Below are 72089 nucleotides of genomic sequence, written 5' to 3'. Positions count from 1 at the left end.
ATTATATTTATGTTGTTTTATCCTATGTTTTATTCAATAGTATTTATGTTGTTTTAAAATATGCTTTATTAAATTGTATTTATGTTGTTTTATCCTGTGCTTTATTAAATTGTATTTATGTTGTTTTATCCTATACTTTATTAAATTGTATTTATGTTGTTTTATCCTATGCTTTATTAAATTGTATTTATGTTGTTTTATCCTATGCTTTATTAAATTGTATTTATGTTGTTTTAACCTATGCTTTATTAAATTGTTTTTATGTTGTTTTAACCTATGCTTTACTAAATTGTATTTATGTTGTTTTATCCTATGCTTTATTAAATTGTATTTATGTTGTTTTATCCTATGCTTTATTAAATTGTATTTATGTTGTTTTAACCTATGCTTTATTACATCGTGTTTATGTTGTTTTATCCTATGCTTTATTAAATTGTATTTATGTTGCTTTAACCTATGCTTTATTAAATTGTATTTATGTTGTTTTATCCTATGCTTTATTAAATGGTATTTATGTTGTTTTATCCTATGCTTTATTAAATTGTATTTATGTTGTTTTAACCCATGCTTTATTAAATTGCATTTATGTTGTTTTATCTTATGTTTTATTAAATTGTATTTATGTTGTTTTATCTTATGCTTTATTAAATTGTATTTATGTTGTTTTAACCCATGCTTTATTAAATTGTATTTATGTTGTTTTATCCTATGCTTTATTAAATTGTATTTATGTTGTTTTATCCAATGCTTTATTAAATTTTATTGATGTTGTTTTATCCTATGCTTTATTAAATTGTATTTATGTTGTTTTAACCTATGATTTATTAAATTGTATTTATGTTGTTTTATCCTATGCTTTATTAAATTGTATTTATGTTGTTTTAACCTATGCTTTATTAAATTGTTTTTATATTGTTTTAACCTATGCTTTACTAAATTGTGTTTATGTTGTTTTATCCTATGTTTTATTAAATTGTATTTATGTTGTTTTAAAATATGCTTTATTAAATTGTATTTATGTTGTTTTAACCTATGATTTATTAAATTGTATTTATGTTGTTTTATCCTATGCTTTATTAAATTGTATTTATGTTGTTTTAACCTATGCTTTATTAAATTGTTTTTATGTTGTTTTAACCTATGCTTTACTAAATTGTGTTTATGTTGTTTTATCCTATGTTTTATTAAATTGTATTTATGTTGTTTTAAAATATGCTTTATTAAATTGTATTTATGTTGTTTTATCCTATGCTTTATTAAATTGTATTTATGTTGTTTTATCCTATACTTTATTAAATTGTATTTATGTTGTTTTATCCTATGCTTTATTAAATTGTATTTATGTTGTTTTATCCTATGCTTTATTAAATTGTATTTATGTTGTTTTAACCTATGCTTTATTAAACTGTATTTATGTTGTTTTATCCTATGCTTTATTAAATTGTATTTATGTTGTTTTATCCTATGCTTTATTAAATTGTATTTACGTTGTTTTAACCTATGCTTTATTAAATTGTATTTATGTTGTTTTATCCTATGCTTTATTAAATTGTATTTATGTTGCTTTAACCTATGCTTTATTAAATTGTATTTATGTTGTTTTATCCTATGCTTTATTAATTTGTATTTATGTTGTTTGATCCTATGCTTTATTAAATTGTATTTATGTGGTTTTATCCTATGCTTTATTAAATTGTATTTATGTTGTTTTAACCTATGCTTTATTAAATTGTATTTATGTTGTTTTAACCTATGCTTTATTAAATTGTATTTATGTTGTTTTATCCTATGTTTTATTCAATAGTATTTATGTTGTTTTAAAATATGCTTTATTAAATTGTATTTATGTTGTTTTATCCTATGCTTTATTAAATTGCATTTATGTTGTTTTATCTTATGCTTTATTAAATTGTATTTATGTTGTTTTATCCTATGCTTTATTAAATTGCATTTACGTTGTTTTATCCTATGCTTTATTAAATTGTATTTATGTTGTTTTATCCTATGCTTTATTAAATTGTATTTCTGTTGTTTTAACCTATGCTTTATTAAATTGTATTTACGTTGTTTTAACCTATGCTTTATTAAATTGTATTTATGTTGTTTTAACCTATGCTTTATTAAATTGTATTTATGTTGTTTTAACCTATGCTTTATTAAATTGTATTTATGTTGTTTTAACCCATGCTTCATTAAATTGTATTCATGTTGTTTTATCTTATGCTTCATTAAATTGTATTTATGTTGTTTTATCTTATGCTTTATTAAATTGTATTTATGTTGTTTTGTCCTATGCTTTATTAAATTGTATTTATGTTGCTTTAACCTATGCTTTATTAAATTGTATTTATGTTGTTTTATCCTATGCTTTATTAAATGGTATTTATGTTGTTTTATCCTATGCTTTATTAAATTGTATTTATGTTGTTTTAACCCATGCTTTATTAAATTGCATTTATGTTGTTTTATCTTATGTTTTATTAAATTGTATTTATGTTGTTTTATCTTATGCTTTATTAAATTGTATTTATGTTGTTTTAGCCCATGCTTTATTAAATTGTATTTATGTTGTTTTATCCTATGCTTTATTAAATTGTATTTATGTTGTTTTATCCTATGCTTTATTAAATTTTATTGATGTTGTTTTATCCTATGCTTTATTAAATTGTATTTATGTTGTTTTAACCTATGATTTATTAAATTGTATTTATGTTGTTTTATCCTATGCTTTATTAAATTGTATTTATGTTGTTTTAACCTATGCTTTATTAAATTGTTTTTATATTGTTTTAACCTATGCTTTACTAAATTGTGTTTATGTTGTTTTATCCTATGTTTTATTAAATTGTATTTATGTTGTTTTAAAATATGCTTTATTAAATTGTATTTATGTTGTTTTAACCTATGATTTATTAAATTGTATTTATGTTGTTTTATCCTATGCTTTATTAAATTGTATTTATGTTGTTTTAACCTATGCTTTATTAAATTGTTTTTATGTTGTTTTAACCTATGCTTTACTAAATTGTGTTTATGTTGTTTTATCCTATGTTTTATTAAATTGTATTTATGTTGTTTTAAAATATGCTTTATTAAATTGTATTTATGTTGTTTTATCCTATGCTTTATTAAATTGTATTTATGTTGTTTTATCCTATACTTTATTAAATTGTATTTATGTTGTTTTATCCTATGCTTTATTAAATTGTATTTATGTTGTTTTATCCTATGCTTTATTAAATTGTATTTATGTTGTTTTAACCTATGCTTTATTAAACTGTATTTATGTTGTTTTATCCTATGCTTTATTAAATTGTATTTATGTTGTTTTATCCTATGCTTTATTAAATTGTATTTACGTTGTTTTAACCTATGCTTTATTAAATTGTATTTATGTTGTTTTATCCTATGCTTTATTAAATTGTATTTATGTTGCTTTAACCTATGCTTTATTAAATTGTATTTATGTTGTTTTATCCTATGCTTTATTAATTTGTATTTATGTTGTTTGATCCTATGCTTTATTAAATTGTATTTATGTGGTTTTATCCTATGCTTTATTAAATTGTATTTATGTTGTTTTAACCTATGCTTTATTAAATTGTATTTATGTTGTTTTAACCTATGCTTTATTAAATTGTATTTATGTTGTTTTATCCTATGTTTTATTCAATAGTATTTATGTTGTTTTAAAATATGCTTTATTAAATTGTATTTATGTTGTTTTATCCTATGCTTTATTAAATTGCATTTATGTTGTTTTATCTTATGCTTTATTAAATTGTATTTATGTTGTTTTATCCTATGCTTTATTAAATTGCATTTACGTTGTTTTATCCTATGCTTTATTAAATTGTATTTATGTTGTTTTATCCTATGCTTTATTAAATTGTATTTCTGTTGTTTTAACCTATGCTTTATTAAATTGTATTTACGTTGTTTTAACCTATGCTTTATTAAATTGTATTTATGTTGTTTTAACCTATGCTTTATTAAATTGTATTTATGTTGTTTTAACCTATGCTTTATTAAATTGTATTTATGTTGTTTTAACCCATGCTTCATTAAATTGTATTCATGTTGTTTTATCTTATGCTTCATTAAATTGTATTTATGTTGTTTTATCTTATGCTTTATTAAATTGTATTTATGTTGTTTTGTCCTATGCTTTATTAAATTGTATTTATGTTGCTTTAACCTATGCTTTATTAAATTGTATTTATGTTGTTTTATCCTATGCTTTATTAAATGGTATTTATGTTGTTTTATCCTATGCTTTATTAAATTGTATTTATGTTGTTTTAACCCATGCTTTATTAAATTGCATTTATGTTGTTTTATCTTATGTTTTATTAAATTGTATTTATGTTGTTTTATCTTATGCTTTATTAAATTGTATTTATGTTGTTTTAGCCCATGCTTTATTAAATTGTATTTATGTTGTTTTATCCTATGCTTTATTAAATTGTATTTATGTTGTTTTATCCTATGCTTTATTAAATTTTATTGATGTTGTTTTATCCTATGCTTTATTAAATTGTATTTATGTTGTTTTAACCTATGATTTATTAAATTGTATTTATGTTGTTTTATCCTATGCTTTATTAAATTGTATTTATGTTGTTTTAACCTATGCTTTATTAAATTGTATTTATGTTGTTTTAACCTATGCTTTATTAAATTGATTTTATGTTGTTTTAACCTATGCTTTACTAAATTGTATTTATGTTGTTTTATCCTATGCTTTATTAAATTGTATTTATGTTGTTTTAAAATATGCTTTATTAAATTGTATTTATGTTGTTTTATCCTATGCTTTATTAAATTGTATTTATGTTGTTTTATCCTATACTTTATTAAATTGTATTTATGTTGTTTTATCCTATGCTTTATTAAATTGTATTTATGTTGTTTTATCCTATGCTTTATTAAATTGTATTTATGTTGTTTTAACCTATGCTTTATTAAACTGTATTTATGTTGTTTTATCCTATGCTTTATTAAATTGTATTTATGTTGTTTTATCCTATGCTTTATTAAATTGTATTTACGTTGTTTTAACCTATGCTTTATTAAATTGTATTTATGTTGTTTTATCCTATACTTTATTAAATTGTATTTATGTTGCTTTAACCTATGCTTTATTAAATTGTATTTATGTTGTTTTATCCTATGCTTTATTAAATTGTATTTATGTTGTTTGATCCTATGCTTTATTAAATTGTATTTATGTGGTTTTATCCTATGCTTTATTAAATTGTATTTATGTTGTTTTAACCTATGATTTATTAAATTGTATTTATGTTGTTTTATCCTATGCTTTATTAAATTGTATTTATGTTGTTTTATCCTATGCTTTATTAAATTGTATTTATGTTGTTTTATCCTATGCTTTATTAAATTGTATTTATGTTGTTTTATCCTATGCTTTATTAAATTGTATTTACGTTGTTTTAACCTATGCTTTATTAAATTGTATTTATGTTGTTTTATCCTATGCTTTATTAAATTTTATTGATGTTGTTTTATCCTATGCTTTATTAAATTTTATTTATGTTGTTTTAACCTATGATTTTTTAAATTGTATTTATGTTGTTTTATCCTATGCTTTATTACATTGTATTTATGTTGTTTTATCCTATGCTTTATTAAATTGTATTTATGTTGTTTTATCCTATGCTTTATTAAATTGTATTTATGTTGTTTTATCCTATGCTTTATTAAATTGTATTTATGTTGTTTTAACCCATGCTTCATTAAATTGTATGTATGTTGTTTTATCTTATGCTTTATTAAATTGTATTTATGTTGTTTTGTCCTATGCTTTATTAAATTGTATTTATGTTGTTTTAACCCATGCTTTATTAAATTGCATTTATGTTGTTTTATCTTATGCTTTATTAAATTGTATTTATGTTGTTTTATCTTTTGCTTTATTAAATTGTATTTATGTTGTTTTAACCCATGCTTTATTAAATTGTATTTATGTTGTTTTATCCTATGCTTTAATAAATTGTATTTATGCTGTTTTATCCTATGCTTTATTAAATTGTATTTATGTTGTTTTAACCTATGCTTTATTAAATTGTATTTATGTTGTTTTAACCTATGCTTTATTAAATTGTTTTTATGTTGTTTTAACCTATGCTTTACTAAATTATATTTATGTTGTTTTATCCTATGTTTTATTCAATAGTATTTATGTTGTTTTAAAATATGCTTTATTAAATTGTATTTATGTTGTTTTATCCTATGCTTTATTAAATTGTATTTATGTTGTTTTATCCTATACTTTATTAAATTGTATTTATGTTGTTTTATCCTATGCTTTATTAAATTGTATTTATGTTGTTTTATCCTATGCTTTATTAAATTGTATTTATGTTGTTTTAACCTATGCTTTATTAAATTGTTTTTATGTTGTTTTAACCTATGCTTTACTAAATTGTATTTATGTTGTTTTATCCTATGCTTTATTAAATTGTATTTATGTTGTTTTATCCTATGCTTTATTAAATTGTATTTATGTTGTTTTAACCTATGCTTTATTACATCGTGTTTATGTTGTTTTATCCTATGCTTTATTAAATTGTATTTATGTTGCTTTAACCTATGCTTTATTAAATTGTATTTATGTTGTTTTATCCTATGCTTTATTAAATGGTATTTATGTTGTTTTATCCTATGCTTTATTAAATTGTATTTATGTTGTTTTAACCCATGCTTTATTAAATTGTATTTATGTTGCTTTAACCTATGCTTTATTAAATTGTATTTATGTTGTTTTATCCTATGCTTTATTAAATGGTATTTATGTTGTTTTATCCTATGCTTTATTAAATTGTATTTATGTTGTTTTAACCCATGCTTTATTAAATTGCATTTATGTTGTTTTATCTTATGTTTTATTAAATTGTATTTATGTTGTTTTATCTTATGCTTTATTAAATTGTATTTATGTTGTTTTAACCCATGCTTTATTAAATTGTATTTATGTTGTTTTATCCTATGCTTTATTAAATTGTATTTATGTTGTTTTATCCAATGCTTTATTAAATTTTATTGATGTTGTTTTATCCTATGCTTTATTAAATTGTATTTATGTTGTTTTAACCTATGATTTATTAAATTGTATTTATGTTGTTTTATCCTATGCTTTATTAAATTGTATTTATGTTGTTTTGTCCTATGCTTTATTAAATTGTATTTACGTTGTTTTAACCTATGCTTTATTAAATTGTATTTATGTTGTTTTATCCTATGCTTTATTAAATTGTATTTATGTTGCTTTAACCTATGATTTATTAAATTGTATTTATGTTGTTTTATCCTATGCTTTATTAATTTGTATTTATGTTGTTTGATCCTATGCTTTATTAAATTGTATTTATGTGGTTTTATCCTATGCTTTATTAAATTGTATTTATGTTGTTTTAACCTATGCTTTATTAAATTGTATTTATGTTGTTTTAAAATATGCTTTATTAAATTGTATTTATGTTGTTTTATCCTATGCTTTATTAAATTGCATTTATGTTGTTTTATCTTATGCTTTATTAAATTGTATTTATGTTGTTTTATCCTATGCTTTATTAAATTGCATTTACGTTGTTTTATCCTATGCTTTATTAAATTGTATTTATGTTGTTTTATCCTATGCTTTATTAAATTGTATTTCTGTTGTTTTAACCTATGCTTTATTAAATTGTATTTACGTTGTTTTAACCTATGCTTTATTAAATTGTATTTATGTTGTTTTAACCTATGCTTTATTAAATTGTATTTATGTTGTTTTAACCTATGCTTTATTAAATTGTATTTATGTTGTTTTAACCCATGCTTCATTAAATTGTATTCATGTTGTTTTATCTTATGCTTCATTAAATTGTATTTATGTTGTTTTATCTTATGCTTTATTAAATTGTATTTATGTTGTTTTGTCCTATGCTTTATTAAATTGTATTTATGTTGCTTTAACCTATGCTTTATTAAATTGTATTTATGTTGTTTTATCCTATGCTTTATTAAATGGTATTTATGTTGTTTTATCCTATGCTTTATTAAATTGTATTTATGTTGTTTTAACCCATGCTTTATTAAATTGCATTTATGTTGTTTTATCTTATGTTTTATTAAATTGTATTTATGTTGTTTTATCTTATGCTTTATTAAATTGTATTTATGTTGTTTTAGCCCATGCTTTATTAAATTGTATTTATGTTGTTTTATCCTATGCTTTATTAAATTGTATTTATGTTGTTTTATCCTATGCTTTATTAAATTTTATTGATGTTGTTTTATCCTATGCTTTATTAAATTGTATTTATGTTGTTTTAACCTATGATTTATTAAATTGTATTTATGTTGTTTTATCCTATGCTTTATTAAATTGTATTTATGTTGTTTTAACCTATGCTTTATTAAATTGTATTTATGTTGTTTTAACCTATGCTTTATTAAATTGTTTTTATGTTGTTTTAACCTATGCTTTACTAAATTGTATTTATGTTGTTTTATCCTATGCTTTATTAAATTGTATTTATGTTGTTTTAAAATATGCTTTATTAAATTGTATTTATGTTGTTTTATCCTATGCTTTATTAAATTGTATTTATGTTGTTTTATCCTATACTTTATTAAATTGTATTTATGTTGTTTTATCCTATGCTTTATTAAATTGTATTTATGTTGTTTTATCCTATGCTTTATTAAATTGTATTTATGTTGTTTTAACCTATGCTTTATTAAACTGTATTTATGTTGTTTTATCCTATGCTTTATTAAATTGTATTTATGTTGTTTTATCCTATGCTTTATTAAATTGTATTTACGTTGTTTTAACCTATGCTTTATTAAATTGTATTTATGTTGTTTTATCCTATACTTTATTAAATTGTATTTATGTTGCTTTAACCTATGCTTTATTAAATTGTATTTATGTTGTTTTATCCTATGCTTTATTAAATTGTATTTATGTTGTTTGATCCTATGCTTTATTAAATTGTATTTATGTGGTTTTATCCTATGCTTTATTAAATTGTATTTATGTTGTTTTAACCTATGATTTATTAAATTGTATTTATGTTGTTTTATCCTATGCTTTATTAAATTGTATTTATGTTGTTTTAACCTATGCTTTATTAAATTGTATTTATGTTGTTTTAACCTATGCTTTATTAAATTGTTTTTATGTTGTTTTAACCTATGCTTCACTAAATTGTATTTATGTTGTTTTATCCTATGCTTTATTAAATTGTATTTATGTTGTTTTAAAATATGCTTTATTAAATTGTATTTATGTTGTTTTATCCTATGCTTTATTAAATTGTATTTATGTTGTTTTATCCTATACTTTATTAAATTGTATTTATGTTGTTTTATCCTATGCTTTATTAAATTGTATTTATGTTGTTTTATCCTATGCTTTATTAAATTGTATTTATGTTGTTTTAACCTATGCTTTATTAAACTGTATTTATGTTGTTTTATCCTATGCTTTATTAAATTGTATTTATGTTGTTTTATCCTATGCTTTATTAAATAGTATTTACGTTGTTTTAACCTATGCTTTATTAAATTGTATTTATGTTGTTTTATCCTATACTTTATTAAATTGTATTTATGTTGCTTTAACCTATGCTTTATTAAATTGTATTTATGTTGTTTTATCCTATGCTTTATTAAATTGTATTTATGTTGTTTGATCCTATGCTTTATTAAATTGTATTTATGTGGTTTTATCCTATGCTTTATTAAATTGTATTTATGTTGTTTTAACCTATGCTTTATTAAATTGTATTTATGTTGTTTTAACCTATGCTTTATTAAATTGTTTTTATGTTGTTTTAACCTATGCTTTACTAAATTGTATTTATGTTGTTTTATCCTATGCTTTATTAAATTGTATTTATGTTGTTTTAAAATATGCTTTATTAAATTGTATTTATGTTGTTTTATCCTATGCTTTATTAAATTGTAATTGTGTTGTTTTATCCTATACTTTATTAAATTGTATTTATGTTGTTTTATCCTATGCTTTATTAAATTGTATTTATGTTGTTTTATCCTATGCTTTATTAAATTGTATTTATGTTGTTTTGTCCTATGCTTTATTAAATTGTATTTATGATGTTTTAACCCATGCTTCATTAAATTGTATTTATGTTTTTTTAGCCTATGCTTTATTAAATTGTATTTATGTTGTTTTATCCTATGCTTTATTAAATTGTATTTATGTTGTTTTGTCCTATGCTTTATTAAATTGTATTTATGTTGTTTTAACCTATGCTTTATTAAATTGTATTTATGTTGTTTTATCCTATGCTTTATTAAATTGTATTTATGTTGTTTTATCCTATGCTTTATTAAATTGTATTTATGTTTTTTTAACCTATGCTTTATTAAATTGTATTTATGTTGTTTTATCCTATGCTTTATTAAATTGTATTTATGTTGTTTTAACCTATGCTTTATTAAATTGTATTTATGTTGTTTTAACCTATGCTTTATTAAATTGTTTTTATGTTGTTTTAACCTATGCTTTACTAAATTATATTTATGTTGTTTTATCCTATGTTTTATTCAATAGTATTTATGTTGTTTTAAAATATGCTTTATTAAATTGTATTTATGTTGTTTTATCCTATGCTTTATTAAATTGTATTTATGTTGTTTTATCCTATACTTTATTAAATTGTATTTATGTTGTTTTATCCTATGCTTTATTAAATTGTATTTATGTTGTTTTTTCCTATGCTTTATTAAATTGTATTTATGTTGTTTTAACCTATGCTTTATTAAATTGTTTTTATGTTGTTTTAACCTATGCTTTACTAAATTGTATTTATGTTGTTTTATCCTATGCTTTATTAAATTGTATTTATGTTGCTTTAACCTATGCTTTATTAAATTGTATTTATGTTGTTTTATCCTATGCTTTATTAAATGGTATTTATGTTGTTTTATCCTATGCTTTACTAAATTGTATTTATGTTGTTTTAACCGAGGCTTTATTAAATTGCATTTATGTTGTTTTATCTTATGTTTTATTAAATTGTATTTATGTTGTTTTATCTTATGCTTTATTAAATTGTATTTATGTTGTTTTAACCCATGCTTTATTAAATTGTATTTATGTTGTTTTATCCTATGCTTTATTAAATTGTATTTATGTTGTTTTATTCAATGCTTTATTAAATTTTATTGATGTTGTTTTATCCTATGCTTTATTAAATTGTATTTATGTTGTTTTAACCTATGATTTATTAAATTGTATTTATGTTGTTTTATCCTATGCTTTATTAAATTGTATTTATGTTGTTTTAACCTATGCTTTATTAAATTGTTTTTATGTTGTTTTAACCTATGCTTTACTAAATTGTATTTATGTTGTTTTATCCTATGCTTTATTAAATTGTATTTATGTTGTTTTAAAATATGCTTTATTAAATTGTATTTATGTTGTTTTATCCTATGCTTTATTAAATTGTATTTATGTTGTTTTATCCTATACTTTATTATTTTGTATTTATGTTGTTTTATCCTATGCTTTATTAAATTGTATTTATGTTGTTTTATCCTATGCTTTATTAAATTGTATTTATGTTGTTTTAACCTATGCTTTATTAAACTGTATTTATGTTGTTTTATCCTATGCTTTATTAAATTGTATTTATGTTGTTTTATCCTATGCTTTATTAAATTGTATTTACGTTGTTTTAACCTATGCTTTATTAAATTGTATTTATGTTGTTTTATCCTATGCTTTATTAAATTGTATTTATGTTGCTTTAACCTATGCTTTATTAAATTGTATTTATGTTGTTTTATCCTATGCTTTATTAAATTGTATTTATGTTGTTTGATCCTATGCTTTATTAAATTGTATTTATGTGGTTTTATCCTATGCTTTATTAAATTGTATTTATGTTGTTTTAACCTATGCTTTATTAAATTGTATTTATGTTGTTTTAACCTATGCTTTATTAAATTGTTTTTATGTTGTTTTAACCTATGCTTTACTAAATTGTATTTATGTTGTTTTATCCTATGCTTTATTAAATTGTATTTATGTTGTTTTAAAATATGCTTTATTAAATTGTATTTATGTTGTTTTATCCTATGCTTTATTAAATTGTATTTATGTTGTTTTATCCTATACTTTATTAAATTGTATTTATGTTGTTTTATCCTATGCTTTATTAAATTGTATTTATGTTGTTTTATCCTATGCTTTATTAAATTGTATTTATGTTGTTTTAACCTATGCTTTATTAAACTGTATTTATGTTGTTTTATCCTATGCTTTATTAAATTGTATTTATGTTGTTTTATCCTATGCTTTATTAAATTGTATTTACGTTGTTTTAACCTATGCTTTATTAAATTGTATTTATGTTGTTTTATCCTATGCTTTATTAAATTGTATTTATGTTGCTTTAACCTATGCTTTATTAAATTGTATTTATGTTGTTTTATCCTATGCTTTATTAAATTGTATTTATGTTGTTTGATCCTATGCTTTATTAAATTGTATTTATGTGGTTTTATAATATGCTTTATTAAATTGTATTTATGTTGTTTTAACCTATGCTTTATTAAATTGTATTTATGTTGTTTTAACCTATGCTTTATTAAATTGTTTTTATGTTGTTTTAACCTATGCTTTACTAAATTGTATTTATGTTGTTTTATCCTATGCTTTATTAAATTGTATTTATGTTGCTTTAAAATATGCTTTATTAAATTGTATTTATGTTGTTTTATCCTATGCTTTATTAAATTGTATTTATGTTGTTTTATCCTATACTTTATTAAATTGTATTTATGTTGTTTTATCCTATGCTTTATTAAATTGTATTTATGTTGTTTTATCCTATGCTTTATTAAATTGTATTTATGTTGTTTTGTCCTATGCTTTATTAAATTGTATTTATGTTGTTTTAACCTATGCTTTATTAAATTGTATTTATGTTGTTTTATCCTATGCTTTATTAAATTGTATTTATGTTGTTTTATCCTATGCTTTATTAAATTGTATTTATGTTTTTTTAACCTATGCTTTATTAAATTGTATTTATGTTGTTTTATCCTTTACTTTATTAAATTGTATTTATGTTGTTTTAACCTATGCTTTATTAAATTGTATTTATGTTGTTTTAACCTATGCTTTATTAAATTGTTTTTATGTTGTTTTAACCTATGCTTTACTAAATTATATTTATGTTGTTTTATCCTATGTTTTATTCAATAGTATTTATGTTGTTTTATCCTATGCTTTATTAAATTGTATTTATGTTGTTTTATCCTATACTTTATTAAATTGTATTTATGTTGTTTTATCCTATACTTTATTAAATTGTATTTATGTTGTTTTATCCTATGCTTTATTAAATTGTATTTATGTTGTTTTATCCTATGTTTTATTAAATTGTATTTATGTTGTTTTAACCTATGCTTTATTAAATTGTTTTTATGTTGTTTTAACCTATGCTTTACTAAATTGTATTTATGTTGTTTTATCCTATGCTTTATTAAATTGTATTTATGTTGTTTTAAAATATGCTTTATTAAATTGTATTTATGTTGTTTTATCCTATGCTTTATTAAATTGTATTTATGTTGTTTTATCCTATACTTTATTAAATTGTATTTATGTTGTTTTATCCTATGCTTTATTAAATTGTATTTATGTTGTTTTATCCTATGCTTTATTAAATTGTATTTATGTTGTTGTGTCCTATGCTTTATTAAATTGTATTTATGTTGTTTTAACCTATGCTTTATTAAATTGTATTTATGTTGTTTTATCCTATGCTTTATTAAATTGTATTTATGTTGTTTTATCCCATGTTTTATTCAATAGTATTTATGTTGTTTTAAAATATGCTTTATTAAATTGTATTTATGTTGTTTTATCCTATGCTTTATTAAATTGTATTTATGTTGTTTTATCCTATACTTTATTAAATTGTATTTATGTTGTTTTATTCTATGCTTTATTAAATTGCATTTATGTTGTTTTATCTTATGCTTTATTAAATTGTATTTATGTTGTTTTATCCTATGCTTTATTAAATTGTATTTATGTTGTTTTATCCTATGCTTTATTAAATTGTATTTCTGTTGTTTTAACCTATGCTTTATTAAATTGTATTTACGTTGTTTTAACCTATGCTTTATTAAATTGTATTTATGTTGTTTTAACCTATGCTTTATTAAATTGTATTTATGTTGTTTTAACCCATGCTTCATTAAATTGTATTTATGTTGTTTTATCTTATGCTTTATTAAATTGTATTTATGTTGTTTTAACCCATGCTTCATTAAATTGTATTTATGTTGTTTTATCTTATGCTTTATTAAATTGTATTTATGTTGTTTTAACCCATGCTTTATTAAATTGCATTTATGTTGTTTTATCTTATGCTTTATTAAATTGTATTTATGTTGTTTTATCTTTTGCTTTATTAAATTGTATTTATGTTGTTTTAACACATGCTTTATTAAATTGTATTTATGTTGTTTTATCCTATGCTTTAATAAATTGTATTTATGCTGTTTTATACTATGCTTTATTAAATTGTATTTATGTTGTTTTATCCTATGCTTTATTAAATTTTATTGATGTTGTTTTATCCTATGCTTTATTAAATTTTATTTATGTTGTTTTAACCTATGATTTTTTAAATTGTATTTATGTTGTTTTATCCTATGCTTTATTAAATTGTATTTATGTTGTTTTATCCTATGCTTTATTAAATTGTATTTATGTTGTTTTATCCTATGCTTTATTAAATTGTATTTATGTTCTTTTATCCTATGCTTTATTAAATTGTATTTACGTTGTTTTAACCTATGCTTTATTAAATTGTATTTATGTTGTTTTATCCTATGCTTTATTAAATTTTATTGATGTTGTTTTATCCTATGCTTTATTAAATTTTATTTATGTTGTTTTAACCTATGATTTTTTAAATTGTATTTATGTTGTTTTATCCTATGCTTTATTAAATTGTATTTATGTTGTTTTATCCTATGCTTTATTAAATTGTATTTATGTTGTTTTATCCTATGCTTTATTAAATTGTATTTATGTTGTTTTATCCTATGCTTTATTAAATTGTATTTATGTTGTTTTAACCCATGCTTCATTAAATTGTATTTATGTTGTTTTATCTTATGCTTTATTAAATTGTATTTATGTTGTTTTGTCCTATGCTTTATTAAATTGTATTTATGTTGTTTTAACCCATGCTTTATTAAATTGCATTTATGTTGTTTTATCTTATGCTTTATTAAATTGTATTTATGTTGTTTTATCTTTTGCTTTATTAAATTGTATTTATGTTGTTTTAACCCATGCTTTATTAAATTGTATTTATGTTGTTTTATCCTATGCTTTAATAAATTGTATTTATGCTGTTTTATCCTATGCTTTATTAAATTGTATTTATGTTGTTTTAACCTATGCTTTATTAAATTGTATTTATGTTGTTTTAACCTATGCTTTATTAAATTGTTTTTATGTTGTTTTAACCTATGCTTTACTAAATTATATTTATGTTGTTTTATCCTATGTTTTATTCAATAGTATTTATGTTGTTTTAAAATATGCTTTATTAAATTGTATTTATGTTGTTTTATCCTATGCTTTATTAAATTGTATTTATGTTGTTTTATCCTATACTTTATTAAATTGTATTTATGTTGTTTTATCCTATGCTTTATTAAATTGTATTTATGTTGTTTTATCCTATGCTTTATTAAATTGTATTTATGTTGTTTTAACCTATGCTTTATTAAATTGTTTTTATGTTGTTTTAACCTATGCTTTACTAAATTGTATTTATGTTGTTTTATCCTATGCTTTATTAAATTGTATTTATGTTGTTTTATCCTATGCTTTATTAAATTGTATTTATGTTGTTTTAACCTATGCTTTATTACATCGTGTTTATGTTGTTTTATCCTATGCTTTATTAAATTGTATTTATGTTGCTTTAACCTATGCTTTATTAAATTGTATTTATGTTGTTTTATCCTATGCTTTATTAAATGGTATTTATGTTGTTTTATCCTATGCTTTATTAAATTGTATTTATGTTGTTTTAACCCATGCTTTATTAAATTGCATTTATGTTGTTTTATCTTATATTTTATTAAATTGTATTTATGTTGTTTTATCTTATGCTTTATTAAATTGTATTTATGTTGTTTTAACCCATGCTTTATTAAATTGTATTTATGTTGTTTTATCCTATGCTTTATTAAATTGTATTTATGTTGTTTTATCCAATGCTTTATTAAATTTTATTGATGTTGTTTTATCCTATGCTTTATTAAATTGTATTTATGTTGTTTTAACCTATGATTTATTAAATTGTATTTATGTTGTTTTATCCTATGCTTTATTAAATTGTATTTATGTTGTTTTAACCTATGCTTTATTAAATTGTTTTTATGTTGTTTTAACCTATGCTTTACTAAATTGTATTTATGTTGTTTTATCCTATGTTTTATTAAATTGTATTTATGTTGTTTTAAAATATGCTTTATTAAATTGTATTTATGTTGTTTTATCCTATGCTTTATTAAATTGTATTTATGTTGTTTTATCCTATACTTTATTAAATTGTATTTATGTTGTTTTATCCTATGCTTTATTAAATTGTATTTATGTTGTTTTATCCTATGCTTTATTAAATTGTATTTATGTTGTTTTATCCTATGCTTTATTAAATTGTATTTCTGTTGTTTTAACCTATGCTTTATTAAATTGTATTTACGTTGTTTTAACCTATGCTTTATTAAATTGTATTTATGTTGTTTTAACCTATGCTTTATTAAATTGTATTTATGTTGTTTTAACCCATGCTTCATTAAATTGTATTTATGTTGTTTTATCTTATGCTTTATTAAATTGTATTTATGTTGTTTTAACCCATGCTTCATTAAATTGTATTTATGTTGTTTTATCTTATGCTTTATTAAATTGTATTTATGTTGTTTTAACCCATGCTTTATTAAATTGCATTTATGTTGTTTTATCTTATGCTTTATTAAATTGTATTTATGTTGTTTTATCTTTTGCTTTATTAAATTGTATTTATGTTGTTTTAACACATGCTTTATTAAATTGTATTTATGTTGTTTTATCCTATGCTTTAATAAATTGTATTTATGCTGTTTTATACTATGCTTTATTAAATTGTATTTATGTTGTTTTATCCTATGCTTTATTAAATTTTATTGATGTTGTTTTATCCTATGCTTTATTAAATTTTATTTATGTTGTTTTAACCTATGATTTTTTAAATTGTATTTATGTTGTTTTATCCTATGCTTTATTAAATTGTATTTATGTTGTTTTATCCTATGCTTTATTAAATTGTATTTATGTTGTTTTATCCTATGCTTTATTAAATTGTATTTATGTTCTTTTATCCTATGCTTTATTAAATTGTATTTACGTTGTTTTAACCTATGCTTTATTAAATTGTATTTATGTTGTTTTATCCTATGCTTTATTAAATTTTATTGATGTTGTTTTATCCTATGCTTTATTAAATTTTATTTATGTTGTTTTAACCTATGATTTTTTAAATTGTATTTATGTTGTTTTATCCTATGCTTTATTAAATTGTATTTATGTTGTTTTATCCTATGCTTTATTAAATTGTATTTATGTTGTTTTATCCTATGCTTTATTAAATTGTATTTATGTTGTTTTATCCTATGCTTTATTAAATTGTATTTATGTTGTTTTAACCCATGCTTCATTAAATTGTATTTATGTTGTTTTATCTTATGCTTTATTAAATTGTATTTATGTTGTTTTGTCCTATGCTTTATTAAATTGTATTTATGTTGTTTTAACCCATGCTTTATTAAATTGCATTTATGTTGTTTTATCTTATGCTTTATTAAATTGTATTTATGTTGTTTTATCTTTTGCTTTATTAAATTGTATTTATGTTGTTTTAACCCATGCTTTATTAAATTGTATTTATGTTGTTTTATCCTATGCTTTAATAAATTGTATTTATGCTGTTTTATCCTATGCTTTATTAAATTGTATTTATGTTGTTTTAACCTATGCTTTATTAAATTGTATTTATGTTGTTTTAACCTATGCTTTATTAAATTGTTTTTATGTTGTTTTAACCTATGCTTTACTAAATTATATTTATGTTGTTTTATCCTATGTTTTATTCAATAGTATTTATGTTGTTTTAAAATATGCTTTATTAAATTGTATTTATGTTGTTTTATCCTATGCTTTATTAAATTGTATTTATGTTGTTTTATCCTATACTTTATTAAATTGTATTTATGTTGTTTTATCCTATGCTTTATTAAATTGTATTTATGTTGTTTTATCCTATGCTTTATTAAATTGTATTTATGTTGTTTTAACCTATGCTTTATTAAATTGTTTTTATGTTGTTTTAACCTATGCTTTACTAAATTGTATTTATGTTGTTTTATCCTATGCTTTATTAAATTGTATTTATGTTGTTTTATCCTATGCTTTATTAAATTGTATTTATGTTGTTTTAACCTATGCTTTATTACATCGTGTTTATGTTGTTTTATCCTATGCTTTATTAAATTGTATTTATGTTGCTTTAACCTATGCTTTATTAAATTGTATTTATGTTGTTTTATCCTATGCTTTATTAAATGGTATTTATGTTGTTTTATCCTATGCTTTATTAAATTGTATTTATGTTGTTTTAACCCATGCTTTATTAAATTGCATTTATGTTGTTTTATCTTATGTTTTATTAAATTGTATTTATGTTGTTTTATCTTATGCTTTATTAAATTGTATTTATGTTGTTTTAACCCATGCTTTATTAAATTGTATTTATGTTGTTTTATCCTATGCTTTATTAAATTGTATTTATGTTGTTTTATCCAATGCTTTATTAAATTTTATTGATGTTGTTTTATCCTATGCTTTATTAAATTGTATTTATGTTGTTTTAACCTATGATTTATTAAATTGTATTTATGTTGTTTTATCCTATGCTTTATTAAATTGTATTTATGTTGTTTTAACCTATGCTTTATTAAATTGTTTTTATGTTGTTTTAACCTATGCTTTACTAAATTGTATTTATGTTGTTTTATCCTATGTTTTATTAAATTGTATTTATGTTGTTTTAAAATATGCTTTATTAAATTGTATTTATGTTGTTTTATCCTATGCTTTATTAAATTGTATTTATGTTGTTTTATCCTATACTTTATTAAATTGTATTTATGTTGTTTTATCCTATGCTTTATTAAATTGTATTTATGTTGTTTTATCCTATGCTTTATTAAATTGTATTTATGTTGTTTTAACCTATGCTTTATTAAACTGTATTTATGTTGTTTTATCCTATGCTTTATTAAATTGTATTTATGTTGTTTTATCCTATGCTTTATTAAATTGTATTTACGTTGTTTTAACCTATGCTTTATTAAATTGTATTTATGTTGTTTTATCCTATGCTTTATTAAATTGTATTTATGTTGCTTTAACCTATGCTTTATTAAATTGTATTTATGTTGTTTTATCCTATGCTTTATTAATTTGTATTTATGTTGTTTTATCCTATGTTTTATTCAATAGTATTTATGTTGTTTTAAAATATGCTTTATTAAATTGTATTTATGTTGTTTTATCCTATGCTTTATTAAATTGCATTTATGTTGTTTTATCTTATGCTTTATTAAATTGTATTTATGTTGTTTTATCCTATGCTTTATTAAATTGCATTTACGTTGTTTTATCCTATGCTTTATTAAATTGTATTTATGTTGTTTTATCCTATGCTTTATTAAATTGTATTTCTGTTGTTTTAACCTATGCTTTATTAAATTGTATTTACGTTGTTTTAACCTATGCTTTATTAAATTGTATTTATGTTGTTTTAACCTATGCTTTATTAAATTGTATTTATGTTGTTTTAACCCATGCTTCATTAAATTGTATTTATGTTGTTTTATCTTATGCTTTATTAAATTGTATTTATGTTGTTTTGTCCTATGCTTTATTAAATTGTATTTATGTTGTTTTAACCCATGCTTTATTAAATTGCATTTATGTTGTTTTATTTTATGCTTTATTAAATTGTATTTATGTTGTTTTATCTTTTGCTTTATTAAATTGTATTTATGTTGTTTTAACCCATGCTTTATTAAATTGTATTTATGTTGTTTTATCCTATGCTTTAATAAATTGTATTTATGCTGTTTTATACTATGCTTTATTAAATTGTATTTATGTTGTTTTATCCTATGCTTTATTAAATTTTATTGATGTTGTTTTATCCTATGCTTTATTAAATTTTATTTATGTTGTTTTAACCTATGATTTTTTAAATTGTATTTATGTTGTTTTATCCTATGCTTTATTAAATTGTATTTATGTTGTTTTATCCTATGCTTTATTAAATTGTATTTATGTTGTTTTATCCTATGCTTTATTAAATTGTATTTATGTTGTTTTATCCTATGCTTTATTAAATTGTATTTACGTTGTTTTAACCTATGCTTTATTAAATTGTATTTATGTTGTTTTATCCTATGCTTTATTAAATTGTATTTATGTTGTTTTATCCTATACTTTATTAAATTGTATTTATGTTGTTTTATCCTATGCTTTATTAAATTGTATTTATGTTGTTTTATCCTATGCTTTATTAAATTGTATTTATGTTGTTTTGTCCTATGCTTTATTAAATTGTATTTATGTTGTTTTAACCCATGCTTCATTAAATTGTATTTATGTTTTTTTAGCCTATGCTTTATTAAATTGTATTTATGTTGTTTTATCCTATGCTTTATTAAATTGTATTTATGTTGTTTTGTCCTATGCTTTATTAAATTGTATTTATGTTGTTTTAACCTATGCTTTATTAAATTGTATTTATGTTGTTTTATCCTATGCTTTATTAAATTGTATTTATGTTGTTTTATCCTATACTTTATTAAATTGTTTTTATGTTGTTTTATCCTATGCTTTATTAAATTGTATTTATGTTGTTTTATCCTATGCTTTATTAAATTGTATTTATGTTGTTTTAACCTATGCTTTATTAAATTGTTTTTATGTTGTTTTAACCTATGCTTTACTAAATTGTATATATGTTGTTTTATCCTATGCTTTATTAAATTGTATTTATGTTGTTTTATCCTATGCTTTATTAAATTGTATTTATGTTGTTTTATCCTATGCTTTATTAAATTGCATTTATGTTTTTTTAACCTATGCTTTATTAAATTGTATTTATGTTGTTTTATCCTATGCTTTATTAAATTGTATTTATGTTGTTCTATCCTATGCTTTATTAAATTGTATTTATGTTGTTTTATCCTATGCTTTATTAAATTGCATTTATGTTTTTTTAACCTATGGTTTATTAAATTGTATTTATGTTGTTTTGTCCTATGCTTTATTAAATTGTATTTATATTGTTTTAACCCAAGCTTCATTAAATTGTATTTATGTTGTTTTATCCTATGCTTTATTAAATTGTATTCATGTTGTTTTATCTTATGCTTTATTAAATTGTATTTATGTTGTTTTATCTTATGCTTTATTAAATTGTATTTATGTTGTTTTGTCCTATGCTTTATTAAATTGTATTTATGTTGTTTTAACCCATGCTTCATTAAATTGTATTTATGTTGTTTTATCTTATGCTTTATTAAATTGTATTTATGTTGTTTTAACCCATGCTTCATTAAATTGTATTTATGTTTTTTTAACCTATGCTATATTAAATTGTATTTATGTTGTTTTATCCTATGCTTTATTAAATTGTATTTATGTTGTTTTGTCCTATGCTTTATTAAATTGTATTTATGTTGTTTTAACCTATGCTTTGTTAAATTGTATTTATGTTGTTTTATCCTATGCTTTATTAAATTGTATTTATGTTGTTTTATCCTATGGTTTATTAAATTGTATTTATGTTGTTTTGTCCTATGCTTTATTAAATTGTATTTATGTTGTTTTAACCCATGCTTCATTAAATTGTATTTATGTTGTTTTATCCTATGCTTTATTAATTTGTATTCATGTTGTTTTATGTTATGCTTCATTAAATTGTATTTATGTTGTTTTATCTTTTGCTTTATTAAATTGTATTTATGTTGTTTTGTCCTATGCTTTATTAAATTGTATTTATGTTGTTTTAACCCATGCTTCATTAAATTGTATTTATGTTGTTTTATCTTATGCTTTATTAAATTGTATTTATGTTGTTTTATCTTATGCTTTATTAAATTGTATTTATGTTGTTTTAACCCATGCTTTATTAAATTGCATTTATGTTGTTTTATCTTATGCTTTATTAAATTGTATTTATGTTGTTTTATCCTATGCTTTATTAAATTGTATTTACGTTGTTTTATCCTATGCTTTATTAAATTGTATTTCTGTTGTTTTATCCTATGCTTTATTAAATTGTATTTCTGTTGTTTTAACCTATGCTTTATTAAATTGTATTTACGTTGTTTTAACCTATGCTTTATTAAATTGTATTTATGTTGTTTTAACCTATGCTTTATTAAATTGTATTTATGTTGTTTTATCCTATGCTTTATTAAATTTTATTGATGTTGTTTTATCCTATGCTTTATTAAATTTTATTTATGTTGTTTTAACCTATGATTTTTTAAATTGTATTTATGTTGTTTTATCCTATGCTTTATTAAATTGTATTTATGTTGTTTTATCCTATGCTTTATTAAATTGTATTTATGTTGTTTTATCCTATGCTTTATTAAATTGTATTTATGTTGTTTTATCCTATGCTTTATTAAATTGTATTTACGTTGTTTTAACCTATGCTTTATTAAATTGTATTTATGTTGTTTTATCCTATGCTTTATTAAATTGTATTTATGTTGTTTTATCCTATACTTTATTAAATTGTATTTATGTTGTTTTATCCTATGCTTTATTAAATTGTATTTATGTTGTTTTATCCTATGCTTTATTAAATTGTATTTATGTTGTTTTGTCCTATGCTTTATTAAATTGTATTTATGTTGTTTTAACCCATGCTTCATTAAATTGTATTTATGTTTTTTTAGCCTATGCTTTATTAAATTGTATTTATGTTGTTTTATCCTATGCTTTATTAAATTGTATTTATGTTGTTTTGTCCTATGCTTTATTAAATTGTATTTATGTTGTTTTAACCTATGCTTTATTAAATTGTATTTATGTTGTTTTAACCTATGCTTTATTAAATTGTTTTTATGTTGTTTTAACCTATGCTTTACTAAATTATATTTATGTTGTTTTATCCTATGTTTTATTCAATAGTATTTATGTTGTTTTAAAATATGCTTTATTAAATTGTATTTATGTTGTTTTATCCTATGCTTTATTAAATTGTATTTATGTTGTTTTATCCTATACTTTATTAAATTGTTTTTATGTTGTTTTATCCTATGCTTTATTAAATTGTATTTATGTTGTTTTATCCTATGCTTTATTAAATTGTATTTATGTTGTTTTAACCTATGCTTTATTAAATTGTTTTTATGTTGTTTTAACCTATGCTTTACTAAATTGTATTTATGTTGTTTTATCCTATGCTTTATTAAATTGTATTTATGTTGTTTTAAAATATGCTTTATTAAATTGTATTTATGTTGTTTTATCCTATGCTTTATTAAATTGTATTTATGTTGTTTTATCCTATGCTTTATTAAATTGTATTTATGTTGTTTTATCCTATGCTTTATTAAATTGCATTTATGTTTTTTTAACCTATGCTTTATTAAATTGTATTTATGTTGTTTTATCCTATGCTTTATTAAATTGTATTTATGTTGTTTTAACCTATGCTTTATTAAATTGTATTTATGTTGTTCTATCCTATGCTTTATTAAATTGTATTTATGTTGTTTTATCCTATGCTTTATTAAATTGCATTTATGTTTTTTAACCTATGGTTTATTAAATTGTATTTATGTTGTTTTGTCCTATGCTTTATTAAATTGTATTTATGTTGTTTTAACCCAAGCTTCATTAAATTGTATTTATATTGTTTTATCCTATGCTTTATTAAATTGTATTCATGTTGTTTTATCTTATGCTTTATTAAATTGTATTTATGTTGTTTTATCTTATGATTTATTAAATTGTATTTATGTTGTTTTGTCCTATGCATTATTAAATTGTATTTATGTTGTTTTAACCCATGCTTCATTAAATTGTATTTATGTTGTTTTATCTTATGCCTTATTAAATTTTATTTATGTTGTTTTAACCCATGCTTCATTAAATTGTATTTATGTTTTTTTAACCTATGCTATATTAAATTGTATTTATGTTGTTTTATCCTATGCTTTATTAAATTGTATTTATGTTGTTTTGTCCTATGCTTTATTAAATTGTATTTATGTTGTTTTAACCTATGCTTTGTTAAATTGTATTTATGTTGTTTTATCCTATGCTTTATTAAATTGTATTTATGTTGTTTTATCCTATGGTTTATTAAATTGTATTTATGTTGTTTTGTCCTATGCTTTATTAAATTGTATTTATGTTGTTTTAACCCATGCTTCATTAAATTGTATTTATGTTGTTTTATCCTATGCTTTATTAATTTGTATTCATGTTGTTTTATGTTATGCTTCATTAAATTGTATTTATGTTGTTTTATCTTTTGCTTTATTAAATTGTATTTATGTTGTTTTGTCCTATGCTTTATTAAATTGTATTTATGTTGTTTTAACCCATGCTTCATTAAATTGTATTTATGTTGTTTTATCTTATGCTTTATTAAATTGTATTTATGTTGTTTTATCTTATGCTTTATTAAATTGTATTTATGTTGTTTTAACCCATGCTTTATTAAATTGCATTTATGTTGTTTTATCTTATGCTTTATTAAATTGTATTTATGTTGTTTTATCCTATGCTTTATTAAATTGTATTTACGTTGTTTTATCCTATGCTTTATTAAATTGTATTTCTGTTGTTTTATCCTATGCTTTATTAAATTGTATTTCTGTTGTTTTAACCTATGCTTTATTAAATTGTATTTACGTTGTTTTAACCTATGCTTTATTAAATTGTATTTATGTTGTTTTAACCTATGCTTTATTAAATTGTATTTATGTTGTTTTAACCCATGCTTCATTAAATTGTATTTATGTTGTTTTATCTTATGCTTTATTAAATTGTATTTATGTTGTTTTGTCCTATGCTTTATTAAATTGTATTTATGTTGTTTTAACCCATGCTTTATTAAATTGCATTTATGTTGTTTTATCTTATGCTTTATTAAATTGTATTTATGTTGTTTTATCTTATGCTTTATTAAATTGTATTTATGTTGTTTTAACCCATGCTTTATTAAATTGTATTTATGTTGTTTTATCCTATGCTTTAATAAATTGTATTTTTGCTGTTTTATACTATGCTTTATTAAATTGGATTTATGTTGTTTTATCCTATGCTTTATTAAATTTTATTGATGTTGTTTTATCCTATGCTTTATTAAATTGTATTTATGTTGTTTTAACCTATGATTTTTTAAATTGTATTTATGTTGTTTTATCCTATGCTTTATTAAACTGTATTTATGTTGTTTTATCCTATGCTTTATTAAATTGTATTTATGTTGTTTTAACCTATGCTTTATTAAATTGTATTTATGTTGTTCTATCCTATGCTTTATTAAATTGTATTTATGTTGTTTTATCCTATGGTTTATTAAATTGTGTTTATGTTGTTTTGTCCTATGCTTTATTAAATTGTATTTATGTTGTTTTAACCCATGCTTCATTAAATTGTATTTATGTTGTTTTGTCCTATGCTTTATTAAATTGTATTCATGTTGTTTTATCTTATGCTTCATTAAATTGTATTTATGTTGTTTTATCATATGCTTTATTAAATTGTATTTATGTTGTTTTGTCCTATGCTTTATTAAATTGTATTTATGTTGTTTTAACCCATGCTTCATTAAATTGTATTTATGTTGTTTTATCTTATGCTTTATTAAATTGTATTTATGTTGTTTTATCTTATGCTTTATTAAATTGTATTTATGTTGTTTTAACCCATGCTTTATTAAATTGCATTTATGTTGTTTTATCTTATGCTTTATTAAATTGTATTTATGTTGTTTTATCCTATGCTTTATTAAATTGTATTTACGTTGTTTTATCCTATGCTTTATTAAATTGTATTTATGTTGTTTTATCCTATGCTTTATTAAATTGTATTTCTGTTGTTTTAACCTATGCTTTATTAAATTGTATTTACGTTGTTTTAACCTATGCTTTATTAAATTGTATTTATGTTGTTTTAACCTATGCTTTATTAAATTGTATTTATGTTGTTTTAACCCATGCTTCATTAAATTGTATTTATGTTGTTTTATCTTATGCTTTATTAAATTGTATTTATGTTGTTTTGTCCTATGCTATATTAAATTGTATTTATGTTGTTTTAACCCATGCTTTATTAAATTGCATTTATGTTGTTTTATCTTATGTTTTATTAAATTGTATTTATGTTGTTTTATCTTATGCTCTATTAAATTGTATTTATGTTGTTTTATCCCATGCTTTATTAAATTGTATTTATGTTGTTTTATCCTATGCTTTATTAAATTGTATTTATGTTGTTTTAACCCATGCTTTATTAAATTTTATTGATGTTGTTTTATCCTATGCTTTATTAAATTGTATTTATGTTGTTTTAACCTATGATTTATTAAATTGTATTTATGTTGTTTTATCCTATGCTTTATTAAATTGTATTTATGTTGTTTTATCCTATGCTTTATTAAATTGTATTTATGTTGTTTTATCCTATGCTTTATTAAATTGTATTTATGTTGTTTTAACCTATGCTTTATTACATCGTGTTTATGTTGTTTTATCCTATGCTTTATTAAATTGTATTTATGTTGCTTTAACCTATGCTTTATTAAATTGTATTTATGTTGTTTTATCCTATGCTTTATTAAATGGTATTTATGTTGTTTTATCCTATGCTTTATTAAATTGTATTTATGTTTTTTTAACCTATGCTTTATTAAATTGTATTTATGTTGTTTTATCCTATGCTTTATTAAATTGTATTTATGTTGTTTTAACCTATGCTTTATTAAATTGTATTTATGTTGTTTTAACCTATGCTTTATTAAATTGTTTTTATGTTGTTTTAACCTATGCTTTACTAAATTATATTTATGTTGTTTTATCCTATGTTTTATTCAATAGTATTTATGTTGTTTTAAAATATGCTTTATTAAATTGTATTTATGTTGTTTTATCCTATGCTTTATTAAATTGTATTTATGTTGTTTTATCCTATACTTTATTAAATTGTTTTTATGTTGTTTTATCCTATGCTTTATTAAATTGTATTTATGTTGTTTTATCCTATGCTTTATTAAATTGTATTTATGTTGTTTTAACCTATGCTTTATTAAATTGTTTTTATGTTGTTTTAACCTATGCTTTACTAAATTGTATTTATGTTGTTTTATCCTATGCTTTATTAAATTGTATTTATGTTGTTTTAAAATATGCTTTATTAAATTGTATTTATGTTGTTTTATCCTATGCTTTATTAAATTGTATTTATGTTGTTTTATCCTATACTTTATTAAATTGTATTTATGTTGTTTTATCCTATGCTTTATTAAATTGTATTTATGTTGTTTTATCCTATGCTTTATTAAATTGCATTTATGTTTTTTTAACCTATGCTTTATTAAATTGTATTTATGTTGTTTTATCCTATGCTTTATTAAATTGTATTTATGTTGTTTTAACCTATGCTTTATTAAATTGTATTTATGTTGTTCTATCCTATGCTTTATTAAATTGTATTTATGTTGTTTTATCCTATGCTTTATTAAATTGCATTTATGTTTTTTTAACCTATGGTTTATTAAATTGTATTTATGTTGTTTTGTCCTATGCTTTATTAAATTGTATTTATGTTGTTTTAACCCAAGCTTCATTAAATTGTATTTATGTTGTTTTATCCTATGCTTTATTAAATTGTATTCATGTTGTTTTATCTTATGCTTTATTAAATTGTATTTATGTTGTTTTATCTTATGCTTTATTAAATTGTATTTATGTTGTTTTGTCCTATGCTTTATTAAATTGTATTTATGTTGTTTTAACCCATGCTTCATTAAATTGTATTTATGTTGTTTTATCTTATGCTTTATTAAATTGTATTTATGTTGTTTTAACCCATGCTTCATTAAATTGTATTTATGTTTTTTTAACCTATGCTATATTAAATTGTATTTATGTTGTTTTATCCTATGCTTTATTAAATTGTATTTATGTTGTTTTGTCCTATGCTTTATTAAATTGTATTTATGTTGTTTTAACCTATGCTTTGTTAAATTGTATTTATGTTGTTTTATCCTATGCTTTATTAAATTGTATTTATGTTGTTTTATCCTATGGTTTATTAAATTGTATTTATGTTGTTTTGTCCTATGCTTTATTAAATTGTATTTATGTTGTTTTAACCCATGCTTCATTAAATTGTATTTATGTTGTTTTATCCTATGCTTTATTAATTTGTATTCATGTTGTTTTATGTTATGCTTCATTAAATTGTATTTATGTTGTTTTATCTTTTGCTTTATTAAATTGTATTTATGTTGTTTTGTCCTATGCTTTATTAAATTGTATTTATGTTGTTTTAACCCATGCTTCATTAAATTGTATTTATGTTGTTTTATCTTATGCTTTATTAAATTGTATTTATGTTGTTTTATCTTATGCTTTATTAACCCCTTAACTACCGGGGACGTATTAGTACGCATATCTGCGTACCTCCGGTTCAGTGAGGGCTCCGGCGCTGAGCCCTCACTGAACCGAGCACATGTCAGCTGATTCTTACAGCTGACATGTGCCCGCAACAGCCGCGGGTGGAATCGCGATCCACCCGCGGCTGTTAACCAGATAAATGCTGCTGTCAATCTCCGACAGCAGCATTTAACGCGCGCTTCCGGGTAGTGCGTCATAAGCCCCGCCCACCGGCGACCCCGTCACGTGATCGCGGGTCGCCGATGGGCGTGCATGACAACCCAGGGTCTGCAGCAGACGCCTGTGGTTGTCATGATCTTGTCGCTATGAGCGCCACCTAGTGGTCGGCGCTCATAGCTCAGGACCATTTCTGCTGCATGCAGGGGATCTGCTGGTCCCCTGTATGTAGCAGAGGCGATCGGACAGTTGCTGCTTCTAGTCTCCTATGGAGACTATAGAAGCATGCAAAAAGTAAAAAAAAAAAGTTTTTAAAAATATAAAAAAAAATAAAAAAATATAAAAGTTTAAATCACCCCCCTTTCGCCCCATTCAAAATAAAATATATAAAAAAAAACCCCACATACACATATTTGGTATCGCCGCGTTCAGAATCGCCCGATCTATCAAAATAAAAAAAGAATTATTCCGATCGGTAAACGGCGTAGCGAGAAAAAAATTCTAAACGCCAGAATTACGTTTTTTGGTCGCCGCAAAATTGCAATAAAATGCAATAACGGGCGATCAAAACATCGGATCTACCCCAAATGTTATCAATAAAAACGTCAGCCTGGCACGCAAAAAATAAGCCATCAACCAGCGCCAGATCACGAAAAATGGAGACGCTACGGGTCTTTGAAAATGGCGCTATTTTTTTATTTTTTTTTTTACCAAATTTTGGAATTTTTTTTCACCACTTAAATATAAAAGAACCTATACATGTTTGGTGTCTATGAACTCGTAATGACCTGTAGAATAAGAAGGGCAGGTCAGTTTTAGCATTCAGTGAACATGGTAAAAAAAATAAATAAAAAACAACTGGGGTATTGCACTTTTTTTGCAATTTTACCGCACTTGGAATTTTTTTCCTGTTTTCCCGTACAGGATATGATAAAACTAGTAATGGCGTTGAAAAGTACAACTCGTCCCGCAAAAAATAAGCCCTCACTTGGCCATATTGACCAAAAAATAAAAACGCTATGGCTCTGGGAACAAGGGGAGCAAAAACGAAAATGCAAAAACGAAAAATGCTCCGGGGCTTAAGGGGTTAAATTGTATTTATGTTGTTTTAACCCATGCTTTATTAAATTGCATTTATGTTGTTTTATCTTATGCTTTATTAAATTGTATTTATGTTGTTTTATCCTATGCTTTATTAAATTGTATTTACGTTGTTTTATCCTATGCTTTATTAAATTGTATTTCTGTTGTTTTATCCTATGCTTTATTAAATTGTATTTCTGTTGTTTTAACCTATGCTTTATTAAATTGTATTTACGTTGTTTTAACCTATGCTTTATTAAATTGTATTTATGTTGTTTTAACCTATGCTTTATTAAATTGTATTTATGTTGTTTTAACCCATGCTTCATTAAATTGTATTTATGTTGTTTTATCTTATGCTTTATTAAATTGTATTTATGTTGTTTTGTCCTATGCTTTATTAAATTGTATTTATGTTGTTTTAACCCATGCTTTATTAAATTGCATTTATGTTGTTTTATCTTATGCTTTATTAAATTGTATTTATGTTGTTTTATCTTATGCTTTATTAAATTGTATTTATGTTGTTTTAACCCATGCTTTATTAAATTGTATTTATGTTGTTTTATCCTATGCTTTAATAAATTGTATTTTTGCTGTTTTATACTATGCTTTATTAAATTGTATTTATGTTGTTTTATCCTATGCTTTATTAAATTTTATTGATGTTGTTTTATCCTATGCTTTATTAAATTGTATTTATGTTGTTTTAACCTATGATTTTTTAAATTGTATTTATGTTGTTTTATCCTATGCTTTATTAAATTGTATTTATGTTGTTTTATCCTTTGCTTTATTAAATTGTATTTATGTTGTTTTAACCTATGCTTTATTAAATTGTATTTATGTTGTTCTATCCTATGCTTTATTAAATTGTATTTATGTTGTTTTATCCTATGGTTTATTAAATTGTGTTTATGTTGTTTTGTCCTATGCTTTATTAAATTGTATTTATGTTGTTTTAACCCATGCTTCATTAAATTGTATTTATGTTGTTTTATCCTATGCTTTATTAAATTGTATTCATGTTGTTTTATCTTATGCTTCATTAAATTGTATTTATGTTGTTTTATCATATACTTTATTAAATTGTATTTATGTTGTTTTGTCCTATGCTTTATTAAATTGTATTTATGTTGTTTTAACCCATGCTTCATTAAATTGTATTTATGTTGTTTTATCTTATGCTTTATTAAATTGTATTTATGTTGTTTTATCTTATGCTTTATTAAATTGTATTTATGTTGTTTTAACCCATGCTTTATTAAATTGCATTTATGTTGTTTTATCTTATGCTTTATTAAATTGTATTTATGTTGTTTTATCCTATGCTTTATTAAATTGTATTTACGTTGTTTTATCCTATGCTTTATTAAATTGTATTTATGTTGTTTTATCCTATGCTTTATTAAATTGTATTTCTGTTGTTTTAACCTATGCTTTATTAAATTGTATTTACGTTGTTTTAACCTATGCTTTATTAAATTGTATTTATGTTGTTTTAACCTATGCTTTATTAAATTGTATTTATGTTGTTTTAACCCATGCTTCATTAAATTGTATTTATGTTGTTTTATCTTATGCTTTATTAAATTGTATTTATGTTGTTTTGTCCTATGCTTTATTAAATTGTATTTATGTTGTTTTAACCCATGCTTTATTAAATTGCATTTATGTTGTTTTATCTTATGTTTTATTAAATTGTATTTATGTTGTTTTATCTTATGCTCTATTAAATTGTATTTATGTTGTTTTATCCCATGCTTTATTAAATTGTATTTATGTTGTTTTATCCTATGCTTTATTAAATTGTATTTATGTTGTTTTAACCCATGCTTTATTAAATTTTATTGATGTTGTTTTATCCTATGCTTTATTAAATTGTATTTATGTTGTTTTAACCTATGATTTATTAAATTGTATTTATGTTGTTTTATCCTATGCTTTATTAAATTGTATTTATGTTGTTTTATCCTATGCTTTATTAAATTGTATTTATTTTGTTTTATCCTATGCTTTATTAAATTGTATTTATGTTGTTTTAACCTATGCTTTATTACATCGTGTTTATGTTGTTTTATCCTATGCTTTATTAAATTGTATTTATGTTGCTTTAACCTATGCTTTATTAAATTGTATTTATGTTGTTTTATCCTATGCTTTATTAAATGGTATTTATGTTGTTTTATCCTATGCTTTATTAAATTGTATTTATGTTGTTTTAACCCATGCTTTATTAAATTGCATTTATGTTGTTTTATCTTATGTTTTATTAAATTGTATTTATGTTGTTTTATCTTATGCTTTATTAAATTGTATTTATGTTGTTTTAACCCATGCTTTACTAAATTGTATTTATGTTGTTTTATCCTATGCTTTATTAAATTGTATTTATGTTGTTTTATCCTATGCTTTATTAAATTTTATTGATGTTGTTTTATCCTATGCTTTATTAAATTGTATTTATGTTGTTTTAACCTATGATTTATTAAATTGTATTTATGTTGTTTTATCCTATGCTTTATTAAATTGTATTTATGTTGTTTTGTCCTATGCTTTATTAAATTGTATTTATGTTGTTTTAACCTATGCTTTGTTAAATTGTATTTATGTTGTTTTATCCTATGCTTTATTAAATTGTATTTATGTTGTTTTATCCTATGGTTTATTAAATTGTATTTATGTTGTTTTGTCCTATGCTTTATTAAATTGTATTTATGTTGTTTTAACCCATGCTTCATTAAATTGTATTTATGTTGTTTTATCCTATGCTTTATTAAATTGTATTCATGTTGTTTTATGTTATGCTTCATTAAATTGTATTTATGTTGTTTTATCTTTTGCTTTATTAAATTGTATTTATGTTGTTTTGTCCTATGCTTTATTAAATTGTATTTATGTTGTTTTAACCCATGCTTCATTAAATTGTATTTATGTTGTTTTATCTTATGCTTTATTAAATTGTATTTATGTTGTTTTATCTTATGCTTTATTAAATTGTATTTATGTTGTTTTAACCCATGCTTTATTAAATTACATTTATGTTGTTTTATCTTATGCTTTATTAAATTGTATTTATGTTGTTTTATCCTATGCTTTATTAAATTGTATTCACGTTGTTTTATCCTATGCTTTATTAAATTGTATTTATGTTGTTTTATCCTATGCTTTATTAAATTGTATTTCTGTTGTTTTAACCTATGCTTTATTAAATTGTATTTACGTTCTTTTAACCTATGCTTTATTAAATTGAATTTATGTTGTTTTAACCTATGCTTTATTAAATTGTATTTATGTTGTTTTAACCCATGCTTCATTAAATTGTATTTATGTTGTTTTATCTTATGCTTTATTAAATTGTATTTATGTTGTTTTAACCCATGCTTTATTAAATTTTATTGATGTTGTTTTATCCTATGCTTTATTAAATTGTATTTATGTTGTTTTAACCTATGATTTATTAAATTGTATTTATGTTGTTTTATCCTATGCTTTATTAAATTGTATTTATGTTGTTTTATCCTATGCTTTATTAAATTGTATTTATTTTGTTTTATCCTATGCTTTATTAAATTGTATTTATGTTGTTTTAACCTATGCTTTATTACATCGTGTTTATGTTGTTTTATCCTATGCTTTATTAAATTGTATTTATGTTGCTTTAACCTATGCTTTATTAAATTGTATTTATGTTGTTTTATCCTATGCTTTATTAAATGGTATTTATGTTGTTTTATCCTATGCTTTATTAAATTGTATTTATGTTGTTTTAACCCATGCTTTATTAAATTGCATTTATGTTGTTTTATCTTATGTTTTATTAAATTGTATTTATGTTGTTTTATCTTATGCTTTATTAAATTGTATTTATGTTGTTTTAACCCATGCTTTACTAAATTGTATTTATGTTGTTTTATCCTATGCTTTATTAAATTGTATTTATGTTGTTTTATCCTATGCTTTATTAAATTGTATTTATGTTGTTTTAACCTATGATTTATTAAATTGTATTTATGTTGTTTTATCCTATGCTTTATTAAATTGTATTTATGTTGTTTTGTCCTATGCTTTATTAAATTGTATTTATGTTGTTTTAACCTATGCTTTGTTAAATTGTATTTATGTTGTTTTATCCTATGCTTTATTAAATTGTATTTATGTTGTTTTATCCTATGGTTTATTAAATTGTATTTATGTTGTTTTGTCCTATGCTTTATTAAATTGTATTTATGTTGTTTTAACCCATGCTTCATTAAATTGTATTTATGTTGTTTTATCCTATGCTTTATTAAATTGTATTCATGTTGTTTTATGTTATGCTTCATTAAATTGTATTTATGTTGTTTTATCTTTTGCTTTATTAAATTGTATTTATGTTGTTTTGTCCTATGCTTTATTAAATTGTATTTATGTTGTTTTAACCCATGCTTCATTAAATTGTATTTATGTTGTTTTATCTTATGCTTTATTAAATTGTATTTATGTTGTTTTATCTTATGCTTTATTAAATTGTATTTATGTTGTTTTAACCCATGCTTTATTAAATTACATTTATGTTGTTTTATCTTATGCTTTATTAAATTGTATTTATGTTGTTTTATCCTATGCTTTATTAAATTGTATTCACGTTGTTTTATCCTATGCTTTATTAAATTGTATTTATGTTGTTTTATCCTATGCTTTATTAAATTGTATTTCTGTTGTTTTAACCTATGCTTTATTAAATTGTATTTACGTTCTTTTAACCTATGCTTTATTAAATTGAATTTATGTTGTTTTAACCTATGCTTTATTAAATTGTATTTATGTTGTTTTAACCCATGCTTCATTAAATTGTATTTATGTTGTTTTATCTTATGCTTTATTAAATTGTATTTATGTTGTTTTGTCCTATGCTTTATTAAATTGTATTTATGTTGTTTTAACCCATGCTTTATTAAATTGCATTTATGTTGTTTTATCTTATGCTTTATTAAATTGTATTTATGTTGTTTTATCTTATGCTTTATTAAATTGTATTTATGTTGTTTTAACCCATGCTTTATTAAATTGTATTTATGTTGTTTTATCCTATGCTTTAATAAATTGTATTTTTGCTGTTTTATACTATGCTTTATTAAATTGTATTTATGTTGTTTTATCCTATGCTTTATTAAATTTTATTGATGTTGTTTTATCCTATGCTTTATTAAATTGTATTTATGTTGTTTTAACCTATGATTTTTTAAATTGTATTTATGTTGTTTTATCCTATGCTTTATTAAATTGTATTTATGTTGTTTTATCCTATGCTTTATTAAATTGTATTTATGTTGTTTTAACCTATGCTTTATTAAATTGTATTTATGTTGTTCTATCCTATGCTTTATTAAATTGTATTTATGTTGTTTTATCCTATGGTTTATTAAATTGTATTTATGTTGTTTTGTCCTATGCTTTATTAAATTGTATTTATGTTGTTTTAACCCATGCTTCATTAAATTGTATTTATGTTGTTTTATCCTATGCTTTATTAAATTGTATTCATGTTGTTTTATCTTATGCTTCATTAAATTGTATTTATGTTGTTTTATCTTATGCTTTATTAAATTGTATTTATGTTGTTTTGTCCTATGCTTTATTAAATTGTATTTATGTTGTTTTAACCCATGCTTCATTAAATTGTATTTATGTTGTTTTATCTTATGCTTTAACAAATTGTATTTATGTTGTTTTATCTTATGCTTTATTAAATTGTATTTATGTTGTTTTAACCCATGCTTTATTAAATTGCATTTATGTTGTTTTATCTTATGCTTTATTAAATTGTATTTATGCTGTTTTATCCTATGCTTTATTAAATTGTATTTACGTTGTTTTATCCTATGCTTTATTAAATTGTATTTATGTTGTTTTATCCTATGCTTTATTAATTTGTATTTCTGTTGTTTTAACCTATGCTTTATTAAATTGTATTTACGTTGTTTTAACCTATGCTTTATTAAATTGTATTTATGTTGTTTTAACCTATGCTTTATTAAATTGTATTTATGTTGTTTTAACCCATGCTTCATTAAATTGTATTTACGTTGTTTTATCATATGCTTTATTAAATTGTATTTATGTTGTTTTGTCCTATGCTTTATTAAATTGTATTTATGTTGTTTTAACCCATGCTTTATTAAATTGCATTTATGTTGTTTTATCTTATGTTTTATTAAATTATATTTATGTTGTTTTATCTTATGCTCTATTAAATTGTATTTATGTTGTTTTAACCCATGCTTTATTAAATTGTATTTATGTTGTTTTATCTTATGCTTTATTAAATTGTATTTATGTTGTTTTAACCCATGCTTTATTAAATTTTATTGATTTTGTTTTATCCTATGCTTTATTAAATTGTATTTATGTTGTTTTAACCTATGATTTATTAAATTGTATTTATGTTGTTTTATCCTATGCTTTATTAAATTGTATTTATGTTGTTTTATCCTATGCTTTATTAAATTGTATGTATGTTGTTTTATCCTATGCTTTATTAAATTGTATTTATGTTGTTTTAACCTATGCTTTATTACATCGTGTTTATGTTGTTTTATCCTATGCTTTATTAAATTGTATTTATGTTGCTTTAACCTATACTTTATTAAATTGTATTTATGTTGTTTTATCCTATGCTTTATTAAATTGTATTTATGTTGTTTTATCCTATGGTTTATTAAATTGTATTTATGTTGTTTTGTCCTATGCTTTATTAAATTGTATTTATGTTGTTTTAACCCATGCTTCATTAAATTGTATTTATGTTGTTTTATCCTATGCTTTATTAAATTGTATTCATGTTGTTTTATGTTATGCTTCATTAAATTGTATTTATGTTGTTTTATCTTTTGCTTTATTAAATTGTATTTATGTTGTTTTGTCCTATGCTTTATTAAATTGTATTTATGTTGTTTTAACCCATGCTTCATTAAATTGTATTTATGTTGTTTTATCTTATGCTTTATTAAATTGTATTTATGTTGTTTTATCTTATGCTTTATTAAATTGTATTTATGTTGTTTTAACCCATGCTTTATTAAATTGCATTTATGTTGTTTTATCTTATGCTTTATTAAATTGTATTTATGTTGTTTTATCCTATGCTTTATTAAATTGTATTTACGTTGTTTTATCCTATGCTTTATTAAATTGTATTTATGTTGTTTTATCCTATGCTTTATTAAATTGTATTTCTGTTGTTTTAACCTATGCTTTATTAAATTGTATTTACGTTGTTTTAACATATGCTTTATTAAATTGTATTTATGTTGTTTTAACCTATGCTTTATTAAATTGTATTTATGTTGTTTTAACCCATGCTTCATTAAATTGTATTTATGTTGTTTTATCTTATGCTTTATTAAATTGTATTTATGTTGTTTTGTCCTATGCTTTATTAAATTGTATTTATGTTGTTTTAACCCATGCTTTATTAAATTGCATTTATGTTGTTTTATCTTATGCTTTATTAAATTGTATTTATGTTGTTTTATCTTATGCTTTATTAAATTGTATTTATGTTGTTTTAACCCATGCTTTATTAAATTGTATTTATGTTGTTTTATCCTATGCTTTAATAAATTGTATTTTTGCTGTTTTATACTATGCTTTATTAAATTGTATTTATGTTGTTTTATCCTATGCTTTATTAAATTTTATTGATGTTGTTTTATCCTATGCTTTATTAAATTGTATTTATGTTGTTTTAACCTATGATTTTTTAAATTGTATTTATGTTGTTTTATCCTATGCTTTATTAAATTGTATTTATGTTGTTTTATCCTATGCTTTATTAAATTGTATTTATGTTGTTTTAACCTATGCTTTATTAAATTGTATTTATGTTGTTCTATCCTATGCTTTATTAAATTGTATTTATGTTGTTTTATCCTATGGTTTATTAAATTGTATTTATGTTGTTTTGTCCTATGCTTTATTAAATTGTATTTATGTTGTTTTATCCTATGCTTTATTAAATTGTATTCATGTTGTTTTATCTTATGCTTCATTAAATTGTATTTATGTTGTTTTATCTTATGCTTTATTAAATTGTATTTATGTTGTTTTGTCCTATGCTTTATTAAATTGTATTTATGTTGTTTTAACCCATGCTTCATTAAATTGTATTTATGTTGTTTTATCTTATGCTTTATTAAATTGTATTTATGTTGTTTTATCCTATGCTTTATTAAATTGTATTTATGTTGTTTTATCCTATGCTTTATTAAATTGTATTTATGTTGTTTTAACATATGCTTTATTACATCGTGTTTATGTTGTTTTATCCTATGCTTTATTAAATTGTATTTATGTTGCTTTAACCTATGCTTTATTAAATTGTATTTATGTTGTTTTATCCTATGCTTTATTAAATTGTATTTATGTTGTTTTATCCTATGGTTTATTAAATTGTATTTATGTTGTTTTGTCCTATGCTTTATTAAATTGTATTTATGTTGTTTTAACCCATGCTTCATTAAATTGTATTTATGTTGTTTTATCCTATGCTTTATTAAATTGTATTCATGTTGTTTTATGTTATGCTTCATTAAATTGTATTTATGTTGTTTTATCTTTTGCTTTATTAAATTGTATTTATGTTGTTTTGTCCTATGCTTTATTAAATTGTATTTATGTTGTTTTAACCCATGCTTCATTAAATTGTATTTATGTTGTTTTATCTTATGCTTTATTAAATTGTATTTATGTTGTTTTATCTTATGCTTTATTAAATTGTATTTATGTTGTTTTAACCCATGCTTTATTAAATTGCATTTATGTTGTTTTATCTTATGCTTTATTAAATTGTATTTATGTTGTTTTATCCTATGCTTTATTAAATTGTATTTACGTTGTTTTATCCTATGCTTTATTAAATTGTATTTATGTTTTTTTATCCTATGCTTTATTAAATTGTATTTCTGTTGTTTTAACCTATGCTTTATTAAATTGTATTTACGTTGTTTTAACATATGCTTTATTAAATTGTATTTATGTTGTTTTAACCTATGCTTTATTAAATTGTATTTATGTTGTTTTAACCCATGCTTCATTAAATTGTATTTATGTTGTTTTATCTTATGCTTTATTAAATTGTATTTATGTTGTTTTGTCCTATGCTTTATTAAATTGTATTTATGTTGTTTTAACCCATGCTTTATTAAATTGCATTTATGTTGTTTTATCTTATGCTTTATTAAATTGTATTTATGTTGTTTTATCTTATGCTTTATTAAATTGTATTTATGTTGTTTTAACCCATGCTTTATTAAATTGTATTTATGTTGTTTTATCCTATGCTTTAATAAATTGTATTTTTGCTGTTTTATACTATGCTTTATTAAATTGTATTTATGTTGTTTTATCCTATGCTTTATTAAATTTTATTGATGTTGTTTTATCCTATGCTTTATTAAATTGTATTTATGTTGTTTTAACCTATGATTTTTTAAATTGTATTTATGTTGTTTTATCCTATGCTTTATTAAATTGTATTTATGTTGTTTTATCCTATGCTTTATTAAATTGTATTTATGTTGTTTTAACCTATGCTTTATTAAATTGTATTTATGTTGTTCTATCCTATGCTTTATTAAATTGTATTTATGTTGTTTTATCCTATGGTTTATTAAATTGTATTTATGTTGTTTTGTCCTATGCTTTATTAAATTGTATTTATGTTGTTTTATCCTATGCTTTATTAAATTGTATTCATGTTGTTTTATCTTATGCTTCATTAAATTGTATTTATGTTGTTTTATCTTATGCTTTATTAAATTGTATTTATGTTGTTTTGTCCTATGCTTTATTAAATTGTATTTATGTTGTTTTAACCCATGCTTCATTAAATTGTATTTATGTTGTTTTATCTTATGCTTTATTAAATTGTATTTATGTTGTTTTATCTTATGCTTTATTAAATTGTATTTATGTTGTTTTAACCCATGCTTTATTAAATTGCATTTATGTTGTTTTATCTTATGCTTTATTAAATTGTATTTATGTTGTTTTATCCTATGCTTTATTAAATTGTATTTACGTTGTTTTATCCTATGCTTTATTAAATTGTATTTATGTTGTTTTATCCTATGCTTTATTAAATTGTATTTCTGTTGTTTTAACCTATGCTTTATTAAATTGTATTTACGTTGTTTTAACCTATGCTTTATTAAATTGTATTTATGTTGTTTTAACCTATGCTTTATTAAATTGTATTTATGTTGTTTTAACCCATGCTTCATTAAATTGTATTTACGTTGTTTTATCTTATGCTTTATTAAATTGTATTTATGTTGTTTTGTCCTATGCTTTATTAAATTGCATTTATGTTGTTTTAACCCATGCTTTATTAAATTGCATTTATGTTGTTTTATCTTATGTTTTATTAAATTGTATTTATGTTGTTTTATCTTATGCTCTATTAAATTGTATTTATGTTGTTTTAACCCATGCTTTATTAAATTGTATTTATGTTGTTTTATCTTATGCTTTATTAAATTGTATTTATGTTGTTTTAACCCATGCTTTATTAAATTTTATTGATGTTGTTTTATCCTATGCTTTATTAAATTGTATTTATGTTGTTTTAACCTATGATTTATTAAATTGTATTTATGTTGTTTTATCCTATGCTTTATTAAATTGTATTTATGTTGTTTTATCCTATGCTTTATTAAATTGTATTTATGTTGTTTTATCCTATGCTTTATTAAATTGTATTTATGTTGTTTTAACCTATGCTTTATTACATCGTGTTTATGTTGTTTTATCCTATGCTTTATTAAATTGTATTTATGTTGCTTTAACCTATGCTTTATTAAATTGTATTTATGTTGTTTTATCCTATGCTTTATTAAATGGTATTTATGTTGTTTTATCCTATGCTTTATTAAATTGTATTTATGTTGTTTTATCTTATGTTTTATTAAATTGTATTTATGTTGTTTTATCTTATGCTTTATTAAATTGTATTTATGTTGTTTTAACCCATGCTTCATTAAATTGTATTTATGTTGTTTTATCCTATGCTTTATTAAATTGTATTTATGTTGTTTTATCCTATGCTTTATTAAATTGTATTTATGTTGTTTTATCCTATGCTTTATTAAATTGTATTTATGTTGTTTTAACCTATGATTTATTAAATTGTATTTATGTTGTTTTATCCTATGCTTTATTAAATTGTATTTATGTTGTTTTATCCTATGCTTTATTAAATTGTATTTATGTTGTTTTATCCTATGCTTTATTAAATTGTATTTATGTTGTTTTAACCTATGCTTTATTACATCGTGTTTATGTTGTTTTAACCTATGCTTTATTAAATTGTATTTATGTTGTTTTATCCTATGCTTTATTAAATTGTATTTATGTTGCTTTACCTATGCTTTATTAAATTGTTTTTATGTTGTTTTATCCTATGCTTTATTAAATTGTATTTATGTTGTTTTATCCTATGCTTTAAAAAATTGTATTTATGAGGTTTTATCCTATGCTTTATTAAATTGTATTTATGTTGTTTTAACCTATGCTTTATTAAATTGTATTTATGTTGTTTTAACCTATGCTTTATTAAATAGTTTTTATGTTGTTTTAACCTATGATTTACTAAATTGTATTTATGTTGTTTTATCCTATGCTTTATTAAATTGTATTTATGTTGTTTTAAAATATGCTTTATTAAATTGTATTTATGTTGTTTTATCCTATGCTTTATTAAATTGTATTTATGTTGTTTTATGCTATACTTTATTAAATTGTATTTATGTTGTTTTATCCTATGCTTTATTAAATTGTATTTATGTTGTTTTGTCCTATGCTTTATTAAATTGTATTTATGCTGTTTTAACCCATGCTTCATTAAATTGTATTTATGTTTTTTTAACCTATGCTTTATTAAATTGTATTTATGTTGTTTTATCCTATGCTTTATTAAATTGTATTTATGTTGTTTTATCCTATGCTTTATTAAATTGTATTTATGTTTTTTTAACCTATGCTTTATTAAATTGTATTTATGTTGTTTTATCCTATGCTTTATTAAATTGTATTTATGTTTTTTTAACCTATGCTTTATTAAATTGTATTTATGTTGTTTTATCCTATGCTTTATTACATAGTTACATAGTTACATAGTTTATAAGGCCGAAAAAAGACAAGCGTCCATCCAGTTCAGCCTATTTCTTGTGCACTGCAGCTATTCCGCAGCGTTGATCCAGGGGAATGCAAAAAAAAGCAAAAAAAAAAAACATGCGGTATAGGCCAATTGACATCATTGAGGAAAAAATTCACTTCCCGACACCAATCTGGATTAATTAACTATCACTAAGCATAAGATGTAATTTTATTGTTCTCAAGAAAGGCATCCAGGCCTCTCTTGAACTCATTAAGTGAGTTGGACATCACCACTTCCTCTCCCAGAGAGTTCCAGAGTCTCACGGCTCTGACCGTAAAGAATCCCCTTCTATGCTGGTGCAGGAACCTCCTTTCCTCCAGACGCATAGTGTGCCCCCTCGTCTTTGTCACCATCCTTGGTATAAACAGGTCATGGGAGAGATCTCTGTACTGCCCCCTGATGTATTTATACATGTTTATGAGGTCTCCCCTAAGCCTTCTCTTTTCCAACGTAAATAGGCCTAATTTTGACAACCTCTCTGGGTATTCTAGTCCCTCCATTCCCTTTATTACCTTAGTCGCCCTCCTTTGTACCCTCTCTAGCTCCAATATGTCTTTCCTGAGCACCGGAGCCCAGAACTGTGCACAATATTCTAAGTGCGGCCTTACCAGCGCTTTATACAGAGGAAGAACAATGTTCTCATCATATGCCCCTATTCCTCTTCTGATGCATGCCATGACTCTATTTGCCTTCGCAGCTGCTGCCTGACACTGGGCACTCCAATTTAATTTGCTATTAACCAAGACGCCCAGGTCCTTCTCCATGTCAGATTTCCCCAACGGTTTCCCATTTAATATGTATGGGTGACTGCTGTTTTTCTTTCCCATGTGCATGACCTTACATTTATCGGCATTGAACCCCATTTGCCATTTTTTGGCCCAACTCCCCAATTTATCTAAATCCTCCTGTAGCTGTGCCCTATCCTCATCTGTGTTAACTACTTTACAAAGTTTAGTATCATCTGCAAATATTGCTATTTTACTATGCAACCCTTCCACTAGATCATTAATAAATATATTAAATAATATAGGGCCCAAGACAGACCCTTGAGGCACCCCGCTAGTAACCCTGACACACCCTGAGCTTACTCCATTGATAACCACCCTCTGCTTTCTATCACTCAGCCACTATTTACCCACTTACACACATTATCCCCCAGACCAAGCATTCTCATTTTATATACCAACCTTTTGTGTGGCACGGTATCAAACGCTTTGGAGAAGTCAAGGTATACAACATCCACTGACTCTCCCCGGTCCAGCTGTGAGCTCACCTCCTCGTAGAAGGCGATCAGGTTTGTTTGGCAGGAGCGATCTCTCATGAATCCATGTTGATATGGAGTTAGACAGTTATTATCATTAAGATATTCTACAATAGCATCTCTAAGAAATCCTTCAAACAATTTACCCACAACAGACGTTAAGCTGACTGGTCTATAGTTCCCAGGGTCACTTTTAGACCCATTTTTGAATATTGGTACCACATTTGCTTGGCGCCAGTCTAGTGGGGCAGTCCCTGTCCATAAAGAGTGCTTGAATATAAGATACAGCGGTCTGTCTATCACATTACTTAATTCTTTTAGTACCCGGGGGTGTATGTCATCTGGGCCTGGTGACTTGTTTATTTTGATATTATTTAGGCGTTTCTGAACTTCCTCCTGGGTTAGGTGAGTGATATTTAGCGGAGGGTTTACTTTATCACTTTGCATTTCCTCCGATAAATTGTTTTCTTTTGTGAAAACAGTGGAGAAGAAGCTATTGAGTAGGTTTGCTTTACCCTCATCGCCGTCTATGATTTTACCCAGTTTATTTTTCAATGGGCCAACTCCATCAGTTTTAATCCTTTTACTGTTTATATAGTTAAAGAACAGTTTGGGATTCTTTTTACTTTCCTTGGCAATTAGTCTCTCTGTCTCCTCTTTTGCTATTCTTATTTGTTTCTTACAGATTTTGTTTTTTTCCCTATAAGATATTAGCGCTTCCTCGCTGCCTTCTTGTTTAAGTTTACCGAAAGCCCTTTTTTTGTTTTTCATTGCCCTCTTGACTTCCTTATTTAGCCACATTGGCTTCCTCCTAAAATTAAATTGTATTTATGTTGTTTTGTCCTATGCTTTATTAAATTGTATTTATGTTGTTTTAACCCATGCTTTATTAAATTGCATTTATGTTGTTTTATCTTATGTTTTATTAAATTGTATTTATGTTGTTTTATCTTATGCTCTATTAAATTGTATTTATGTTGTTTTAACCCATGCTTTATTAAATTGTATTTATGTTGTTTTATCTTATGCTTTATTAAAGTGTATTTATGTTGTTTTAACCCATGCTTTATTAAATTTTATTGATGTTGTTTTATCCTATGCTTTATTAAATTGTATTTATGTTGTTTTAACCTATGATTTATTAAATTGTATTTATGTTGTTTTATCCTATGCTTTATTAAATTGTATTTATGTTGTTTTATCCTATGCTTTATTAAATTGTATTTATGTTGTTTTATCCTATGCTTTATTAAATTGTATTTATGTTGTTTTAACCTATGCTTTATTACATCGTGTTTATGTTGTTTTATCCTATGCTTTATTAAATTGTATTTATGTTGCTTTAACCTATGCTTTAATAAATTGTATTTATGTTGTTTTATCCTATGCTTTATTAAATGGTATTTATGTTGTTTTATCCTATGCTTTTTTAAATTGTATTTATGTTGTTTTATCTTATGTTTTATTAAATTGTATTTATGTTGTTTTATCTTATGCTTTATTAAATTGTATTTATGTTGTTTTAACCCATGCTTTATTAAATTGTATTTATGTTGTTTTAACCCATGCTTTATTAAATTGTATTTATGTTGTTTTATCCTATGCTTTATTAAATTGTATTTATGTTGTTTTATCCTATGCTTTATTAAATTGTATTTATGTTGTTTTATCCTATGCTTTATTAAATTGTATTTATGTTGTTTTAACCTATGATTTATTAAATTGTATTTATGTTGTTTTATCCTATGCTTTATTAAATTGTATTTATGTTGTTTTATCCTATGCTTTATTAAATTGTATTTATGTTGTTTTATCCTATGCTTTATTAAATTGTATTTATGTTGTTTTAACCTATGCTTTATTACATCGTGTTTATGTTGTTTTAACCTATGCTTTATTAAATTGTATTTAAGTTGTTTTATCCTATGCTTTATTAAATTGTATTCATGTTGCTTTAACCTATGCTTTATTAAATTGTATTTATGTTGTTTTATCCTATGCTTTATTAAATTGTATTTATGTTGTTTTATCCTATGCTTTAAAAAATTGTATTTATGAGGTTTTATCCTATGCTTTATTAAATTGTATTTATGTTGTTTTAACCTATGCTTTATTAAATTGTATTTATGTTGTTTTAACCTATGCTTTATTAAATTGTTTTTATGTTGTTTTAACCTATGATTTACTAAATTGTATTTATGTTGTTTTATCCTATGCTTTATTAAATTGTATTTATGTTGTTTTAAAATATGCTTTATTAAATTGTATTTATGTTGTTTTATCCTATGCTTTATTAAATTGTATTTATGTTGTTTTATGCTATACTTTATTAAATTGTATTTATGTTGTTTTATCCTATGCTTTATTAAATTGTATTTATGTTGTTTTGTCCTATGCTTTATTAAATTGTATTTATGCTGTTTTAACCCATGCTTCATTAAATTGTATTTATGTTTTTTTAACCTATGCTTTATTAAATTGTATTTATGTTGTTTTATCCTATGCTTTATTAAATTGTATTTATGTTGTTTTATCCTATGCTTTATTAAATTGTATTTATGTTTTTTTAACCTATGCTTTATTAAATTGTATTTATGTTGTTTTATCCTATGCTTTATTAAATTGTATTTATGTTTTTTTAACCTATGCTTTATTAAATTGTATTTATGTTGTTTTATCCTATGCTTTATTAAATTGTATTTATGTTGTTTTAACCTATGCTTTATTAAATTGTATTTATGTTGTTTTAACCTATGCTTTATTAAATTGTTTTTATGTTGTTTTAACCTATGCTTTACTAAATTGTATTTATGTTGTTTTATCCTATGTTTTATTCAATAGTATTTATGTTGTTTTAAAATATGCTTTATTAAATTGTATTTATGTTGTTTTATCCTATGCTTTATTAAATTGTATTTATGTTGTTTTATCCTATACTTTATTAAATTGTATTTATGTTGTTTTATCCTATGCTTTATTAAATTGTATTTATGTTGTTTTATCCTATGCTTTATTAAATTGTATTTATGTTGTTTTGTCCTATGCATTATTAAATTGTATTTATGTTGTTTTAACCCATGCTTCATTAAATTGTATTTACGTTTTTTTAACCTATGCTTTATTAAATTGTATTTATGTTGTTTTATCCTATGCTTTATTAAATTGTATTTATGTTGTTTTGTCCTATGCTTTATTAAATTGTATTTATGTTGTTTTAACCTATGCTTTGTTAAATTGTATTTATGTTGTTTTATCCTATGCTTTATTAAATTGTATTTATGTTGTTTTATCCTATGCTTTATTAAATTGCATTTATGTTTTTTTAACCTATGCTTTATTAAATTGTATTTATGTTGTTCTATCCTATGCTTTATTAAATTGTATTTATGTTGTTTTATCCTATGGTTTATTAAATTGTATTTATGTTGTTTTGTCCTATGCTTTATTAAATTGTATTTATGTTTTTTTAACCTATGCTTTATTAAATTGTATTTATGTTGTTTTATCCTATGCTTTATTAAATTGTATTTATGTTGTTTTAACCTATGCTTTATTAAATTGTATTTATGTTGTTTTAACCTATGCTTTATTAAATTGTTTTTATGTTGTTTTAACCTATGCTTTACTAAATTGTATTTATGTTGTTTTATCCTATGTTTTATTCAATAGTATTTATGTTGTTTTAAAATATGCTTTATTAAATTGTATTTATGTTGTTTTATCCTATGCTTTATTAAATTGTATTTATGTTGTTTTATCCTATACTTTATTAAATTGTATTTATGTTGTTTTATCCTATGCTTTATTAAATTGTATTTATGTTGTTTTATCCTATGCTTTATTAAATTGTATTTATGTTGTTTTGTCCTATGCATTATTAAATTGTATTTATGTTGTTTTAACCCATGCTTCATTAAATTGTATTTACGTTTTTTTAACCTATGCTTTATTAAATTGTATTTATGTTGTTTTATCCTATGCTTTATTAAATTGTATTTATGTTGTTTTGTCCTATGCTTTATTAAATTGTATTTATGTTGTTTTAACCTATGCTTTGTTAAATTGTATTTATGTTGTTTTATCCTATGCTTTATTAAATTGTATTTATGTTGTTTTATCCTATGCTTTATTAAATTGCATTTATGTTTTTTTAACCTATGCTTTATTAAATTGTATTTATGTTGTTCTATCCTATGCTTTATTAAATTGTATTTATGTTGTTTTATCCTATGGTTTATTAAATTGTATTTATGTTGTTTTGTCCTATGCTTTATTAAATTGTATTTATGTTGTTTTAACCCAAGCTTCATTAAATTGTATTTATGTTGTTTTATCCTATGCTTTATTAAATTGTATTCATGTTGTTTTATCTTATGCTTTATTAAATTGTATTTATGTTGTTTTATCTTATGCTTTATTAAATTGTATTTATGTTGTTTTGTCCTATGCTTTATTAAATTGTATTTATGTTGTTTTAACCCATGCTTCATTAAATTGTATTTATGTTGTTTTATCTTATGCTTTATTAAATTGCATTTATGTTGTTTTATCTTATGCTTTATATTATTGTATTTATGTTGTTTTATCTTATGCTTTATTAAATTGTATTTATGTTGTTTTATCCTATGCTTTATTAAATTGTATTTACGTTGTTTTATCCTATGATTTATTAAATTGTATTTATGTTGTTTTATCCTATGCTTTATTAAATTGTATTTCTGTTGTTTTAACCTATGCTGTATTAAATTGTATTTCTGTTGTTTTAACCTATGCTTTATTAAATTGTATTTCTGTTGTTTTAACCTATGCTTTATTAAATTGTATTTATGTTGTTTTAACCCTTGCTTCATTAAATTGTATTTATGTTGTTTTATCTTATGCTTTATTAAATTGTATTTATGTTGTTTTGTCCTATGCTTTATTAAATTGTATTTATGTTGTTTTAACCCATGCTTTATTACATTGCATTTATGTTGTTTTATCTTATGCTTTATTAAATTGTATTTATGTTGTTTTATCTTATGCTTTATTAAATTGTATTTATGTTGTTTTAACCCATGCTTTATTAAATTGTATTTATGTTGTTTTATCCTATACTTTATTAAATTGTATTTATGTTGTTTTATCCTATGCTTTATTAAATTGTATTTATGTTGTTTTATCCTATGCTTTATTAAATTGTATTTATGTTGTTTTGTCCTATGCTTTATTAAATTGTATTTATGTTGTTTTAACCCATGCTTCATTAAATTGTATTTATGTTTTTTTAACCTATGCTTTATTAAATTGTATTTATGTTGTTTTATCCTTTGCTTTATTAAATTGTATTTATGTTGTTTTGTCCTATGCTTTATTAAATTGTATTTATGTTGTTTTAACCTATGCTTTGTTAAATTGTATTTATGTTGTTTTATCCTATGCTTTATTAAATTGTATTTATGTTGTTTTATCCTATGCTTTATTAAATTGCATTTATGTTTTTTTAACCTAGGCTTTATTAAATTGTATTTATGTTGTTTTATCCTATGCTTTATTAAATTGTATTTATGTTGTTTTAACCTATGCTTTATTAAATTGTATTTATCTTGTTCTATCCTATGCTTTATTAAATTTTTTTTATGTTGTTTTATCCTATGGTTTATTAAATTGTATTTATGTTGTTTTGTCCTATGCTTTATTAAATTGTATTTATGTTGTTTTAACCCAAGCTTCATTAAATTGTATTTATGTTGTTTTATCCTATGCTTTATTAAATTGTATTCATGTTGTTTTATCTTATGCTTTATTAAATTGTATTTATGTTGTTTTATCTTATGCTTTATTAAATTGTATTTATGTTGTTTTGTCCTATGCTTTATTAAATTGTATTTATGTTGTTTTAACCCATGCTTCATTAAATTGTATTTATGTTGTTTTATCTTATGCTTTATTAAATTGTATTTATGTTGTTTTATCTTATGCTTTATTAAATTGTATTTATGTGGTTTTAACCCATGCTTTATTAAATTGCATTTATGTTGTTTTATCTTATGCTTTATATTATTGTATTTATGTTGTTTTATCCTATGCTTTATTAAATTGTATTTATGTTGTTTTATCCTATGCTTTATTAAATTGTATTTCTGTTGTTTTAACCCATGCTTCATTAAATTGTATTTATGCTGTTTTATACTATGCTTCATTAAATTGTATTTATGTTGTTTTATCCTATGCTTTATTAAATTGTATTTATGTTGTTTTATCCTATGCTTTATTAAATTGTATTTATGTTGTTTTAACCTATGTTTTATTAAAGTGTATTTATGTTGTTTTATCCTATGCTTTATTAAATTGTATTTATGTTGTTTTATCCTATGCTTTATTAAATTGTATTTATGTTGTTTTAACCTATGTTTTATTAAATTGTATTTATGTTGTTTTATCCTATGCTTTATTAAATTGTATTTATGTTGTTTTAACCCATGCTTTATTAAATTGTATTTATGTTGTTTTATCCTATGCTTTATTAAATTGTATTTATGTAGCTTTAACCTATGCTTTATTAAATTGCATTTATGTTGTTTTAACCCATGCTTTATTAAATTGTATTTATGTTGTTTTCTCCTATGCTTTATTAAATTGTATTTATGTTGTTTTATCCTATGCTTTATTAAATTGTATTTCTGTTGTTTTAACCTATGCTTTATTAAATTGTATTTATGTTGTTTTATCCTATGCTTTATTAAATTGTATTCATGTTGTTTAAACCTATGCTTTATTAAATTGTATTTATGTTGTTTTATCCTATGCTTTATTAAATTGTATTTATGTTGTTTTATCCTATGCTTTTTTAAATTGTATTTATGTTGTTTCAACCTATGCTTTATTAATTGTATTTATGTTGTTTTATCCTATGCTTTATTAAATTTTATTCATGTTGTTTTATTCTATGCTTTATTAAATTGTATTTATGTTGTTTTAACCCATGCTTCATTAAATTGTATTTATGTTGTTTTATCCTATGCTTCATTAAATTGTATGTATGTTGTTTTATCCTATGCTTTATTAAATTGTATTTATGTTGTTTTATCCTATGCTTTATTAAATTGTATTTATGTTGTTTTAACCTACGTTTTATTAAATTGTATTTATGTTGTTTTATCCTATGCTTTATTAAATTGTATTTATGTTGTTTTAACCCATGCTTTATTAAATTGTATTTATGTTGTTTTATCCTATGCTTTATTAAATTGTATTTATGTAGCTTTAACCTATGCTTTATTAAATTGTATTTATGTTGTTTTAACCCATGCTATATTAAATTGTATTTATGTTGTTTTCTCCTATGCTTTATTAAATTGTATTTATGTTGTTTTATCCTATGCTTTATTAAATTGTATTTCTGTTGTTTTAACCTATGCTTTATTAAATTGTATTTATGTTGTTTTATCCTATGCTTTATTAAATTGTATTCATGTTGTTTTAACCTATGCTTTATTAAATTGTATTTATGTTGTTTTATCCTATGCTTTATTAAATTGTATTTATGTTGTTTTATCCTATGCTTTTTTAAATTGTATTTATGTTGTTTCAACCTATGCTTTATTAATTGTATTTATGTTGTTTTATCCTATGCTTTATTAAATTTTATTTATGTTGTTTTATTCTATGCTTTATTAAATTGTATTTATGTTGTTTTAACCTATGATTTATTAAATTGTATTTATGTTGTTTTATCCTATGCTTTATTAAATTGTATTTATGTTGTTTTATCCTATGCTTTATTAAATTGTTTTTATGTTGTTTTAACCCATGCTTTATTAAATTGCATTTATGTTGTTTTATCTTATGCTTTATTAAATTCTATTTATGTTGTTTTATCCTATGCTTTATTCAATTCTATTTATGTTGTTTTATCCTATGCTTTATTAAATTTTATTGATGTTGTTTTATCCTATGCTTTATTAAATTGTATTTATGTTGTTTTTACCTATGATTTATTAAATTGTATTTATGTTGTTTTATCCTATGCTTTATTAAATTGTATTTATGTTGTTTTATCCTATGCTTTATTAAATTGTATTTATGTTGTTTTATCCTATGCTTTATTAAATTGTATTTATGTTGATTTATCCTATGCTTTATTAAATTGTATTTATGTAGCTTTAACCTATGCTTTATTAACTTGTATTTATGTAGTTTTATCCTATGCTTTATTAAATGGTATTTATGTTGTTTTATCCTATGCTTTATTAAATTGTATTTATGTTGTTTTAACCTATGCTTTATTAAACTGTATTTATGTTGTTTTATCCTATGCTTTATTAAATTGTATTTATGTTGTTTTATCATATGCTTTATTAAATTGTATTTATGTTGTTTTAACCTATGCTTTATTAAATTGTATTTATGTTGTTTTATCCTATGCTTTATTAAATTGTATTTATGTTATTTTAACCCATGCTTCATTAAATTGTATTTATGTTGTTTTATCCTATGCTTTATTAAATTGTATACATGTTGTTTTATCTTATGCTTCATTAAATTGTATTTATGTTGTTTTATCTTATGCTTTATTAAATTGTATTTATGTTGTTTTGTCCTATGCTTTATTAAATTGTATTTATGTTGTTTTAACCCATGCTTCATTAAATTGTATTTATGTTGTTTTATCTTATGCTTTATTAAATTGTATTTATGTTGTTTTATCTTATGCTTTATTAAATTGTATTTATGTTGTTTTAACCCATGCTTTATTAAATTGCATTTATGTTGTTTTATCTTATGCTTTATTAAATTGTATTTATGTTGTTTTATCCTATGCTTTATTAAATTGTATTTACGTTGTTTTATCCTATGCTTTATTAAATTGTATTTATGTTGTTTTATCCTATGCTTTATTAAATTGTATTTCTGTTGTTTTAACCTACGCTTTATTAAATTGTATTTACGTTGTTTTAACCTATGCTTTATTAAATTGTATTTATGTTGTTTTAACCTATGCTTTAATAAATTGTATTTATGTTGTTTTAACCCATGCTTCATTAAATTGTATTTATGCTGTTTTATCTTATGCTTTATTTTATTGTATTTATGTTGTTTTGTCCTATGCTTTATTAAATTGTATTTATGTTGTTTTAACCCATGCTTTATTAAATTGCATTTATGTTGTTTTATCTTATGCTTTATAAAATTGTATTTATGTTGTTTTATCTTATGCTTTATTAAATTGTATGTATGTTGTTTTAACCCATGCTTTATTAAATTGTATTTATGTTGTTTTATCCTATGCTTTATTAAATTGTATTTATGTTGTTTTATCCTATGCTTTATTAAATTTTATTGATGTTGTTTTATCCTATGCTTTATTAAATTGTATTTATGTTGTTTTAACCTATGATTTATTAAATTGTATTTATGTTGTTTTATCCTATGCTTTATTAAATTGTATTTATGTTGTTTTATCCTATGCTTTATTAAATTGTATTTATGTTGTTTTATCCTATGCTTTATTAAATTGTATTTATGTTGTTTTAACCTTTGCTTTATTACATCGTGTTTATGTTGTTTTATCCTATGCTTTATTAAATTGTATTTATGTTGCTTTAACCTATGCTTTATTAAATTGTATTTATGTTGTTTTATCCTATGCTTTATTAAATGGTATTTATGTTGTTTTATCCTATGCTTTATTAAATTGTATTTATGTTGTTTTAACCTATGCTTTATTAAACTGTATTTATGTTGTTTTATCCTATGCTTTATTAAATTGTATTTATGTTGTTTTATCCTATGCTTTATTAAATTGTATTTATGTTGTTTTCACCTATGCTTTATTAAATTGTATTTATGTTGTTTTATCCTATGCTTTATTAAATTGTATTTATGTTGCTTTAACCTATGCTTTATTAAATTGTATTTATGTTGTTTTATCCTATGCTTTATTAAATTGTATTTATGTTGTTTTATCCTATGCTTTAATAAATTGTATGCATGTGGTTTTATCCTATGCTTTATTAAATTGTATTTATGTTGTTTTAACCTATGCTTTATTAAATTGTATTTATGTTGTTTTAACCTATGCTTTATTAAATTGTTTTTATGTTGTTTTAACCTATGCTTTACTAAATTGTATTTATGTTGTTTTATCCTATGCTTTATTAAATTGTATTTATGTTATTTTAAAATATGCTTTATTAAATTGTATTTATGTTGTTTTATCCTATGCTTTATTAAATTGTATTTATGTTGTTTTATCCTATACTTTATTAAATTGTATTTATGTTGTTTTATCCTATGCTTTATTAAATTGTATTTATGTTGTTTTATCCTATGCTTTATTAAATTGTATTTATGTTGTTTTGTCCTATGCTTTATTAAATTGTATTTATGCTGTTTTAACCCATGCTTCATTAAAATGTATTTATGTTTTTTTAACCTATGCTTTATTAAATTGTATTTATGTTGTTTTATCCTATGCTTTATTAAATTGTATTTATGTTGTTTTGTCCTATGCTTTATTAAATTGTATTAATGTTGTTTTAACCTATGCTTTATTAAATTGTATTTATGTTGTTTTATCCTATGCTTTATTAAATTGTATTTATGTTGTTTTATCCTATGCTTTATTAAATTGTATTTATGTTTTTTAACCTATGCTTTATTAAATTGTATTTATGTTGTTTTATCCTATGCTTTATTAAATTGTATTTATGTTGTTTTAACCTATGCTTTATTAAATTGTATTTATGTTATTTTAACCTATGCTTTATTAAATTGTTTTTATGTTGTTTTAACCTATGCTTTACTAAATTGTATTTATGTTGTTTTATCCTATGTTTTATTCAATAGTATTTATGTTGTTGTAAAATATGCTTTATTAAATTGTATTTATGTTGTTATATCCTATGCTTTATTAAATTGTATTTATGTTGTTTTGTCCTATGCTTTATTAAATTGTATTTATGTTGTTTTAACCCATACTTCATTAAATTGTATTTATGTTTTTTTAACCTATGCTTTATTAAATTGTATTTATGTTGTTTTATCCTATGCTTTATTAAATTGTATTTATGTTGTTTTGTCCTATGCTTTATTAAATTGTATTTATGTTGTTTTAACCTATGCTTTGTTAAATTGTATTTATGTTGTTTTATCCTATGCTTTATTAAATTGTATTTATGTTGTTTTATCCTATGCTTTATTAAATTGCATTTATGTTTTTTTAACCTATGCTTTATAAAATTGTATTTATGTTGTTTTATCCTATGCTTTATTAAATTGTATTTATGTTGTTTTAACCTATGCTTTATTAAATTGTATTTATGTTGTTCTATCCTATGCTTTATTAAATTGTATTTATGTTGTTTTATCCTATGGTTTATTAAATTGTATTTATGTTGTTTTGTCCTATGCTTTATTAAATTGTATTTATGTTGTTTTACCCCAAGCTTCATTAAATTGTATTTATGTTGTTTTATCCTATGCTTTATTAAATTGTATTCATGTTGTTTTATCTTATGCTTTATTAAATTGTATTTATGTTGTTTTATGTTATGCTTTATTAAATTGTATTTATGTTGTTTTAACCTATGTTTTATTAAATTGTATTTATGTTGTTTTATCCTATGCTTTATTAAATTGTATTTATGTTGTTTTATCCTATACTTTATTAAATTGTATTTATGTTGTTTTAACCTATGTTTTATTAAATTGTATTTATGTTGTTTTATCCTATGCTTTATTAAATTGTATTTATGTTGTTTTAACCCATGCTTTATTAAATTGTATTTATGTTTTTTTAACCTATGCTTTATTAAATTGTATTTATGTTGTTTTATCCTATGCTTTATTAAATTGTATTTATGTTGTTTTGTCCTATGCTTTATTAAATTGTATTTATGTTGTTTTAACCTATGCTTTGTTAAATTGTATTTATGTTGTTTTATCCTATGCTTTATTAAATTGTATTTATGTTGTTTTATCCTATGCTTTATTAAATTGCATTTATGTTTTTTTAACCTATGCTTTATTAAATTGTATTTATGTTGTTTTATCCTATGCTTTATTAAATTGTATTTATGTTGTTCTATCCTATGCTTTATTAAATTGTATTTATGTTGTTTTATCCTATGATTTATTAAATTGAATTTATGTTGTTTTATACTATGCTTTATTAAATTGCATTTATGTTTTTTTAACCTATGCTTTATTAAATTGTATTTATGTTGTTTTAACCTATGCTTTATTAAATTGTATTTATGTTGTTCTATCCTATGCTTTATTAAATTGTATTTATGTTGTTTTATCCTATGGTTTATTAAATTGTATTTATGTTGTTTTGTCCTATGCTTTATTAAATTGTATTTATGTTGTTCTATCCTATGCTTTATTAAATTGTATTTATGTTGTTTTATCCTATGGTTTATTAAATTGTATTTATGTTGTTTTGTCCTATGCTTTATTAAATTGTATTTATGTTGTTTTACCCCAAGCTTCATTAAATTGTATTTATGTTGTTTTATCCTATGCTTTATTAAATTGTATTCATGTTGTTTTATCTTATGCTTTATTAAATTGTATTTATGTTGTTTTATCTTATGCTTTATTAAATTGTATTTATGTTGTTTTAACCTATGTTTTATTAAATTGTATTTATGTTGTTTTATCCTATGCTTTATTAAATTGTATTTATGTTGTTTTATCCTATACTTTATTAAATTGTATTTATGTTGTTTTAACCTATGTTTTATTAAATTGTATTTATGTTGTTTTATCCTATGCTTTATTAAATTGTATTTATGTTGTTTTAACCCATGCTTTATTAAATTGTATTTATGTTTTTTTAACCTATGCTTTATTAAATTGTATTTATGTTGTTTTATCCTATGCTTTATTAAATTGTATTTATGTTGTTTTGTCCTATGCTTTATTAAATTGTATTTATGTTGTTTTAACCTATGCTTTGTTAAATTGTATTTATGTTGTTTTATCCTATGCTTTATTAAATTGTATTTATGTTGTTTTATCCTATGCTTTATTAAATTGCATTTATGTTTTTTTAACCTATGCTTTATTAAATTGTATTTATGTTGTTTTATCCTATGCTTTATTAAATTGTATTTATGTTGTTCTATCCTATGCTTTATTAAATTGTATTTATGTTGTTTTATCCTATGATTTATTAAATTGAATTTATGTTGTTTTATACTATGCTTTATTAAATTGCATTTATGTTTTTTTAACCTATGCTTTATTAAATTGTATTTATGTTGTTTTAACCTATGCTTTATTAAATTGTATTTATGTTGTTCTATCCTATGCTTTATTAAATTGTATTTATGTTGTTTTATCCTATGGTTTATTAAATTGTATTTATGTTGTTTTGTCCTATGCTTTATTAAATTGTATTTATGTTGTTCTATCCTATGCTTTATTAAATTGTATTTATGTTGTTTTATCCTATGGTTTATTAAATTGTATTTATGTTGTTTTGTCCTATGCTTTATTAAATTGTATTTATGTTGTTTTACCCCAAGCTTCATTAAATTGTATTTATGTTGTTTTATCCTATGCTTTATTAAATTGTATTCATGTTGTTTTATCTTATGCTTTATTAAATTGTATTTATGTTGTTTTATCCTTTGCTTTATTAAATTGTATTTATGTTGTTTTAACCTATGTTTTATTAAATTGTATTTATGTTGTTTTATCCTATGCTTTATTAAATTGTATTTATGTTGTTTTATCCTATACTTTATTAAATTGTATTTATGTTGTTTTAACCTATGTTTTATTAAATTGTATTTATGTTGTTTTATCCTATACTTTATTAAATTGTATTTATGTTGTTTTAACCTATGTTTTATTAAATTGTATTTATGTTGTTTTATCCTATGCTTTATTAAATTGTATTTATGTTTTTTTAACCTATGCTTTATTAAATTGTATTTATGTTGTTTTATCCTATGCTTTATTAAATTATATTTATGTTGTTTTGTCCTATGCTTTATTAAATTGTATTTATGTTGTTTTAACCTATGCTTTGTTAAATTGTATTTATGTTGTTTTATCCTATGCTTTATTAATTTGTATTTATGTTGTTTTATCCTATGCTTTATTAAATTGCATTTATGTTTTTTTAACCTTTGCTTTATTAAATTGTATTTATGTTGTTTTATCCTATGCTTTATTAAATTGCATTTATGTTTTTTTATCCTATGCTTTATTAAATTGTATTTATGTTGTTTTAACCTATGCTTTATTAAATTGTATTTATGTTGTTCTATCCTATGCTTTATTAAATTGTATTTATGTTGTTTTATCCTATGGTTTATTAAATTGAATTTATGTTGTTTTATCCTATGCTTTATTAAATTGCATTTATGTTTTTTTATCCTATGCTTTATTAAATTGTATTTATGTTGTTTTAACCTATGCTTTATTAAATTGTATTTATGTTGTTCTATCCTATGCTTTATTAAATTGTATTTATGTTGTTTTATCCTATGGTTTATTAAATTGTATTTATGTTGTTTTGTCCTATGCTTTATTAAATTGTATTTATGTTGTTTTATCCTATGCTTTATTAAATTGTATTTATGTTGTTTTATCCTATGCTTTATTAAATTGCATTTATGTTTTTTTAACCTATGCTTTATTAAATTGTATTTATGTTGTTTTAACCTATGCTTTATTAAATTGTATTTATGTTGTTCTATCCTATGCTTTATTAAATTGTATTTATGTTGTTTTATAATATGGTTTATTAAATTGTATTTATGTTGTTTTGTCCTATGCTTTATTAAATTGTATTTATGTTGTTTTAACCCAAGCTTCATTAAATTGTATTTATGTTGTTTTATCCTATGCTTTATTAAATTGTATTCATGTTGTTTTATCTTATGCTTTATTAAATTGTATTTATGTTGTTTTATCTTATGCTTTATTAAATTGTATTTATGTTGTTTTGTCCTATGCTTTATTAAATTGCATTTATGTTGTTTTAACCCATGCTTCATTAAATTGTATTTATGTTGTTTTATCTTATGCTTTATTAAATTGTATTTATGTTGTTTTATCTTATGCTTTATTAAATTGTATTTATGTTGTTTTAACCCAAGCTTTATTAAATTGCATTTATGTTGTTTTATCTTATGCTTTATATTATTGTATTTATGTTGTTTTATCCTATGCTTTATTAAATTGTATTTACGTTGTTTTATCCTATGCTTTATTAAATTGCATTTATGTTGTTTTATCCTATGCTTTATTAAATTGTATTTCTGTTGTTTTAACCTATGCTTTATTAAATTGTATTTCCGTTGTTTTAACCTATGCTTTATTAAATTGTATTTATGTTGTTTTAACCTATGCTTTATTAAATTGTATTTATGTTGTTTTAACCCATGCTTCATTAAATTGTATTTATGTTGTTTTATCTTATGCTTTATTAAATTGTATTTATTTTGTTTTGTCCTATGCTTTATTAAATTGTATTTATGTTGTTTTAACCCATGCTTTATTAAATTGTATTTATGTTGTTTTATCCTATACTTTATTAAATTGTATTTATGTTGTTTTATCCTATGCTTTATTAAATTGTATTTATGTTGTTTTATCCTATGCTTTATTAAATTGTATTTATGTTGTTTTAACCTATGCTTTATTACATCGTGTTTATGTTGTTTTATCCTATGCTTTATTAAATTGCATTTATGTTGCTTTAACCTATGCTTTATTAAATTATATTTATGTTGTTTTATCCTATGCTTTATTAAATGGTATTTATGTTGTTTTATCCTATGCTTTATTAAATTGTATTTATGTTGTTTTATCCTATGCTTTATTAAATTGTTTTTATGTTGTTTTAACCTATGCTTTACTAAATTGTATTTATGTTTTTTTATCCTTTGCTTTATTAAATTGTATTTATGTTGTTTTAAAATATGCTTTATTAAATTGTATTTATGTTGCTTTATCCTATGCTTTATTAAATTGTATTTATGTTGTTTTATCCTATACTTTATTAAATTGTATTTATGTTGTTTTATCCTATGCTTTATTAAATTGTATTTATGTTGTTTTATCCTATGCTTTATTAAATTGTATTTATGTTGTTTTGTCCTATGATTTATTAAATTGCATTTATGTTGTTTTATCCTATGCTTTATTAAATTGCATTTATGTTTTTTTAACCTATGCTTTATTAAATTGTATTTATGTTGTTTTATCCTATGCTTTATTAAATTGTATTTATGTTGTTCTATCCTATGCTTTATTAAATTGTATTTATGTTGTTTTATCCTATGATTTATTAAATTGAATTTATGTTGTTTTATCCTATGCTTTATTAAATTGCATTTATGTTTTTTTATCCTATGCTTTATTAAATTGTATTTATGTTGTTTTAACCTATGCTTTATTAAATTGTATTTATGTTGTTCTATCCTATGCTTTATTAAATTGTATTTATGTTGTTTTATCCTATGGTTTATTAAATTGTATTTATGTTGTTTTGTCCTATGCTTTATTAAATTGTATTTATGTTGTTTTATCCTATGCTTTATTAAATTGTATTTATGTTGTTTTATCCTATGCTTTATTAAATTGCATTTATGTTTTTTTAACCTATGCTTTATTAAATTGTATTTATGTTGTTTTAACCTATGCTTTATTAAATTGTATTTATGTTGTTCTATCCTATGCTTTATTAAATTGTATTTATGTTGTTTTATCCTATGGTTTATTAAATTGTATTTATGTTGTTTTGTCCTATGCTTTATTAAATTGTATTTATGTTGTTTTAACCCAAGCTTCATTAAATTGTATTTATGTTGTTTTATCCTATGCTTTATTAAATTGTATTCATGTTGTTTTATCTTATGCTTTATTAAATTGTATTTATGTTGTTTTATCTTATGCTTTATTAAATTGTATTTATGTTGTTTTGTCCTATGCTTTATTAAATTGCATTTATGTTGTTTTAACCCATGCTTCATTAAATTGTATTTATGTTGTTTTATCTTATGCTTTATTAAATTGTATTTATGTTGTTTTATCTTATGCTTTATTAAATTGTATTTATGTTGTTTTAACCCATGCTTTATTAAATTGCATTTATGTTGTTTTATCTTATGCTTTATATTATTGTATTTATGTTGTTTTATCCTATGCTTTATTAAATTGTATTTACGTTGTTTTATCCTATGCTTTATTAAATTGCATTTATGTTGTTTTATCCTATGCTTTATTAAATTGTATTTCTGTTGTTTTAACCTATGCTTTATTAAATTGTATTTCCGTTGTTTTAACCTATGCTTTATTAAATTGTATTTATGTTGTTTTAACCTATGCTTTATTAAATTGTATTTATGTGGTTTTAACCCATGCTTCATTAAATTGTATTTATGTTGTTTTATCTTATGCTTTATTAAATTGTATTTATGTTGTTTTGTCCTATGCTTTATTAAATTGTATTTATGTTGTTTTAACCCATGCTTTATTACATTGCATTTATGTTGTTTTATCTTATGCTTTATTAAATTGTATTTATGTTGTTTTTTCTTATGCTTTATTAAATTGTATTTATGTTGTTTTAACCCATGCTTTTTTAAATTGTATTTATGTTGTTTTATCCTATACTTTATTAAATTGTATTTATGTTGTTTTATCCTATGCTTTATTAAATTGTATTTATGTTGTTTTATCCTATGCTTTATTAAATTGTATTTATGTTGTTTTAACCTATGCTTTATTACATCGTGTTTATGTTGTTTTATCCTATGCTTTATTAAATTGCATTTATGTTGCTTTAACCTATGCTTTATTAAATTATATTTATGTTGTTTTATCCTATGCTTTATTAAATGGTATTTATGTTGTTTTATCCTATGCTTTATTAAATTGTATTTATGTTGTTTTATCCTATGCTTTATTAAATTGTTTTTATGTTAGTTAACCTATGCTTTACTAAATTGTATTTATGTTTTTTTATCCTTTGCTTTATTAAATTGTATTTATGTTGTTTTAAAATATGCTTTATTAAATTGTATTTATGTTGTTTTATCCTATGCTTTATTAAATTGTATTTATGTTGTTTTATCCTATACTTTATTAAATTGTATTTATGTTGTTTTATCCTATGCTTTATTAAATTGTATTTATGTTGTTTTATCCTATGCTTTATTAAATTGTATTTATGTTGTTTTGTCCTATGCTTTATTAAATTGCATTTATGTTGTTTTATCCTATGGTTTATTAAATTGTATTTATGTTGTTTTAACCTATGCTTCGGAACTCTTCCATTGTTCTCGGAATTCCGCTGACATTTAAAAATGCTTCGGAACTCTTCCATTGTTCTCGGAATTCCACTGACGTTTAAAAATGCTTCACAACTCTTCCATTTTTCTCAGTATTCCACTGACTTTTAAAAATGCTTCGGAACTCTTCCATTGTTCTCGGAATTCCGCTGAAGTTTAAATATTCTTCGGAACTCTTCCATTGTTCTCGGAATTATGCTGAAGATTAAAAATGCTTCGGAACTCTTCCATTGCTCTCAGAATTCCGCTGACGTTTAAAAATGCTTCACAACTCTTCCATTGTTCTCGGAATTCCGCTGACTTTTAAAAATGCTTCGGAATTCTTCCATTGTTCTCGGAATTTGGGTGAAGTTTAAAAATGCATCGGAACTCTTCCATTGTTCTCGGAATTTGGGTGAAGTTTAAAAATGCTTCACAACTCTTCTATTGTTCTCGGTATTCCGCTGAAGTTTAAATATGCTTCGGAACTCTTCCATTGTTCTCGGAATTCCGCTGACATATAAAAATGCTTCGGAACTCTTCCTTTTATCTCGGAATTCCGTTGATGTTTAAAAATGCTTCAGAACTCTTCCATTGTTCTCGGAATTCCGCTGAAGTTTAAGTATGCTTCGGAACTCTTCCATTGTTCTGGAATTCCGCTGACGTTTAAAAATGCTTCACAACTCTTCCATTGTTCTCGGTATTCCCCTGACTTTTAAAAATGCTTCGGAACTCTTCCATTGTTCTCGGAATTCCGCTGAAGTTTAAGTATGCTTCGGAACTCTTCCATTGTTCTCAGAATTCTGCTGAAGTTTAAAAATGCTTCAGAACTCTTCCATTGTTCTCAGAATTCCGCTGACATTTAAAAATGCTTCAGAACTCTTCCATTGTTCTCAGAATTCCGCTGATGTTGAAAAATGCTTCGGAACTCTTCCATTGTTCTTGGAATTCCGCTGACGCTTAAAATTGCTTCACAACTCTTCTATTGTTCTCGGAAATTCCGCTGACTTTAAAAAATGCTTCGGAACTCTTCCATTGTTCTCGGAATTCCGCTGAAGTTTAAGAATGCTTCGGAACTCTTCCAATGTTCTCGGAATTCTGCTGAAGTTTAAAAATGCTTTGGAACTCTTCCATTGTTCTCGGAATTCGGCTGACGCTTAAAGATGCTTCACAACTCTTCTATTGTTCTCGGAATTCCGCTGACTTTTAAAAATGCTTCGGAACTCTTCCATTGTTCTCGGAATTCCGCTGACGTTTAAAAATGCTTCACAACTCTTCCATTTTTCTCGGTATTCCGCTGACTTTTAAAAATGCTTCGGAAATCTTCCATTGTTTTCAAAATTCCGCTGACGTTTAAAAATGCTTTGGAAATCTTCCATTGTTTTCAAAATTCCGCTGACGTTTAAAAATGCTTCAGAACTCTTCCATTGTTCTCGGAATTCCGCTGATGTTGAAAAATGCTTCGGAACTCTTTCATTGTTCTAGGAATTCCGCTGACGCTTAAAATTGCTTCACAACTCTTCTATTGTTCTCGGTATTCTGCTGACGTTTAAAAATGCTTCGGAACTCTTCCATTGTTCTCGGAATTCCGCTGAAGTTTAAGTATGCTTCGGAGCTCTTCCATTGTTCTCAGAATTCCGCTGACATTTAAAAATGCTTCAGAACTCTTCCATTGTTCTCGGAATTCCGTTGAGGTTTAAAAATGCTTCGGAACTCTTCCATTGTTCTCGGAATTCCGCTGACTTTTAAAAATGCTTCGGAACTCTTCCATTGTTCTCCAAATTCCGCTGACGTTTAAAAATGCTTCACAACTCTTCCATTGTTCTCAGAATTCCGCTGACGTTTAAAAATGCTTCAGAACTCTTCCATTGTTCTCGTAATTCCGCTGATGTTTAAAAATGCTTCGGAACTCTTCCATTGTTCTCGAAATTCCAGTGAAGTTTAAAAATGCTTCGGAACTCTTACATTGTTCTCAGAATTCCGCTGACGCTTAAAATTGCTTCACAACTCTTCTATTGTTCTCGGAATTCCCCTGACTTTTAAAAATGCTTCGGAACTCTTCCATTGTTCTCGGAATTCCGCTGAAGGTTAAGAATGCTTCAGAACTCTTCCATTGTTCTCGGAAATCTGCTGAAGTTTTGAAGTTTAAAAATGCTTCGGAACTCTTCCATTGTTCTCGGAATTCCGCTGACGCTTAAAAATGCTTCACAACTCTTCTATTGTTCTCGGAATTCCGCTGACTTTTAAAAATACTTCAGAACTCGTCCATTTTTCTCGGAATTCTGCTGAAGTTTAAAAATGCTTCGGAACTCTTTGAATTGTTTTCAGAATTCCGCTGACATTTAAAAATGCTTTGGAACTCTTCCATTGTTCTTGGAATTCTGCTGACATTTAAAAATGCTTCGGAACTCTTCCATTGTTCTCGGAATTCCGCTGACATTTAAAAATGCTTCACAACTCTTCCATTGTTCTCGGAATTTCGCGGACTTTTAAAAATGCTTCGGAACTCTTCCATTGTTCTCAAAATTCCGCTGAAGTTTAAAAATGCCTCGGAACTCTTCCATTGTTCTTAGAATTCCGCTGACGTTTAAAAATGCTTCGGAAATCTTCCATTGTTTTCAAAATTCCGCTGACGTTTAAAAATGCTTCAGAACTCTTCCATTGTTCTCGGAATTCCGCTGATGTTGAAAAATGCTTCGGAACTCTTCCATTGTTCTCGGAATTCTGCTGAAGTTTAAAAATGCTTCGGAACTCTTCCATTGTTTTCAGAATTCCGCTGACATTTAAAAATGCTTTGGAACTCTTCCATTGTTTTCAGAATTCTGCAGACATATAAAAATGCTTCGGAACTCTTCCATTGTTCTCGGAATTCCGCTGACATTTAAAAATGCTTCGGAACTCTTCCATTGTTCTGGAATTCCGCTGACGTTTAAAAATGCTTCACAACTCTTCCATTGTTCTCGGTATTCTGCTGACTTTTATAAATACTTCAGAACTCTTCCATTGTTCTCGGAATTCCGCTGAAGTTTAAGTATGCTACGGAGCTCTTCCATTGTTCTCGGAATTCCGCTGAGGTTTAAAAATGCTTCGGAACCCTTCCATTGTTCTCGGAATTCCGCTGACGTTTAAAAATGCTTCACAACTCTTCCATTGTTCTCGGAATTCCGCTGTCTTTTAAAAATGCTTCGGAACTCTTCGATTGTTCTCCAAATTCCGCTGACGTTTAAAAATGCTTCACAACTCTTCCATTGTTCTCAGAATTCCGCTGACGTTTAAAAATGCTTCGGAAATCTTCCATTGTTTTCAAAATTCCGCTGACGTTTAAAAATGCTTCAGAACTCTTCCATTGTTCTCGGAATTCCAGTGAAGTTTAAAAATGCTTCGGAACTGTTCCATTGTTCTCGGAATTCCAGTGAAGTTTAAAAATGCTTTGGAACTCTTACATTGTTCTCAGAATTCCGCTGACGCTTAAAATTGCTTCACAACTCTTCTATTGTTCTCGGAATTCCCCTGACTTTTAAAAATGCTTCGGAACTCTTCCATTGTTCTCGGAATTCCGCTGAAGTTTAAGAATGCTTCAGAACTCTTCCATTGTTCTCGGAAATCTGCTGAAGTTTTGAAGTTTAAAAATGCTTCGGAACTCTTCCATTGTTCTCGGAATTCCGCTGACGCTTAAAAATGCTTCACAACTCTTCTAATGTTCTCGGAATTCCGCTGACTTTTAAAAATACTTCGGAACTCGTCCATTTTTCTCGGAATTCTGCTGAAGTTTAAAAATGCTTCGGAACTCTTCCTTTGTTTTCAGAATTCCGCTGACATTTAAAAATGCTTTGGAACTCTTCCATTGTTCTTGGAATTCTGCTGACATTTAAAAATGCTTCGGAACTCTTCCATTGTTCTCGGAATTCCGCTGACATTTAAAAATGCTTCACAACTCTTCCATTGTTCTCGGAATTTCGCGGACTTTTAAAAATGCTTCGGAACTCTTCCATTGTTCTCAAAATTCTGCTGAAGTTTAAAAATGCCTCGGAACTCTTCCATTGTTCTCAGAATTCCGCTGCAGTTTAAAAATGCTTCGGAAATCTTCCATTGTTTTCAAAATTCCGCTGACGTTTAAAAATGCTTCTGAACTCTTCCATTGTTCTCGGAATTCCGCTGATGTTGAAAAATGCTTCAGAACTCTTCCATTGTTCTCGGAATTCCGCTGACGCTTAAAATTGCTTCACAACTCTTCTATTATTCTCCGTAATTCCGCTGACTTTAAAAAATGCTTCGGAACTCTTCCATTGTTCTCGGAATTCCGCTGAAGTTTAAGAATGCTTCGGAACTCTTCCATTGTTCTCGGAATTCTGCTGAAGTTTAAAAATGCTTTGGAACTCTTCCATTGTTCTCGGAATTCCGCTGACGCTTAAAAATGCTTCACAACTCTTCTATTGTTCTCGGAATTCCGCTGACTTTTAAAAATGCTTCGGAACTCTTCCATTGTTCTCGGAATTCCGCAGAAGTTTAAGAATGCTTCGGAACCCTTCCATTGTTCTCGGAATTCTGCTGAAGTTTAAAAATGCTTCGGAACTCTTCCATTGTTTTCAGAATTCCGCTGACATTTAAAAATGCTTTGGAACTCTTCCATTGTTCTCAGAATTCTGCAGACATATAAAAATGCTTCGGAACTCTTCCATTGTTCTCGAAATTCCGCTGACATTTAAAAATGCTTCGGAACTCTTCCATTGTTCTGGAATTCCGCTGACGTTTAAAAATGCTTCACAACTCTTCCATTGTTCTCGGTATTCTGCTGACTTTTAAAAATGCTTCAGAACTCTTCCATTGTTCTCGGAATTCCGCTGAAGTTTAAGTATGCTACGGAGCTCTTCCATTGTTCTCGGAATTCCGCTGAGATTTAAAAATGCTTCGGAACCATTCCATTGTTCTCGGAATTCTGCTGACGTTTAAAAATGCTTCACAACTCTTCCATTGTTCTCGGAATTCCGCTGACTTTTAAAAATGCTTCGGAACTCTTCGATTGTTCTCCAAATTCCGCTGACGTTTAAAAATGCTTCACAACTCTTCCATTGTTCTCAGAATTCTGCAGACATATAAAAATGCTTCGGAACTCTTCCATTGTTCTCGGAATTCCGCTGACATTTAAAAATGCTTCGGAACTCTTCCATTGTTCTGGAATTCCGCTGACGTTTAAAAATGCTTCACAACTCTTCCATTGTTCTCGGTATTCTGCTGACTTTTAAAAATGCTTCAGAACTCTTCCATTGTTCTCGGAATTCCGCTGAAGTTTAAGTATGCTACGGAGCTCTTCCATTGTTCTCGGAATTCCGCTGAGATTTAAAAATGCTTCGGAACCCTTCCATTGTTCTCGGAATTCTGCTGACGTTTAAAAATGCTTCACAACTCTTCCATTGTTCTCGGAATTCCGCTAACTTTTAAAAATGCTTCGGAACTCTTCGATTGTTCTCCAAATTCCGCTGACGTTTAAAAATGCTTCACAACTCTTCCATTGTTCTCAGAATTCCGCTGACGTTTAAAAATGCTTCGGAAATCTTCCATTGTTTTCAAAATTCCGCTGACGTTTAAAAATGCTTCAGAACTCTTCCATTGTTCTCGGAATTCCGCTGATGTTTAAAAATGCTTCGGAACTCTTCCATTGTTCTCGGAATTCCAGTGAAGTTTAAAAATGCTTCGGAACTCTTACATTGTTCTCAGAATTCCGCTGACGCTTAAAATTGCTTCACAACTCTTCTATTGTTCTCGGAATTCCCCTGACTTTTAAAAATGCTTCGGAACTCTTCCATTGTTCTCGGAATTCCGCTGAAGTTTAAGAATGCTTCAGAACTCTTCCATTGTTCTCGGAAATCTGCTGAAGTTTTGAAGTTTAAAAATGATTCGGAACTCTTCCATTGTTCTCGGAATTCCGCTGACGCTTAAAAATGCTTCACAACTCTTCTATTGTTCTCGGAATTCCGCTGACTTTTAAAAATACTTCGGAACTCTTCCATTTTTCTCGGAATTCTGCTGAAGTTTAAAAATGCTTCGGAACTCTTCCATTGTTTTCAGAATTCCGCTGACATTTAAAAATGCTTTGGAACTCTTCCCTTGTTCTTGGAATTCTGCTGACATTTAAAAATGCTTCGGAACTCTTCCATTGTTCTCGGAATTCCGCTGACATTTAAAAATGCTTCGGAACTCTTCCATTGTTCTCGGAATTCCGCTGACGTTTAAAAATGCTTCACAATTCTTCCATTTTTCTCGGTATTCCGCTGACTTTTAAAAATGCTTCGGAAATCTTCCATTGTTTTCAAAATTCCGCTGACGTTTAAAAATGCTTCGGAAATCTTCCATTGTTTTCAAAATTCCGCTGACGTTTAAAAATGCTTCAGAACTCTTCCATTGTTCTCGGAATTCCGCTGATGTTGAAAAATGCTTCGGAACTCTTCCATTGTTCTCGGAATTCCGCTGACGCTTAAAATTGCTTCACAACTCTTCTATTGTTCTCGGAAATTCCGCTGACTTTAAAAAATGTTTCGGAACTCTTCCATTGTTCTCGGAATTCTGCTGAAGTTTAAAAATGCTTTGGAACTCTTCCATTGTTCTCGGAATTCCGCTGACGCTTAAAAATGCTTCGGAACTCTTCCATTGTTCTCGGAATTCCGCAGAAGTTTAAGAATGCTTCGGAACTCTTCCATTGTTCTCGGAATTCTGCTGAAGTTTAAAAATGCTTCGGAACTCTTCCATTGTTTTCAGAATTCCGCTGACATTTAAAAATGCTTTGGAACTCTTCCATTGTTCTCAGAATTCTGCAGACATATAAAAATGCTTCGGAACTCTTCCATTGTTCTCGGAATTCCGCTGACATTTAAAAATGCTTCGGAACTCTTCGATTGTTCTGGAATTCCGCTGATGTTTAAAAATGCTTCACAACTCTTCCATTGTTCTCGGTATTCTGCTGACTTTTAAAAATGCTTCGGAACTGTTCCATTGTTCTCGGAATTCCGCTGAAGTTTAAGTATGCTTCGGAGCTCTTCCATTGTTCTCGGAATTCCGCTGACATTCAAAAATGCTTCAGAACTCTTCCATTGTTCTCGGAATTCCGCTGAGGTTTAAAAATGCTTCGGAACTCTTCCATTGTTCTCGGAATTCCGCTGACGTTTAAAAATGCTTCACAACTCTTCCATTGTTCTCGGAATTCTGCTGACTTTTAAAAATGCTTCGGAACTCTTCGATTGTTCTCCAAATTCCGCTGACCTTTAAAAATGCTTCACAACTCTTCCATTGTTCTCAGAATTCCGCTGACGTTTAAAAATGCTTCAGAAATCTTCCATTGTTTTCAAAATTCCGCTGACGTTTAAAAATGCTTCAGAACTCTTCCATTGTTCTCGGAATTCCGCTGATGTTTAAAAATGCTTCGGAACTCTTCCATTGTTCTCGGAATTCTGCTGAAGTTTAAAAATGCTTCGGAACTCTTCCATTGTTTTCAGAATTCCGCTGACATTTAAAAATGCTTTGGAACTCTTCCATTGTTCTCAGAATTCTGCAGACATATAAAAATGCTTCGGAACTCTTCCATTGTTCTCGGAATTCCGCTGACATTTAAAAATGCTTCGGAACTCTTCGATTGTTCTGGAATTCCGCTGATGTTTAAAAATGCTTCACAACTCTTCCATTGTTCTCGGTATTCTGCTGACTTTTAAAAATGCTTCGGAACTGTTCCATTGTTCTCGGAATTCCGCTGAAGTTTAAGTATGCTTCGGAGCTCTTCCATTGTTCTCGGAATTCCGCTGACATTCAAAAATGCTTCGGAACTCTTCCATTGTTCTCGGAATTCCGCTGACGTTTAAAAATGCTTCACAACTCTTCCATTGTTCTCGGAATTCCGCTGACTTTTAAAAATGCTTCGGAACTCTTCGATTGTTCTCCAAATTCCGCTGACGTTTAAAAATGCTTCACAACTCTTCCATTGTTCTCGGAATTCCGCTGATGTTTAAAAATGCTTCAGAACTCTTCCATTGTTCTCGGAAATCTGCTGAAGTTTTGAAGTTTAAAAATGCTTCGGAACTCTTCCATTGTTCTCGGAATTCCGCTGACGTTTAAAAATGCTTCACAACTCTTCCATTGTTCTCGGAATTCCGCTGACTTTTAAAAATGCTTCGGAACTCTTCGATTGTTCTCCAAATTCCGCTGACCTTTAAAAATGCTTCACAACTCTTCCATTGTTCTCAGAATTCCGCTGACGTTTAAAAATGCTTCAGAAATCTTCCATTGTTTTCAAAATTCCGCTGACGTTTAAAAATGCTTCACAACTCTTCCATTGTTCTCGGAATTCCGCTGATGTTTAAAAATGCTTCAGAACTCTTCCATTGTTCTCGGAAATCTGCTGAAGTTTTGAAGTTTAAAAATGCTTCGGAACTCTTCCATTGTTCTCGGAATTCCGCTGACGCTTAAAAATGCTTCACAACTCTTCTATTGTTTTCGGAATTCCGCTGACTTTTAAAAATACTTCGGAACTCTTCCATTTTTCTCGGAATTCTGCTGAAGTTTAAAAATGCTTCGGAACTCTTCCATTGTTTTCAGAATTCCGCTGACATTTAAAAATGCTTTGGAACTCTTACATTGTTCTTGGAATTATGCTGACATTTAAAAATGCTTCGGAACTCTTACATTGTTCTCGGAATTCCGCTGACATTTAAAAATGCTTCGGAACTCTTCCATTGTTCTCGGAATTCCACTGACGTTTAAAAATGCTTCACAACTCTTCCATTTTTCTCGGTATTCTGCTGACTTTTAAAAATGCTTCGGAACTCTTCCATTGTTCTCGGAATTCCGCTGAAGTTTAAATATTCTTCGGAACTCTTCCATTGTTCTCGGAATTATGCTGAAGATTAAAAATGCTTCGGAACTCTTTCATTGCTCTCAGAATTCCGCTGACTTTTAAAAATGCTTCACAACTCTTCCATTGTTCTCGGAATTCCGCTGACTTTTAAAAATGGTTCGGAACTCTTCCATTGTTCTCGGAATTATGCTGAAGATTATAAATGCTTCGGAACTCTTCCATTGTTGTAGGAATTCTGCTGAAGTTTAAAAATGCATCGGAACTCTTCCATTGTTCTCAGAATTTGGGTGAAGTTTAAAAATGCTTCGGAACTCTTCCATTGTTCTCGGATTTCCGCTGACGTTTAAAAATGCTTCACAACTCTTCTATTGTTCTCGGTATTCCGCTGAAGTTTAAATATGCTTCGGAACTCTTCCATTGTTCTCCGAATTCCGCTGACATTTAAAAATGCTTCAGAACTCTTCCATTGTTCTCTGAATTCCGCTGACGTTTAAAAATGCTTCAGAACTCTTCCATTGTTCTCGGAATTCCGCTGACGTTTAAAAATGCTTCACAACTCTTCCATTGTTCTCGGAATTTTGCGGACTTTTAAAAATGCTTCGGAACTCTTCCATTGTTCTCAAAATTCCTCTGAAGTTTAAAAATGCCTCGGAACTCTTCCATTGTTCTCAGAATTCCGCTGACGTTTAAAAATGCTTCGGAAATCTTCCATTGTTTTCAAAATTCCGCTGACGTTTAAAAATGCTTCAGAACTCTTCCATTGTTCTCAGAATTCCGCTGATGTTGAAAAATGCTTCGGAACTCTTCCATTGTTCTTGGAATTCCGCTGACGCTTAAAATTTCTTCACAACTCTTCTATTGTTCTCGGAAATTCCGCTGACTTTAAAAAATGCTTCGGAACTCTTCCATTGTTCTCGGAATTCCGCTGAAGTTTAAGAATGCTTCGGAACTCTTCCAATGTTCTCGGAATTCTGCTGAAGTTTAAAAATGCTTTGGAACTCTTCCATTGTTCTCGGAATTCGGCTGACGCTTAAAAATGCTTCACAACTCTTCTATTGTTCTCGGAATTCCGCTGACTTTTAAAAATGCTTCGGAACTCTTCCATTGTTTTCAGAATTCCGCTGACATTTAAAAATGCTTTGGAACTCTTACATTGTTCTTGGAATTATGCTGACATTTAAAAATGCTTCGGAACTCTTACATTGTTCTCGGAATTCCGCTGACATTTAAAAATGCTTCGGAACTCTTCCATTGTTCTCGGAATTCCACTGACGTTTAAAAATGCTTCACAACTCTTCCATTTTTCTCGGTATTCCGCTGACTTTTAAAAATGCTTCGGAACTCTTCCATTGTTCTCGGAATTCCGCTGAAGTTTAAATATTCTTCGGAACTCTTCCATTGTTCTCGGAATTATGCTGAAGATTAAAAATGCTTCGG

This window comes from Phyllobates terribilis, unplaced genomic scaffold (genome assembly GCF_046119375.1).
Source record: "Phyllobates terribilis strain yellow unplaced genomic scaffold, ASM4611937v1 Scaffold_405__1_contigs__length_1709751, whole genome shotgun sequence".
In the NCBI taxonomy this organism is placed as follows: domain Eukaryota; kingdom Metazoa; phylum Chordata; class Amphibia; order Anura; family Dendrobatidae; genus Phyllobates; species Phyllobates terribilis.
The sequence above is the reverse complement of the archived record's forward strand: the minus strand, read 5'-3'. Positions refer to the sequence as shown.